A 72089-nucleotide genomic window follows, 5' to 3' on the forward strand; every position below is an offset into this window, starting at 1 on the left:
TCTTTTCTTTAAGAAAAGTTTATAAAACAGCGGCACTTAACACTCAGCAAGACACTGGCTTAGTCAACTAGTGACTAGGACAGCTTCGTTGCTTAGGTCAGGAAATAGCACTTAGAGTCTATTCCTGAACCTGCTCGTTTGTAGCGCACAACTCAGCTTGACCTCTTTTACTTGGTCAGTTTTAGTTTGTTTTAAGCAAGCAATATAAATAAGGAGTTAAGGTTTAAGAAAACTTCACTCAGCAGATTTATCCAGGTTCGGCTTCTTCTAAGCCTACGTCCTGTCCCCGGAACACCTCCGAGATTTCAAATCCTCTACTGAGCTCTTTAAAGGTAGAGCCTCAAACCTTTTACAATATCAGCAATTGAGTATGATAAGAGTACCTTCCTCTATACTTCTACTCAATCCTAATCTCTCCGCTGAGTACTTAAAACCGAGTACCCAGCCTCTCCTTTCTACTTCTAGAAATGATAAAGATTTTGTCCTAAACAACAATTGCTAGAACACCTTAGATGATTGAAAAACAATCACTCTAGACTTTTACACAGATATGAAAATGTAGTGTAAGAATTTTGCTTTTCTTCTTGCTTGCAGAACTTGTAGAGATTTGGACAGCGTAATGGCTTGATCAAGTTCTGTGTGTAGTGAAGCTTGTGATGGCACTATTTATAGAGACGTCTGGCCATTCGGTCATTTCGAATTTCGAAATAACCGTTGGAGGGAAACGGCTATGTGTCGTTGCCATCCTGACTTGCACAGAGCTCTTGGCCAATCACAATCGTCTATCTTCTGTCCTCGGTCAGCACAGCAGATGGTCTCTCCTTTTATGGTAAAGTCAACTGGACAGCATACTGTGTCGTCTGAACTTTGCCAAAAGAGGAAACACTTTGTCTGGAAGTTTTTCCTTTGCCATCTGCTGTCTTGTACGCTTTGTCGAGACTACTCAGCAGCTTCATCTTGAAGTTGTTCCCGAAGGTCTTCTAGATCCTTCCGATTGCTGAGTTGCGTTTTGAACAAAAACGGCAGCGTCTTGACATACGCGGGCCGATTGTACTGAGTTGTTTGACTTGGGCCTTGGCTTCCGTATTGGGCTTGGGCCTTCCAATCCTTATGACTTATAACATTTACTCAACATTGAACAAACACATTAGTAGAATAAATCAACGCATTTAAACTTAGTGTGTTTAGAATATGTATTCTAATTTATACTTAAACAATTTTGTCAAATCAAAATTATGTGGAAAGGTGTTTCAACATACTCCCCCATTTTGATGTTGGCAAAACTATTCAGCGAGGAACTCAGTATCAGCTCCCCCATGATAGTTGACCTAGTATAATTTAGCAAACTCCCCCGTAAGGGTTGAGCTACTGACTTAGTTTTACTCAAAACATTTAAAGGTTTAAATGAGTAAGTCTAAGGTCAGTTTTCAGATATAGGTCAGCTATATCAACATATTCTATTTACTCAGTATTAAGCGGAAGGTTTAGTCATATAGAGCGCGCTGAGTAATTTGTTGTTCAATGAGTTCTTATCAGAATGTTTTATAAACACATAGGTCAATGTCAAACATGTTATCAGCATATCATTTAGTCAATAAATGTTACAAGTATTAAACATAGCTGATTTAATTGAAGATACATAATGACTCAGTACTTAATAACATATATCATAACTCAGGATTTGAATAAGAGATGCAAATATGATATATAGATAGAAGTCAGTAATTACACAGCAAAATTTTTATAGATAAGGCAAATAGAATTAGATTACAAGTGACTCAGTCTAAAACTGGGCTAGCCTATCTATTTCTTTTTCTTGTGTTGCGATGACTGACTTCGCTCATACTGAGCTCTAGCTGCATGTTCTTTCTCCCCCGTTTTGTCAACTTCAGGGAGTCTAAAAGCATCAGTTAATACATCGCGAGTCAGTTCTTGGGATAGCTCCTTAAGCTTCTCAGCGCTTTCATTTACGCCATCAAAAATGGCAACTCCATCAACTGATACCTCATCGGGTACTTTGAGATCAGCAGCACTGAGCATATTTACACTGAACGCTTGAGCTTTGCCTTGCCAGATAAGAGCTTCAGTAAGGCCAGCAAAGATTTGGTGGAAGGTTTTTAAGAGAGCTGTGTCGTAATACTGACGTTGAATGTTGTTATGACGAATGTGGTTGAAATTTTGTTGTTCGAGAGTCATCATCTCGTTCTGCTTCATTGCGTCAGTATCCATCTCTTGCTTATTCAGATTAAGCAACCTTATAGCCTCACCAATTTGCTCTATTGAGCACTGACTGTACGACACCATTTGCTCATTGGTCTTAAGTTGCTCAGTATGAAGCTGAGCAAAGAGCATTTTGATTTCAGATGAAGTGGCATAGTCAGTGTTCGCAGCTGACAATTTCTGGACTTGTTGATGGAGAGAGTTCAGGTGTTGCACGGTTGTCAGCTGGATCTCAGCCAACTTGGCAATTGAATCCTGCTTAGCTTGCTGTGCTTGGAAGGATATGACGACATTCAGCAGATCCTTGAGTCTCTTAACTTCACTGAGAAGCTGAGTGACTTGGGAGAGCTGGGTGGTCTCAAGAATTGAAGATCCATCAGCAGGAGAAGTGGAATGTTGAAGGTCTCTGATTAATGCTTGCACTGAGTCAATGATCTTTTTGCCGGACTCAGTGGCATTCAGATGGCTTTGTGAACCTTCAGGGACATCAGTATGACCGGAAGGAGGAGGAGTGAAAGGAGTAACCTGGTCAGTGACTGGAATAGTATGCTTAATCTGCACTTGAGTTGTAGGAATAGTTGATTGATCGGCAGAGAGTTGAGTTGGAGAAGTTGTAATGCGAATACTGTCTGTGCTGACGGCAGAGGTGTGTGGAGTCAGCACCATGCTTGAGGAAATAGCATGAACAGTAGATGGCTCAACCTGACTGGTTGATGTTGCAGAAGCATTGGGGTCGGCATGTTCCTGTTGAGAATAAACAGAGGCTTGTTTTTCTAATGGCGCCGATGTAGTGGAAGTGGATTGGTGTTTGAAAAACTTAAGTTTGATGGTAGAAGGGTCCTTAGTTGTCTTTGAGACGACAAAGTCAGGAAGAGTTGGTAGGTGCACAGGAGGTTCACTGACTAGCTTCTCACTGGCCTTGACCAACTTTTGCCTTCTACGAGGTGGAGTGACAGTATGATCAGGTTCTCCTGAGTGAGAAGGGGAAGATTCTTGTTGCTCAATATGAGGCTGGTCAGCTTGCTCTTCAGCTGGATCAACAGTGTGTTGGTCGAGTACTTGCTCAACTCCAGCGGCCAACTCAGTATCGACATGCTCAACCTCAATCTCATTGGTCGTTTCCTCAGAGTCCTTAGCGTCATCCTGACCGCTGGCTTCTTCTTCTTCTTCTTCGGTACTGTCACCGTCAAGTTCTTCCTCAACTTGAGAGATGAAGTGATCATCTAGTTGTACCTCATGTTCATCATGCTCAGCTTCTGTATTTTGACACTGGGTGAAGTGAGAGTCACCCGGTACAACGAAGTCTGTAGGTATGGCGTTCAGTGGAGTCAGTGTTGAAGACTTCTGTTTCTTCTGAGGTTGCTCCATAGCTTCCTCAGTTCCAGGCTCACCTTGCCTGCTTCTTTTCTTAGCTGACTTACCAGCTGACTTCTGCCTCTTTGCTGGAGACTCAACGTTTTTGGAAGGAGTCTCAGCAGTTTTCCTCTTACCAGCTGCTGTCTTGTACGCTTTGTCGAGACTACTCAGCAGCTTCATCTTGAAGTTGTTCCCGAAGGTCTTCTAGATCCTTCCAATTGCTGAGTTGCGTTTTGAACAAAAACGGCAGCGTCTTGACATACGCGGACCGAGTGTACTGAGTTGTTTGACTTGGGCCTTGGCTTCCGTATTGGGCTTGGGCCTTCCAATCCTTATGACTTATAACATTTATACTTAACATTGAACAAACACATTAGTAGAATAAATCAACGCATTTAAACTTAGTGTGTTTAGAATATGTATTCTAATTTATACTTAAACAATTTTGTCAAATCAAAATTATGTGGAAAGGTGTTTCAACAATAACCACGATGAATAACGACTCTAAATGTATACGGATAATGGTTTACTCTTGCAAAGACGACCAAGTGTAGTGAGACCGACCCGTGAAGTACTTAGACTACATGATTCCTAGTCAAGGCGTGTCTAATGCGGGGGAGCTAGAAATTAGGGCCCGTAAGTTCCGTGGCTTGTCAATTCCTACGGTTTCCGGTTTGTCACTTCCGGTAAGGCAACACCTATATAATTCCCTAAAGATAGCCCGGATGGCGGCGGCAATCGCATGCTCCTACACAATATTCAATTATCAATATCAAAACAAGCAATAAACATTAACACGTAAAGGGAAATAGAGATTATAAGCCGTAAATTATAAATATGGAAAGTGTTTAGATGAAATACAACCAAGCCTAATACATAGGAAGAGTACAAGCTAATTAGCAAGTAAAAAGGGAGAATCCGCCCTTGGAACTAGCTAACCGGACTCAAAGCCGTCTCCTAGGTCATGGAGGTGGAACTCTCAAGCTTGGTGACGAATGATGGAGCGGAACTTTGATGGAACGCCGGAACAACCGAACAAGCTCTCGAGGGGGAGAGTTTAACTACAAAATCTGAATCTAAATTACAAGGAAAGAAAAGAGTATAGTATAGCTCTCTAGTATGTAATTGGTATCAAATGAAGTTCAAGAGCTATCTATGTATAGACATCAAGCAAGGGCAAGTTTGTAATTTCACAAAGCACAAGCATGGAGCAACATTATTTGGTGCAGAAATCCCATGATACGCCCCGCGTGTTTTGGTCTACGCCCTGCGTAAATGCCCATTCCGTTAGAAATCTTCTGCATGTGGACCAATTCGTTGTCTTGTTGACTCAAGTACGCCCTGCGTAGAGGATTATACGCCCCGCGGGTTTGAGTCTCTGGAATTTTATTGCCTGAATTGGTGCCCTTACGCCGTGCGTAGCTGAAGTACCCCCAGCGTAAAAGAGTCTCTGATCTTTTATGTTGAAGAACTGCCTTTTTACGCCCCGCGTAAATAGTGGTACGCCCCGCGTAGGTATAGTTGACTCTAGGAGACAATGCAGTCTGACTTTCAGGATTAGGCCAATTATTGCCGACATGTGTCATACGCCCCGCGTAGTGTGTCATACGCCCCGCGTATGCTGAGTCAGTTCCACATGGTGCCTGCGGATAAGGCAATTATTTCTGGCACTATGTTTCACGCCCCGCGTACAGGATAACACGCCCCGCGTATTGAGTGGATTTTTGCTCCTTTCTCGTACCTGAAATACAAATCTTGAGAGCCGAGTTAGCTTGACGTTTTTATTTCCTAAACTAATCAAAAACGAGGAAAATAAACTAAAAGTACGAGATTTATTTTTATTTCTTTATTTTATCAAAAACACTTTATTTTTGTAATTAAACTTATTTATTTTACTCGAAATCGTCCCGTAAATCACGCTAAAAGATAGGGGTAAAATACCCCTATCAGTACGCATGGATGCTTGCCATTTATGATTAGGATGACCTTGGTAGATTGATAAAGATGTGATCCATAACGGGGAGGCAAACACCTATAGTTTTTTGTTTGACGAGGTAAAGATTGTGCTCGTGCCCAAAAGAGAATAAACTAAAAGCAACGCTAGTTTGTTGTCATTCCCATAGTTTAAGGAGTTGATGAATACTGAAGTAGTGTATCCTTTGATTGGGAGGCTAACAAATAATGTAGTTTAGGTTACTAATATGGTTAAGCCACTCTTAAAAGAGTTCAAAAACTTATCCCTCGAAGAGCTTCCTGAGGGAATACCTCCATTATGTGACGTTCAGCACCAGATTGATCTAAAGCCCATGGTAGCCTTACCCAATCATCCCCATTATCGAATGAGTCCTGGTGAGCAGCAAAAGTTGAGGCAACAAGTCAATGAATTGTTTGCCAAAGGGTACAAGCTTGAGCTCGTGTGTAGTACCATCCTTGTTGATCCCAAAAAAAGATGGTACATAAAGGATGTGTATTGATAGGAGAGCCATCAACAAAATCACAATCAGGTATTGTTTCCCCTTTCCTCAATTGTATGATACTTTATATCAACTTAGTGGGGAAATTTTTTTTACTAAGTTGGATTTAAAGAGTGGATACCAGCAAATTCGTAATCACGTAGGAGATGGGTGGAAGACAACCTTTAAAATGAGGGAGGGTTGTATGAGTGGATGGTCATGCCTTTTGGGTTATCCAAGGCCCCTAGTACTTTTATGCGTATTATGAATCGGGTTTCAAGGCCTTTCACTGTCGTAGTATACTTTGATGATATCTTGATTTATAGTGTTAACCAAAGTGATCATCTTAGACAACTACGGGAGGTTATTATAGTGTTGCATGATGAGAAGTTGTATGTTTCAATGAAGAAGTGTGTATTTCTAACATCCAAGGTGTTGTTTCTTAGGTAAATTGTGTTTGTTGTAGGATTGTAGGTAGATGGATCAAAGGTGGAGGCAGTGAAACATTTGTCCAATACCCGATACCATTACTGAAGTTAGGAGCTTCCATGGGTTGGCCTCTTTTTATAGGCGTTTCATACCTCATTTTAGCAGCATTATGGCCCCTATCACTGATTGCATGAAACATAATAGGAAGTTTAGTTGGACCGATGAAGTAGAAGAAGACTTTGAATTGATTAAGCTTTGCCTGACTACAACTCCTATTTTAGTGCTTCTAGATTTTCATCAACCTTTTGAGCTATTCAGATGCATCCAAATTGGGAATTGGAGTTGTGTTGAGCCAAAACATTAGGCCTATAGCGTATTTCAGTGAGAAATTGTTTGGAGCTAAATTGTATTATAGTACCTATATGGTGTTGAGTTCTATGGTGTGGTACAAGCTATTAAACATTGGCGGCACTATTTTTCTTAACGGGAGTTTGTCTTGTACACCGACCATGAGGCCGTGAAACATATGCATAGTTAAGACAAAGTTTATGCTAGACATGCTAGTTGGGCTACTTCCCTTTAGAGGTTCACTTTCGTGGTGAAACATAAGTCAAGGGTGAGTAACAAGGTGGTTGATGCTTTCAGCATGCGCAAGACCTTGGTAACTAAACTTTCTATGGTGATTCATTGTTTTGACTCGTTTTCTGATTTATATGAGACTTATCCATATTTTTCTAGTATATTAGGAAAAGTTCGAGCAGGCGAGCAGACAGATTTCCATATGCATGATGCATTTCTGTTTAAAGACAACCAGCTTTGTATTACAGACTGTAGTTAGAGGGTGAAAATTTATAAAGAGCTACATGGAGAGGGTCATGTTGCTAAGGACCAGACATTGCAATTGGTGCAAGCTAATTACTTTTGGCCTACTATTCCTAAAGAAGTTAAGAAGTTAGTACAACGGTGCAAGATATGCCAAGTCTCTAAAGGCACAACTACTAATGTTGGCTTATATATGCCTTTGCATGTTCCATCTCAACCATGGGCAGTCATTAGTATGGCTTTTGTTCTTGATTAATGACTATTTTTTGTGGATGTGAATCGATTTTCGAAGATGGTACATTTTATTCCATGTAAGAAAACCATTTATCATGTTTGTGGTGCTCACTTGTTATTTAGAGTAATAAATAAATTGCACGGGTTGCTAGTGTTTATTGTGTCTAGTAGAGATACCCAGTGTCTTAGCCATTTTTGGCGTAGTTTGTGGAAAATTGTGAATACCCAATTGAACTTTAGTAGTGCATATCATCCACATACGAATGAAAAAACTGAAGTTATGAATCATTTCTTAGGCAATTTGTTGAGATGCCTAGTTAGGGAACATGTGAAGAGTTGGGATATAAAGTTGTGCCAAACTGAGTTTGCTCATAATCATGTCGTGAACAGGAGCAATGGGTTTAGCCCTTTTGTCGTGGTATACTTTGTTGTGCTACATGGACCACTTGACTTATTGCCCTTACCAGACAAGACCCAAGTCCATGGGACAACAACTTCTTTTGTGACCAGTTTGTAGGATGTTCATCAAGCCGTCCATGACAACCTGTTGAAAACAGCGGATAAGTACAAGCAAGATGCTAATAAGAAACAGAGGCATGTTGAGTTCGGGGTCAGGAATCTTGTGTGGATTGTTCTTCCTAAAGATAATTTTTCTATTAGCGATTATAACAAGCTCTCTACTAAAAAGATAGGGGCCATGGAAATCATTGAGAAGATCAATCCTAATGCCTACCATTTACAGTTATCGAGTCGTATTCGCATGATGAATGTTTTTAATGTTAAGCATTTGATTCCTTACACAGGTGATTCGTCTGAAGATGAAAATTCGAGGGAGAATTCTATCCATCCAGGGGAGAATGATGCGGTTGAAGAGCAAGCCCTAAAGTTTATGGAGAATTATGATTTAGTGGTAAATCGGTAAATTCTATCAAGTTGTGAAGTTTTGGGTTTTGGGTTTTTGCGATTTCAAACCCTATTTTGCATGGAAACAGGTGCGGGAGCAAAACTCGTCATTTTGATGTGACGTTTGGGCCTTTTTAGCCAAATGCGCCCTTTAAGACCCTTATTTTTTGCAATTTCGTGTTTTTTAAGCGTTTTTAAGCTTTCCTTTTATCTCTCGGATTTTGTCGCCAATTAGAATTTTTGTTTCCATTTCTATTTAGGATTTATGTGTCTTTAGTACTTATTTTACCTATTTAAAGGCTTGTTCTCCCAGTATTGAAGCAGATTATTATTAATGAAATTGTTATTTTCGAATTACTAAAAGTTCTTGAGAATTTTGAAGGTTTCTGAGAAGGCACTCGTTTGTTGAATCAACTATTAGCTACGGGTTTATTTTATTCATTGCGTCACTACATCTTCTTCTTTCCCAAATTTGTTTCCTAGAAGAAGCAGAGGATTAGACGGCGTAACTGATTATCATTTAAACTAGCATTAATGATGGCTGAGAACCTGCCAAAGCTTGGAGGTTAGAAGATGAAGTTAAACCACATTGAAGGAGCATTACTCTTCATTAAAAGAGAAGGTTATTACAGTTATCACTCAAACTTGTATAAATACCTTTGTAGTGTGACAACAGAGGTACACTTTTTTACACACTCTTCTTAGCTTTGTTTTGTCATTACAGTTTATTCTCTTAAGAAATTTACTGACTTAAGCATCGGAGTGCCCCCGGCCGATCCCAACGGCGCCTCACAGGGACGCTCTACGGTGTTGCTAAATCTCAACAATATCAAATATCATAGCCTCTTACATCAAGAGATCGATCGATTTCAATACATGGTAGCAGAGACTAAGGATGGGCATGTAGGAGTCTATTGCACTCCTGAAAACTAAAATCCACCCAAAAATGGGATGTTCCAGACCGCCCTCCGTCAGGAAAGAGGAATGGAGGAAGGGCATGTGGGAGTCTATTGCATTCCTAACTTTTTATTCATATTATCACTAACTTTCACTGATTCGCATTTTAAGAGTTTGTATTCTAACTCTGCCTCTACATAGTATATTAGCTTAATATTGTAAGCTTTAAGTCCAATAGATATTTACATAAAGAGGCATAAATACATATATATACATATATGTACATATAAAATATATATACATAAATTTCATTTCTACTCATATGCCATTTTATATATACCTTCAAAGTAAAAGTGTCCATTCAAATTTTCGTGTTAATAATTGTGCTACATCTTTTTTATGTTAGATAAGTTATCTATGTAAATCATGCAATCATTTAATTAGCTAGCTAGATATATATGCCCAAACTTTACCAATTTTATCATAACACATATAATATATGTATGAATAATAACAATTAATTAGTAATAACAATTTCTACAAGTATCAACCATAGTTATTATAATGTTATTTTTATGATATATATATATATATATATATATATATATAAAGGAAATTACATGAATATAAATATAAATAAAAGAAAGCATATATATATATAATAATGAAATAGGAGGTTTTGATGTGACAAGTAAATGGGGGACCTATTTCTTTCTTGTTCTAAAGCTCCCATTCTTATCCCTTTTGTGGAATTGAAGATTGTCTTTCATATGCAAAATTAAATTTGATATCCCCACAATAACAAATTCATGCAAACTCCAAATTTACTTTGCTAAGGTCCCACTAGCTAAAGAAGTTAAATTACAAGATTATAAAGAAAAAAAACTTATAAAGTGTGCAGGATAATATATATATATAAATAAATAAATGAAGATGTCAAATTTTGATAGATTATAAATTCCATATTAAATTAACATTTTCTTAATTAACTAAGTCCATAGATGGGAATAAATGCTTTCTTCTTTGACAGTTAAAGGAAGATTCCTCTCCCAAAATTCTAAAACTTCTCAACTTAATTATCAATTATATGACTATATAACATTGTCTTAAAAAAATACATTTTCTATACTTATAAAAAATTGTATATATTGTTAAAAATTGAAATTATCAGAAAAATGCTATTTATACCATCAAAATCATCTAATATAACATCATTTTATTTATCACAAATTATATCAATTCAATTAAGAAAATGTATATAGAACTCGAGTTAGTTAGTTGTGAATATTAAATGAATTACTCATTTTATTTGTATTTAAACTTACATTTTCGATAGCTCAAAATAATTTTTTAATGTATTTAATATAACTATAGAAAAATGGTAAAGTTCTGATTTCAAATTATAAAAATTACAATTCAAGTACATGAAACGAATCATACATTTTTAACTGAGTTTGATATGTATGATTAACTATCCCGTCCATCAGAACTCAATGAGTATAATTATAATTGATTGATGACCGAATTTGTCAAGTTAAAGTATCAAGAACTTAATTAACAAAAACTAAGAAGTTGTTTGATTTTTCTTTTTTATAGCTCTTTTTTATTGTATTACTTCAAATTGTAAAAAAATTTAAATTACTCAAATTATCAAGTAATTCAAATATATTAAAAATAAAAATATAAAGTTTACTTTAACACAATTGTAATCTTCATTTTTTTTTTGTCCATTTGGTTTTCACATCATCCACTTCCAATAATAAAATTTATGTATCTAAATGCATATGAGGTACTGGTACCTTAGAGGATAATCTCATACATGTCTCGTCTCGCATCTATCACAGACTCATACCTTTTTACATAAGATTTTAACGATTCTATAGAGTCAGATAGTGCCGGATGTCTACGAAACTCGTACTGCCATCCTAGTCTATATTACTTTGACAATTGCGTTCATATGAACCCTGATGATCATGTAAATTTGGTCATTCATCGTTAGATCTAGACGGATTAAAATCTTAAGGTGGAGATTCAAAACATCTTAAGACTTATATTTAATCTGTCCAGATCTAACAGTGAATGAATAAATTTACGTGGTCATCAGGGTCCATAGGAATGCAACTGATTACTTTTATATATGGAATTAAATAACAATATCACACAAAGGTCCCACTTAAGTATATAGATCAAGCCAATACATGATGCCAAGTGGAAAAATCAAGTGGACCCAAAAGACCATTCCTTAACACATATACCATATATTATATAAAAATGATATAGAATTATTACTTTATTAAATTTGGGAATTGTGTAGCACATGAGAATATTATTTAATATTATAATACTTTATAATATAATTAAGCAAAGGTTATGTTTAACTTTTAGTTCATTAAATTTGAACTACAAAAGTAGAGATGGCTTAATTTTAAGGGTATGTTAGCTTGAATTTCAAGCATCTTTTACAATGAATATATTCTCTATATAATGAATATATTCTCTTCAAGGTAAAATTTGAGGGCCCAATTTAATCTTTATATACAATTGGAATACTTTTTAGCACTTCTCTTCTTTGAAACTATTATTGGATGTTGATATGTTTTTTTATTTCTTTCTTTATTTACTTAATTAATTATTTAATTAGCAAAATTATCTCTTTTTCTATGTGAATTTAAAATTTTCAAATTCAAAATCTAAAAATTTTAGTAATTAGATTTTAATTAATACATACTTTGAAGAACATAATCAGATTTTTCATATTCTTAATGTAAAGTTTAATTAAATTATAAGGTTTGACTGTTCTTATAAGCTGAAAAACCAAAGCAAATTCTTTGCTATTTGTTTTAATTGCAATTATAATAAATGTAACCACCAAGAAAAAGAGAGAAATAAAAATCAAATGATAACAATTAATGAATAAATAATATAATTCAAAATATATTTTTATTTTATTTCTCGATTTGCGTAACCTCATACTAATTTGAATTTCTTATTGTTAGATTTTATAAATGATGTTTTCTCTGTAGTGTATTTAATAAACAAAACTATTATCCCTACCAAAAAAAAAAAACTATTATTGAATGAGAATTTATTTTTCATTAAAAAGAAAAGAAAGAAAAAAAGAACTCTAACCATATGCTTAGATGTAATAATAATCCTGTTGGTAGTGGATATATATATATATATATATTTGTGTGGAGAATATATGCCATTAGGGTTTGAGATTCATATCTACAAATTAACTATACTTTCTTCTAAAAAATAAAATAAAGGGGAAGTTAAATAGAACATGCAATATTTAATTGACTTGTGAAATTGCATCCATTCTTGTGGTTTAAAAATTTACAAACTCATTATCCCCTTAACAATGTAAGAATTTATAAACCAATCAGTTAGTTAAAAAAATGTGTTTAATTAATTTACAAAATCAAACTCATAATATGCGTTTTCTTTGTTAAGTTAACAATTTCTGATGAAATGTCTAAGATTGCAAACAAAAACACAAATTTGAGTTTACAAACTTCTAAACCACAAATCCAATATTACAAATCGGTTATACCCAGTGGCGGAACAGGACCCCAGATGACCCCGAGGCTCAAACATATCAGTAAAAAAATTCAAAACGTCAATAAAAAATTCGAAATTAACCATGCGGTTGATGGTAAATTTTGCAAAGTCGGGCTGGACAAAAAAATTTAGTCTCCAACACGTTAAAACTGTAAAAATGTTATTATTTTTTTTAGAAACTAGCATTGAACTAATAGAAAATTAAACATGTTTACTTTTTTTTAATGGTAAAGACATAATAAAAATGAATATTAAATATGTTTACTTTTTTTTAATGCTAAAGACATTTAAAAATGAATTCAAAAGTGCTATCAAAATAAAAATAAAGAATCCATTTAAATTAATTAATAATGGTAACATGTTTTTATAATTATTGAAAAATAAAATTAAAATAAATAAAAACTTTTTAAAAGAAAATGAGATTGGAGAGAGTTGAACATAAAGACCTCTCAAATAGAAATAAGCATCCTTAACTATCTCATCTACCTTTAAACATTGAAATAATACTACATAGAGTCAATATAATTCTCTCCAAAATATTACTAGACACCATTACTAAAAAAAAATTCTCAATTCTCCGGCGGCCTGCCGGGACTCGAGCCCACCCCAACCCCCCTGGTTCCGCCCCTGGTTATACCACAAATATAGAGACGATTTAACCATAAAGTCATTAAAACAAAGGCTTTAAGTCCTATATTTTTTAAAGCTCCATAATTTTTCATCAAAATAAGTTTTTAATTCATTAAAAAAAAGTACATAAATAACTCAAAATTATCACTTACTATAATAAATATTAACATTTAAGTGGAAAATCATTTAATTTATGTGATCACTGTAAATTGTTTAACACTTAGGAATGATTTTTAGCTTTCTATAAATATTATAATAATTTTAACATGTATTGAAAGTTACAAGTATTGTTTATTAGTTTTTTTCTACTCCATACAATAATTCTAACCTCATCAATTTTTTTATAACTTACAACAGTACAACATCCACACAAAAAAAAAAAAAAATACTAAAAGAAATTGATTATTAAAATTTAATTAACAAATTTATGTCAAAGAAAATAAGAAAATTAAATTTCATAAATAAAACTTAAAAGTTTCTTTTAATGTGTATAATTTTCTAAACGCCTAAATGAATAATGTGTTTTAGATGAGAGTTGTGGAATTCGAACTTAGATGAGACTTGTGATTTGTGTATGCAATGCAATCTATGGAAAATATTACTCATTTGCTGTTTGATTGTGTGAAGTCTGCTGAAGTTCGAAAAAATATTAAGAAAAGGTGTGATATTCTTAATAGAATTAAGTATCGGGGATGATTAATTGGCTATGCCAAAAAAACGATAGGTAAAACTCGTTAGATTGCTTTTGTGGTTGCGGCTTATTGGTTAGACGCGCTAGGAACGAGCAATACTATGCTAGTATCTAGTTTTGTGTGAATAAAACTATTAGGCATGTTATTTTTAGCGTTAAAATGCACCTATTATTGAGTCTGTAAGTTGAAAAATAGGGTAGCTAGCTATTGACTGGTGTAAATGATCCTAACTAGACCTGTGTTTTGTTTGTGCTTGTTGGTTGTTGTTGGTGGTTTTGTTTCTCTTCCATATTCGATTTATTTGGAGCGTGAAACTAATATTAACAGGAGACTCAATGTTTTAGAGCATGAAACTGATATTAATAAGAAACTCAATGTTGAACCATAAATTCACTCCAAAAATACCTCAAAAAAAGAGAATTAACACACTCATATAAGAAACCATATAGCGCTCTCATAATGTGAAATATTTAGGAAACCTTTCATGCCCGTTTATTTGGACTTTGACGCCAATATTTGCGAAGAAGAACTCAACATTAAACCATAACTCTAATACCATGTATACAAAAACTGAACTATTTTAAAAGATACCACAAAGGAAGAGAATTACCTCTCATATTTAAAGAGTCAAACTTCCTAATTAGCAAAGTCGTATACTTATAACACTCCCGCGCGCTCAATTCATTTGAAGCGTTAAACTAAATTAATATTAACGAAAGACCCATGATTGAACCATACTCAGATAAAATGTAAACAAATGTTTAATTCACCCGAGAAGATAACTCAAAAGGGAGAAGGTTGTCTCAGAGCCGTATAGCTCTCTCATTAAGCAATATGGAATATTTAACAAAATTTATGGCATTTTTATTTCATTTCAAATAGTTGAAGGATCATGGATGCAATTTTACCAGCCTGTCAGGAATGAGGGAAAAGGCATTATCATACAGCAGATCACGTCTTTCAGAAGTCCTTCAGTTTTGCACTTTATTTACAAACTTAGAAACATTTCTATGCCTAACTTTTATTGCTCAAAGCAGCAAGTCTCTCTTGCCAAAATGACAAGCCGCTGAGTACCTACATATATGCAAACAATAGGACATAAATGCTACTAAAAATTAAAAGCCATAAACTACAAATTTAAACCCTGTATTATCGGAAGAGAGCGGATTTAGTCTCTACTTACAAAACAGTACAATGTTAAGCCTAACATTTATAAGATGGTGCAATTTCAAGCCTCATTAACACAAAATGAGTTTTTTCCATTAATAATAATGTGCAATTAAGTGGCCAGAACACTTGAGGGTGATCAGAACATGAAATTGCACATGGAAAAAAAAACTCATCTTCCATTCATAGATGAGGTTGGAAATTGCACTGTCTTGCAAAAGTTGGAATTTAAAATTGTACTGGTTTATGGTTTATATATGAAGGCTAAATCCGCTCTCCCGATGCCACAGAGCTAAATTTGTAGTTTATCCCAAAATTAAATTTTGAGTTGGGTAAAAGGAACTATAGGAGCAGTAGTCATAAGGTTGGCAGAGTTGTTACCTTTCATCTCACTCTCTGTTCATATCTCCTAAGCATACATATTTGACCTGTGCGGTATAAACAAATAGGGATGAATACATGGCATCAGAGATTTTTCATGTAAAGCAGAAAGCTATACAGAGGATGATGGTGTCAAAATTTGAACCCTCATTCAATTGCGTAATACGAGTTCTAGAGGGTGAATTGCAGACCGTTCCTAAACTTTGGATCAGGTTTCACAAAAGCTAAAATTAAACTTTAATTTGTTGCAGAAAAACCAAGAGATTTTAATTTCATTGCATGGAAATCAAAGTCACCAGCATTTAAAACCCAACTCCCTCCACCAAAATGCGGGTTAATTATTAACAGTAAATCTTAAATTCTTAACAAAAAAATCATCAATGTTTAACTTCAGTTTCACCCATCATCCTTTTTCCGGAAACTAGCGAACACATTCGCCGGAGATGCCATATGGATGACATGTCATCAAAAAGTTCCCGAGTAAAAAATAAAAAATTATTTTTTACCATCAAAATTTCACCAGAGAAACTAAAAATATAAAAAATAAAAAAATAATAATTCACTTGGCAGGACATCTCCAGCGAATGTGTTTGTTGGTTTCTAGATAAAAAGACCAGACCACATAGTTAAAACAAGGTTAAACCACGATGGCTTTCTCGTTAAGAATTTAAGATTTTTAAAATTTTTGTTCCATTCAATAGTTTGAGGACTATAGATTTCATCAACTCCCAAAATGCTGAGCTAGCATCAGTGCCACCAAGAAAATTTAATGGTTTTTGTAAAAACTGACTTAAAACTTAAATTTTGTTTCTTGTTTTTCATAAAGAATTACATAAGAAGTTAAAATGACATGGCTGTTGTGAATAATCCCTACCTCCAGATAATCATCCATCCCATATTTTGAGCCTTCTCGTCCTAGACCAGACTGTTTAACTCCTCCAAATGGAGCCACCTGTATCATATGTAACATGACTCAATATTCTATCATACAGTTACTATTTGTTATGCTAATCCAAGAAGAATGTAGTGTTCTGTGTTTGTTTGTCTCACCACCGTCGAAATAAGTCCTTCATTGACACCAACAAGTCCATACTCGAGAGCTTCTGCCACGCGCCATGAACGTTGAATATTGTTTGTAAAAATATATGCTGCTAGTCCTGCATCATTATAAAGGAAAGATACTGTAATCTTGTATCCTAAAATACAATTAATTATTAAATGCAAATATCTTGACAACGAAATACAGAGAATATGACCCGAGGAATAGGTAGTATGCTGCAAATTTAGGCAAAAATATAGAAACTAACAATGATTACTCACATTGACGAAGAAATTCTAAAATTTTAATTTGTGCTGGAACAAAAACACTCAAATTCCACTTTTTATAGGCCAAAAAATTCTTTCACAAAGTAATCCATGTGTTTCAGGTTTATTGGTTTTGTAATGAAAAGTGTAGGGTTTTGTCACCTCTCCAACAATCTCTCCATTAGGTAGGATTTTATTGGCCAAAGCCCTTATTTGTTGAGGCGAAACTGATCCAATTCGGAGTTGTTGATGTTTATACTGATCGTTCATAGAAGAAAAATTCTGATTCATAAAAACTAAAAAAAGAGATGATACACATTTGTTGTGTGCGTGCACTTTATGGATGGCTGATAAAGAATACCTGCATTGGTATTATTAGCAAGGCGAATAGCTTCTGCCTCTGTTTTGAACCGCAACAATGGTGCCACTGGTCCAAAAATTTCCTCTCTGACATAAGATAAGAAGCATGTATTACTCCCTATATTGTTCCTTTCCTTAAGAAAGCATTAACATCTAACTAAATTATGTACTTTCTGCACTAACCGAAGTTGTTAGAAGTTTTACAGATTTAAATGATGACATCTGCATTCAGTAAATGCACATAAACACTCAAACGAAAGCATGCAATTCTAAGCAGCAGAGAAATGACAGCCAACAAATAAGTGAAAATTCTAGAACCTAGTGAAAGAAACATTAGTATGCATGTCCTACTCTGTCTCGTTGAAATTACAATGTCATAATTTCAAGAGTAAGCATGCTTTTCCAGATAGATCATTTTACAGCCAAAGTTTGAGAGATCAAGTTTGGCTTGTGGCAATGAAGAATTCGTTATAGGGAGATATCAAGAACGAAGAAGAAAAATATATAATTCTAAAATATTGCAGCAACAGCATCTAATTGCTATATGACCCTGAAGACACAAGCTATAGACTGCTCCAGTCATTTATTCTGCACTTTGACAAATTACACTTTCTGCTTATACCTAGGATAATCTAATTCTTTTTCTTATTAGGAAAAAAAGTTTAAGTAAATAATCTAATTCTTTTACCTTGGTAATTGCACCAATCTTATTCCTTTAGGGGGAAAATAGAGGGAAAAGGGCTTCAGTTAATAAATTTAGTGAGCTGCTAAATACCGCCCCCAAATTACTTATCACCGCTCCCATTTGGACTTTTTTGCCCTTCTCATAATTTTAATCAAAAACTAAAAATTCTCTCTCCAAAATCATAAACCCGAACAACAATAATTGAAATTATGAAAATAATTGATGTGTGACAACCCGACCCCCAAAAATGGATGATTACGAGTCGGAAACATTAAAATTTACATTTTTTATCAAAGAACTCATGAAAATAATACATATTTTTCATGACGATTTTGCATTTTTCGTCACAAAAAATTGGAGAGTTTTGCATTTTTCGTCATAAAAATCGAACGATTTAGTATTTTTCGTCACTAAAAATTTTATGATTTTGCACATTTCAAAATTTGGCCTAAATGGATGCGCCATCCGCCCCCACCATGGGCCAGGCGGATGCTGCATCCGTTTAGGCCAAATTTTGAAATTTTCTCTCAAATTTTTCTTCCCCGTTTTGAAATTTTTTTATGCAAAGGGCAAAATTGTCCAAATGGGGGCGGTGATAAGTAATTTGGGGGGCAGTAAATAGCAAAACCCTAAATTTATGCAAATCAATAATTTGGTCATTTATTAGCCACGAGTCCAAATTGCTAATAGCCTGGTATTGAACCCATTGTGATTGACATTTAAGGCTGAAAGTATCCTGTACAGACTATTTTTTCCTCTTCAAGGGCCAGAACTTCAGTAATGCAGTTAAGACATTCCAAATCATTTCAACAGTATTTTCCTTTAACAAAATTACCTGGATAGACTCATCTCCTGGTTAACATCGCCGATTACAGTAGGCTCATAGAAAGTCATTCCAAGGCTATGCCTTTTTCCCCCAAGAAGGACTTTTGCTCCCTTAAAGAAAAGTTTTCATCAGTTAAGGTCATACCATATCAAGTAATCATATGAAAATTAGATGCCACTTAGTTGAAATACCTAAAGTTCAAACATTTCAAACAATGAAGTAAAAGAAAGCAAAACTTAGCAAAGCGCATTAGGAAAGAGATGCAGAAATTAAATCGAAGTGTAGTTTGTTATAAAGTTTAATTCCATGCTAGAAAGAAATCTGCAGCCTTTTTATTCTTTAAAAATGATTCCATGCACAGAAGTTAGACAGCAAATAAGAGAGAAATGTCAAAGTAATGATACAGGCATACAAGCACAAAATTGCATTTGTTCAAGCACCAGAAAAATGGTAACTGTGAACCAATGTATGTATAGATATAAATTACCCTCCACTTGGTCATTAAATTCCAAGTGACGCTGATTTGAATTTTAGGACTGTATCTTAGGAAAAGAACTAGATTAGTTCATTTAAGTTACTTGACGTACTTCGGTTAGAGCAAGGAATTTTCATGCTATTAGTATCGGCTATACAATCCAATATTATCCCTTGGATAACTGACTAATGAAAATGAAAATCATTTTTTCAATATTCGAAATTAAATCAACAAATGGGGTTGCCAAGATTCGAACCCTTGATCACTTGGTCTAAGAGGCACTGGTACATTTCATGGAACCAATTGGACTAAAAGCTTCAGCTGATAGTTAAAAGCCTAATTCATATTAATATCCGACAGCAAGGAAGCTTACAAGTTCTAGGAGTAGCAATCCTTACAGTACAATTTTCATATTTTGCCTTTGCTTATGATCAAACCTTTAGAATAATCAATGGCATCCAAAAGTGAGAAGAATGTTTCATCACTCTGAAAATTAACAACGCTTATCCAAGACAAAGCTACATAACATATCTCAGTGATTCTTAAAGGATAGATAAGAAATAATAATATAGCAATCAAATACCTAAAGAAAGTGTGATCTAAGAGAATAAAGGGCGCATCCGGCATAAGCTTTCAAAAAACGAGACATGGAACCTTGACCAGATGCAATAACAGAAAGCTTTAGGGGGGAAGAAGACATGCAAAGACAACATGAACAAGATCAGGGTAAATGCAAATTTGAGAAAGCAATAGTGTTAGAAAATTTGTAAGACGTCATAGTAGACCAAAATTAATACCGATACATTTCTAGAGAACTTAACTTACTATAAATAATAGTGGTTGCTTATACAAGAACACCATTTTCCAAAGTATTTTTAATGAACCCAAGAGCAAAATCACACTCGAAAGGAAGTAAATTTTATAGAACCCACGCGTAAAGTACATCCAAAATTAGTATGTCTCCAGTAAGAGTATTTTGGGAATCAATGATGAGTTTAGATAAATCAAACCTGATCTCATGTAGCCAAACACCATTGCATCCAATAACTAGTAAGAAGTTTGAATCCCTAAATAAATAGTCCACTCGGTATTTAAGAAAAATAATAAGATCTACCCTGATAGAGAACGGCCTAACACTGCAGATATACTAGATCAGGATACCACTAAGCCTAAGCAATACAGTCTATGTACATAGGAAACACACGGAGCCTAATGGGGAATTGACTAGATTGTTAGTTATGGGCAGGGGTACTGAGGAAAAAAATTAGTTATTACCCTAGATGGACTGGAAAGAATCTAATTCTGTTATATAGCATTTTTTCTGTTTCGAGAGAGGTAGGCTGAATATAGAGTTTTTCTGCTGCATTCTATTGCAGAACTCTTATCTCTTATGGAGAGGGAAGACTGTAACCTTCCTGTGGGGACTGATACCTCTCAATCTAGTGTTTCCTTACCATTTGCGATATAGTATACCTGTTGTGTTCTTGTTACATTGTTTTTCTGTGTCTTGTTTAGATCATACACTTTTGGTTCATGGAATGGAATAGAATAGTATTACCAAAAAATAGAATAGGTATTCTTTAGAAACAACTATTCCTATGTTTGGTTGGTGGAATAGAATAAGATGGAATAGCTAGTTTTGTAGTTCAAAAGACAACTTTACCCTCAACGGTAGTTTCTTATTTATTTTAAAATTTTAATTATTACCCTCAATTATTCAATTAATTTAATATACATTATTTAAGGAAAGCAAGAAAAATGGTAAAAATTGAAAAAAAAAAACCCGGAAAGAAATGTGAAAAAACGTAAAAAAACACAAGAACGATTAAAACGCAAAAAAAAACAAAAAAAAAATGCGAAAACTGTAAAAACGCGAAAAATTCAAAAAACGGAAAAAACGTTAAATGTGAATTTTAATTATTACCATTAATTTTTCAAGTTTTTTCAATTTTTTGTGCTTTTCTGCTTTTACCGTTTTTCGCATTTTTTCCGTTTTTCGCATTTTTACCGTTTTTCATGTAAAATATGAAACAAATAATCAATAGATATGAGAGGTAATTTTGGAATAAAAAAAAAATTATTAGTTATGGAATAGCTACTCCTGGCTTAAATTCCACCAATTGTGGAATACAAATTCCATGAAATAGCTATTCCATAAAAAAAAAAATGAAACAGGGATTCTCTAGGAATAGCTATTTTATTCCTCCTCTAATCCATGAACCGAACATGTCGTACATATCTGTCACAATTGCTTATATAACATAGCTTCACAGTAAAAGGAGATAAGGAATCACTTAAAGAAAAAAGAACAATAACAAGATGAAGCAAGCTAGAATACATAGACATACAACTAAACCAATTGATTTATTTCTGAATTATATGAACAATATTGTATTGTATAAAAAACAGCATGAGCAAATAAGACGAACCTTTGAGATGGCATCCTGAACACAGGACTCAACCTGCAAGCCAGGATCATAAAGGTAACAAAAGGTACAAAATTACATTTAGAAAATAATAATAATAATAATAATAATAAATAACCTTTTGCACTGCTGCTTCATTAATTAATGGACCCTGTGAGGAAATCAAAGTAACGGTTAAAACTATTAGCATTGGGCTAAAACCCCTTTCAAAATTGCAGAGCAAGAAACAATAATTTCAGGTCCAAGGAGAGAAACTAAAACGAAAACTTGCAGCATTAGAACTATACCTGTGACACACCTTCACCAAAGCCATCTCCAACTTGCAAATTCTGAACAGCTTTCGAAAAAGCCGCTGCAAATTTGTCATAGATGCCTGCACAAAGATGTTGATATCATAAAGGAAAGCATATCATTTCCAAATGCAAACAGGAACCAGATACTAATAAGAGTGATACAAGAAACATATGAAATTCCAATTTTGATGATAATTGAATTGCTGTTGGAAGTTCAGATATCTTTTCTGCAGTCAATTTAACAGCCATGGAAAAAGAGAAACAAACACCATGTCTTTCAGTTCCTTCAGTTAGAAAAAGAATTGATGTTTTGGTGTTTTCAATTTTTCAGTATGAAATTATTTTTTTTGCTATTCTGTTGGTTGAAGCCAAGAAAATAGAGTAGATAGGTAAAATGAAAAGGCTGACAAGGAGAAGTTAGTCATTTCTTCTTTTTTACGTATCTCTAGTTTAAGCTCTAACTAATTTCTTTTCTGTAAGACTTTGGGTAAATGGCATAAACATAGTTGTTAAAGGCGCGCCTCAAGGCTCAGGGTATTGAGCCTTGAACCTAGAAGATGAGGCTCTGTACAAAAGGCTCTCACCTTGTGCGCCTGGGAGCCTGGAGCCTGGTGCGCATGGCGGTTTTTACTTAGGTTTTTATTTTGATTTTTACAGTTTTCTCTAAAATAATTGTTTGATTAATCTCAACTACTAATGTAACTTAAATAAGATTAATCTTTTAACCCTTAATTTAAATAAGAATATCAAGAGTCTCAATCATAATTAAATATATAAAAAATAGAGAAAGATTAGGAGAAGAAGTCACGTAAAGAAAGAAGTATCCTCCACTTCAGGCAAAAACGAACTTCCACAGAGACAGAGAGTGAAGAAGAAACATAGTGATGATCTTGATGATGATTATTATTAGTTTTGTTGTGCGTGTTCTTTTTTATTGACAATGAGTGGTTATTAGTTTAGTAGCATTAGTTATAGTTAGGTATTTTAGGTTAAGACGTTAAGTATATATTAGTGTCACTATGAAGTATGAATTTAATTTGGTGTTTTTGACATTTATGATTTAGTATTATGTTTTTATGTGGTTTTGTTTTGTTTGTGTGGTCATAAGTGTTTTTTTTTTTTTTTTTGTTTATGCTTAACTAGTAAAAGAGTATATATTTTATTTTATTTTATGCGCCTCGTGTTTCTAAGGCGCGCACCTCGCCTTGCGTCTTGAGCCTAGGCTCCAGAACCCCTTGGAGCCTTAGCGCGCCTTGCGCCTTTAACAGCTATGGGCATAAAGAAAGGGATTTTTTTGGAAGAAGGCATGAATTGAAAGAGAGAGATGTGCCATTAACCGTGGTTTTTCTTTATCCTATTGCCTACATGAGGTAAAGATGAGGCTGTCATGTTAAATACTGATTGTCGTATAAGAAATTACAATGACAAATACAACATATTTTGCAATGATACACTGACATATTTACCACATTTACTACATAAAAATTAAAAAAATAATCGAGCAAAAAGTTGCAGTACTCTAGTTCAGTGTCTACCTTCTTGTACAAGCAATCGATTAGCACAAACACAAGTTTGTCCACTGTTACGAAACTTCGCATCAAGCTGCAAGATTTTGCATGAAATTGTGATAAAATAAAATGAAGCAACAAGAAACACTAATCAGAGATAAAACTCTACAAGAACTGAACTAATGTCTCCATTGTCAGTAAGTGTATTCAATTCACTGCATGAAGAGCCATTCCAAAGTGACCCACTCTGTGGATTATACTACCTCCAAATATCGAATAATCCATTTTGTTCTCAAATCTAAAAAATCCAGAGCAGCAGGCAAAGCCCGTACAAAGAGGCGTTGTTCCTCTAAAAGGAACTCCTCCCCCATCCACGAAACAAACCAAAGGCAAGAGAAAGGATGAGCACACTCTCCTACCGAAAGAAGAGCGACAATTCAGCCAATTTCATGATGTCATCAAGAACTTTATCTAATTCTAGTAATAAGAAACTGAAGTAGCCAGTCGACAAATTTGTAATCATTTATTTTTTTTCTCTATAAAACAATAAAGCCTCTACAAAAGGTATAATCCATTCTCAGTTGATTGATAGAATTTGGACTTCTAAACCTCACACTAAAGATACCAAACTGCATTTGTAATAAAATTCCAAAGTGCATCTATTAATATCTGACATGTGAATATTGGATTCATTCAGCTGAAGACTTCAAGTCTTGAATACTATTAGAAAAGTTACTCGAAAAAAATCATGACCTAGGTGTTCCAATGAATTTCTGCGTCATAAAGTAGCTAATTAACGATTGGCATCATTGTCACATGAAATAACATTGTAGTTATGAAGATGCAGGTTGGGGAAATAGAAACGAAATTCTAGTATCAATAGACGACATCTTACCGATCCTTTCACTGCCACGTCCAGGTCTGCATCATCAAATACTATGCAGGGTGCATTACCACCAAGTTCCAAAGACACCTAAAAGATATCAAGTCAACAAGGCTGATGCCTTATGATGAATCTTAAGAATCTAACTTGTGATTTTGGATATTCAATCAACTCATGATTCATGCATACCCTTTTAACAGTCCCAGCAGCTCCTGCCATCAACTTCTTTCCCACAGCTGTTGAACCTGTGAACGTGATCTTTCTCACCTGAATCAACAACATAAAGCAAGGGCACATCATCATTGAACCATTTTCATATCTGTTTTACCCAAAAGGAGATTACGTCTTGATATAAAAAGCCAAAAAGTAATCACGAAAACGTATTGGATTTGAAACCTCTGAACTAGCAAGTAAAGCATCTCCAATATCAGCAGCTTTCCCCATGACCATATTTAAAACACCCTAAAAGATAAAAGATTGAACCATTAGGAATACAAGAAACAAAAGTTTCTGTTTAAGCTTGCATAAACAAGTATCATACATCATTTTACATCTCTAACACATTTTAAATGTGAGACTTGGAAAAAGAAATAATGATTTGGATACATCTTCTGTTGATTTTGTGACCATGTTCATAGTTATCAAAGGCACAAAACACACAAAGCTTCTGGAGATTAGGAGCAGGCATAAGCCTGAAGAAGTGATGTACATAATAAATAAAATCACGATCTATCTCCGCGGCATAAAACAACTAAGCTCGTATGATATACTAAGGTTATAAATAATATAAATCATGAATAAAACATAACTAATGCTTTTTTTAAATCCAACTCAAAACCTAAATCCTCCTGTGTTAGTTATTAAGATGATAACTTTGTTATAGTAATAATCTCTAAAGCAATCATAAGACAGCTACTCATCAAGCTCAACATAATCTTCTTCTTCTTCATCATTATCAAAAATTTCATCATCTTTTTCTTCTCATAGTCTTGAGATGAAAATTTTCACCATCTCCAAGTAATAGATGATCCTTGGCCCTTGTCAAGGTTCCTAATTTGGGGTTGACTTAGGGACTAGGCTGTAAAATTAAAATTAGGAGTAGATGCTACCTTGGCTACTTGCTCTTTTTCACCTTTTTACCAATGATTGAATTTATAAGAAGACTTCGCGTGAAGGAACCCTTCTATCTCATAAAAGTTCAATTGTTTATTGTGTGCTTGTTTTCTTGTTCTTTCCCCGTTCCTTAAATACACAGCATTTAGATAAAGAAAAAGATAAACTCCTCTCTACTAAAAGAAATGACTTCCACCATTTAAAATTACACAGAGTGATCACACCTGAAACTGTATAATTCCTACAAAAATCAGATAAGACAAAAGCATAACGAACAACTAACATAATAGACAACATCAAAACATGACAAACGAACAGACAACATAATCTGGAAAATCACTAGATAATCATTTATACTTCATATAATTAAAAAATGTTATTTGTTCAAGCACAAAAGGTCAATTATGATGAATGTGCCACACATCTTCACACAAAGGATAGATAGGAAAGAGACCCTTCTAAACTACCAAGTCCTTTGGAAAAAAAATCAGTGTTCAGACCCCTTGTTCCTTTTCATTAGTCCTATTCTCTTCCAATCTTTCAATTCTTTGTTTTCCCTACTCAATTCTTTGTATTATTGTCTGTATCACACAAACTTTTACTGATGCCGTAGCAGCTCTAATCATTTCCAGATGATGCAATTCCACTTCCAGTGCTATGTAGTACTACCCCATATCAAGGAAGATCTTATCACTTGCTTGGCAATAAGTGAACTTGCTCAAGGTGATAACTCTTCGAACCTGAGTTGATACTAATCTATTGACCCGACTATTTTAACTTTTCTAACTACACAACTTATTATCAAGGGAATGGAAGACCATATTGTAAGTTGTATTGCTTCATGAATACTCCCCAAGCTAATTCTGCACTGTCTTAGTCCAATTTAATAAACCATATTTGTGCATCTTCTTGGAAGTGAATCACAACTGTAGATAATAATAATAAAAGCTATTCTTGGCCCTTAACTATCAGCTTAAGCTTTTACTTCAATTGGTTCCATGACATGATATCAAAGCCTCTTAGACCAAATGGTCGAGAGTTCGAATCATAGTTATTAAAGGCGCATGGCGCACTAAGGCGCAAGGGGTCCTGGAGCCTTGGCGCATGGCGCACGGTGATGGCGCGCGCCATAGCGAGACAAGGCGCACTTTCAAAATTAAAAATTATAAACTATAAACCTAACATAAAAATGCAATGAATACTAAATTATGAAAATATCTTAAGCATAAATAAATTTTAAAATGCAAAATAAACTCCACATTTCTAAGATAAAGTTGAATACTAAATCTGTAGACTTCTGTTGTTTCAATACGTAGTGTTTTCTTTCTACTAGACTTCTTCCTCTTATAAAATACAATGACTCTGTCTCTTCCTCCTCAAATCATGAACATACTATGTCTCTTCCTCTTCAAATCATAAACGTACTCTGTTTCTTCCTCTACTAATAATAAACGTATAATCTCTTCTCTTCTAATAAATGTATAATCTCTCTCTCTCAATAACTTTTTTTAATAAAAAAAGCCCTTAACTGCCAAACATTCCAGAAAACTGCCTCTAACTGCCAAGGCGCGCCTTGATGCGCCTTTGGCAACTGCTCTTGGCGCAAAATGGCGCACAATGGCGCAGCAGGCGCGCGCCATGGCAGCCCCATGGCGCTAAGGCCTGCGCCTGGTGCGCCATGGGCGCGCCATTAATAACTATGGTTCGAATCCTGACAACCCCATTTATTGATGGAATTTCAACACATAGCATGCACGAGTGTACGTACCAGTGTTAAGAAGACCGAAGAGTTCCCTATTATGATTGGAGTGCATCAAGGTTCCGCTTAAGCCCATTTCTTTTTGCCATCGTTATGGATGAACTAACGAGTTCACTTCAAGATGGTATACCATGGCGCATGTTGTTTGCAGATGATATTTTGTTGGTTGATGAGACGAAAGAAGGTGTGGAGAGGAAGTTGGAACTATGGAGACAAACTTTAGAATCTAGAGGCTTTAAGTTGAGCCGAAGTAAGATAGAATATTTGGAGTGTAAGTTTAGCGACGATAGGAGTAGGGAGGCAAGGACAATCACCCTAGATGGGAGAGTTGTTCAGGCCTCAGATTGCTTCCGGTATTTAGGATCCATTATCCAAACGGATGGAGAAGTAGATGGAGATGTTGCTCATAGGATTAAATCTGGTTGGGCGAAGTGGAAGAGTGCTATGGGTGTCCTTTGTGACCCCCGCATGCCTAATAGATTGAAGGGAAAATTCTACCGCACGGCAATCAGACCAGCATTGTTATATGGTACGGAGTGTTGGGCAGTGTCACATTCATAAAATGTCGGTGGCGGAGATGCGTATGTTAAGATGGATGTGTGGTCATACGAGAAAGGATCAGGTGAGTAATGAAATAATTAGGACAAAAGTAGGGGTTACAACTATTGAGAATAAAATGAGGGAAAACCGACTAAGGTGGTTTGGCCATGTAAGACGAAGAGCGCTTGATGCGCCAGTTAGGAGGACTGAAGAGTGGCAAAGGGACGTAGTGGTGAGGGGTAGGGGAAGACCTAAGCAAACTTGGAGGAGGGTGATCGAGAGTGATATGAGTTTATTACGGATTGAGGAGAATATGGTAGTGGATAGGTCGGAGTGGAGGGAGAGAATTTGTGTCGCTGACACGACTTGATTGTACAGTTTTATATGATGGTTCATGTTAGCCGATCCCGAATCATTTCGGAACTAAGGCTTTGTTGTTGTTGTTGTAGGATGGGCATGTTGTACACGCTTCAATCAAGGGGCATTCGCGTGCCACACTAATGGATCAATTGCCCATCAAAACAAGGGAACTCCAATTTCAAAAATCCCGGAGCATAATTTTCTGTTATCTATATTTTCTTCTAGATGTAGTTTATCTTCCAACAAATAAGGATAACCCAAGTCGTAATCCTAATCCTATTATGTATTTGATTGGACTTCTTAATAACCATCATTCAATTACTAGTAGACTAGTAGAAAGTCACCTAAAGAGTGATTATTTTGTCATCTTTTATATTTTAGGATCTTCAACAATTTTAGGGTTTTATTTCTCAATATAACATATATTTGGTCTTCGTCAAGTAAAAGTAAGAACCTAGGGTTCTACATCACCACTTTTCTAAGGATCTTGATTTCAATACCACTCCCAAGTTCATATCCATCCAACCTGAATGCATTTTCCATGCGAACCAATCCATCAAATAGAGTTGATGATTCTTGTCAATAAGCCTTGAACCATTTTCTCCTATTATCTCTCAGCCTATCCTTGATCCTTTTGGTACAAAACTACTATATCCTCAAACTGCTCGTTACACATAACAAGTCAATGTAATAAATGCATAGCATGCTTAGTGACTATATGCTGCTACAAGACAACTATAGCTGACTAGCATAGTTGTTAAAGGCGCGCCTCAGTCAAGGCTCAGTCTTGAGCCTTGAACCCAGAAAACGAGGCTCCGTACAAAAGGCTCTCGCCTTGTGCGCCTAGCGGTTTTTACTTAGTTTGCGTTTTTACTTTTACCCTTTTTTTCTAAAATAACTGTTTGATTAACCTCAACCGCTAATCTAATTTAAATAAGATTAGTCTTAAAACCTTAATTTAAATAAGAATATCAAGAGTCTCAATCATAATTAAATATATAAAAAATAGAGAAAGATTATGAGAAGAAGTCATGTAAAGAAAGAAGTCTCCCTCCACTTCAAGCAAAAACAAGTAAAGAAGAAACAGAGTGATGATCTTGATGATGACGATTATTAGTTTTTGTTGTGTGTGTTCTTTTTGACTGACAATGAATAGTTATTAATTTAGTAGCATTAGTTATAGTTAGGTATTTTAGCTTAAGACGTGTTAAGTATATGTTAGTGTCTATATGAAGTATGAACTTAATTTGGTGTTTTTGACATTTATGATTTAGTATTATGGTTTTATGAGTTTTCTTTTGTCCGTGTGATCATAAGTGTGTTTTTCGGTTTATGCTTAACTAGTAAGAGAGTATATTTTTTTTATTTTATGCGCCTCGTGTTTCTAAGGTGCGCGCCTCGCCTTGAGCCTTGAGCCTAGGCTCCAGGACCCCTTGGCACCTTAGCACGCCTGTGTTGGGAATAAAGTGAAAAATATTCCGTGAAAATAAGGACAAGCAAAATAATCAATAAAAATGACACCGAAAATTTAACGTGGTTCGCCCTTATAGGCTACGTCCACGACCAAGCTCGAGAGTAAATTCTTCCATTATAAAATAGTAGGCGTACAAAGAGGATGTTCTCTAGGAACTTTCTAGAGTTACAATGAGATAAAACCAAAATAGTAGCACTCAGGTATTTCCCGAAAATATCCAAAATAATTATCTTACTATTTTGTCTCTCCCCAAATAATTAGACTACCCTCTCAAAAACTCTCTTAATTCTCCAATTTGAAAACTCTCAATCTAGCAAATGAATTTTGCTCTCTAATTTCTTGATGCTTTGGAAAGCATATTACATGGCTATTTATAGCCATGTAATGAACCAATTATTCAACAAGTAGTTAAATAATTAATTGTGGGTGCCTCCTTTTTCAACAATGGAGGCACCGATTTAGACTTTCATTTTTATATATTTAAAAAAAAAAAATACATAAAGACAAAAGCTATTAATTGCCCTCATTAATTGGGCAGTAACTAACACCTTGGGCCTTTAACAACTATGCTGACTAGTAGGGCTGCTATGTTTCCTTGATATAAGGAGTGGTGTTAGGAATGTCGTGTATATATATAGTGCTCTTAAGTAAAAGATATTCAGGTAGGCTCTTAAGCTACAAGGTATCTCATGGACTACTCTATATTTTCATGGTATCAGAACCTAGTAGAGTTTTTGGGTATCTGTCTTGAAATTATTTTCAATTTTTTACATAACAAGCCAATGTAATAAACGTATAGCATGCTTTTTGACTATAGGATGCTAGACAACTATAGGTGGCTAGTAGGGCTACTAAATTTCTCTGATTTAAGGAGTGATTTTAGGAATGTCTTTCTGAAGTAAAAATGTAGGCTCTTAATCTACATGGTCTCCCATGGACTTCTCTATATCTTTATGGACTAAAACACTGCTATTGTAAACTCTGATTCCACAAACATATATTCCCACTCAAATAACCCCCTACTTTGACACACAGCTGTTGTGGTTCCTAGTTAGAAATCATGTTAGGCGTCCATCGACTCTACCATCAAAAGGAAGAGTAGTTGCCAGCCTCAGTTTGATGATATTCTCCTTTTCTTAGCTTATCATTGAAAGTGTAACAAGGTCTCATTAGGGTTCAGCAAGCAATTCATGACGTTCAAATTTTCTGAATTCATTACTTGCTTCTTTGCTAATAGATAGATACAGCAGTTACTCAATATGATACAACAGTTACGCGAGGAAAAAATGCCCACTACCAGAACAAATTTATATATAGCATATGTATTAGGCTGACAGCTGAAACTACTTGAGTACTAAACAAAATAGACAAAAATTACTGTAGAAATTATACAACAAATAAGCATAAAAGAGAACAAAAACTGACACATCCCACAACATAAAGTGGATGCTAATATTTATTCATTGCTCGAACGAGATTTTTTTTTCAACTTTACAGTTTACCAAAAAATAGATGTGAAATATTTGCAGAAGGCAATAGTTAGTAAGGCTACCTACTATAGAAAGTTTAGCCAATTCAACATCCTGTCAAGTATCAAACCATTATATTTCAAGCAATTGTTATTGAAAGAGGCCTAACACTATAACATTACTTCCACTATGATATATGAAATTTTGAATAAGAATTACCGGTGAGATTCCTGCTTGAAGGGCTAGCTCTGCTGCTGCCAAGGCGGTCAGAGGTGTAAGTTCAGAGGGCTTCACAACCACTGTACAACCACAAGCAAGGGCAGGACCAACCTGGGCGATCAAAGAAAAAGTTATCTCTTGTACGTATCTCCTAAAGCCAGCAAAAGAATATTTGAATAATCATTCTTAGTTCAACGCACCTTACGAGTAATCATGGCCAAGGGAAAATTCCAGGGTGTAACTGCTCCAACAACACCAACAGGCTAAAACATGTGTGAAACCATATGATAAACACTAGCATCAAAACTGATAGCTTTGCAACAACCAGCATTAAGAAATAGAGAAGACAAGCAATAAGCTTTCAACAAGATTGTACTAAGCATATTGGCAACATGATTAACACCACTCAATCAGATTTCTAGACCGCCATACAGATATAGTCTGTAAGATTATTATATATAGAACACCTACCTATAGCAAAATATTAGAGCACAATTCTTTTAATTCAAAAGGTGGGCCACAGGTATAGAATTATGAACTGCCACAAATAATTTCAGAACCTTTATTAAATACCTCTACTTTTAGTAATAGCCATGTGCTTTCAAGAAAAATAGCTAAATTGAGTAAATAAAGGAAAATGAAGAACTTATAAGTAGGGCAAGCGTTGACAAAAAATTCCCATGGCATCTTTTTTAATAGTAACGTCCCGCTTTAAGATTATGTTTTCAATGACACTTTAATTGTTAGCTAACCACACAACAGTTAGAGTGTGTTTGTTTTGAGGGAAATGGGAAATGGGAATGAAGGAAATGCCAATGTACCTAGACACATCTGTCTAGATATATTGGCATTGTGTTCCTTGCCTTCCCCATTTCCCTCGAAGTAAACACACTCAATTTCAGTGATCATGACTTTTAAATTTTCAATATTGTATTTCTTGAAAGCTCAAAATTCTGAATTCAGATTTTCAGAAGTACATGACCTAGTTGGATTATTGAAACCTTATCAAGAACTCCGTTATAAGGCAGCATTACAATTTACACACGCATCTATTATAAAAACCTTCTGCAGAAATGTTAATTTTTTACAAGCAGCTTAGTAGGTTCAAAAGAACCTTTCAAGTTCATACAAGACCCTAGTCAATGTAAAACCATATAATTTACAAGACCAGTGTTGTGGGAGATGGATAGATAATCCTAAGCACCTTCATTTCTCTCTTGTTGTAAGAGTTGGAAATTTAGCAGCTACATTCTTAAAACGTTATTCTTCATTACCTCAATGGTCATTTTGTTTTCCAGGTTATTTCCATCACAAAGGCCAAATGAGAACATATTATATTAAAAATCATACGCACGACAACCTTAAAGAGGCTTATTTCCATTCTCAAGTGAGAAATGGATGAGATTTTACTAGTAGACAAAAAATAAATGATTAGTTAACTCGTATAAATCAATGAAAAAATTAGCACACCTGCTTTAGAACAAGTAACCGACGATCGCCCAAATGTGCTGGGATTATGTCACCATATACACGTTTTGCTTCCTCTGCAAAGAACTCAATGAAACCAGCTCCATAGACAACCTATTATTTCAATCATAAGTTCAATGTTGCAAATACTTGAAAAATACCAAATTGTAGTTCAAAATACACAAGGCCATGGGCTTGGATACCTCCCAAACCCCTCTTTCCTCCCACATATTAACCAGGTATGGAAAATCTGTTTTCCTTTACACCTGCCTAGGCTTGTGCTGAATCAAACATGGTTTTGAAAACCGGACCGGCTGGTCAGAGCAGGTTGGACCAAAACCTGTGGCTAGTCCAGTCTGGTCAGGGTATCTAGTATCTACCCAGTATATCTCTAAACTGGTGAATTACGAGTTAAACCGGCAGTTCGACCGGAGAACCAGCAAGACCCAGTCAAGGTTTGAATCAGTTTTACTGATTAAGACCTTCAGTTTAAAAGAAAAAGGAAAAAACTGAATGGCAAACATGTGATTCGAAGTTAGCAGGTATAATGCTTATCACCAGGCTAAATTCTTTTGATATTCATTGTCACTGATTAAATATATTAAATTTCAATATTTTTAAAATCATGCTCTATTCAACATTTATTTTCAACCTTTTCCAGAATTAACATAAATCAAACCAGCTTTTTTTTGTATAAATTAAAAAATACTAAATTAAAAAAAATAAATACTTAAATTTTAAAACAATAAAAAAATCCAAAGTAAATCTTAGAAAGTTAAATAAATAACCTAATTCAAATCCAATTATAAGACACACACATGTATAAATGAATAAATATATATATACAAGAATAATATTTTACAACAAAAGTAATATTTTATATAAATTTTAAAGTTTCACATCTATTATATGTTTTATATCTTTAATTTATTAAATACATATAATTATATATGATCTTCTAAAAATCTATCTATGATATTTTAAAAATAACGACCTGCAATTTGACCCTGGTTCAACTCTAGTTGAACCTTAAACCCTTTAACACTTTGTCTTTACCAGTTTGAAGACCGGGCCGGGTCTGAAAACCATGGAACTAAATAACCTACTTATGAAATTTCAATCACAAGTTTGAGAGTAATACCTCGGCCATGGCTTCTGCTAGAGGTTTCCCTTGCTCTAAGGTTATTAGTTGTGCAAGTTCTTCTTTATGGGTAATCAATAAGTCGTACCTTAAAGTTGAGAAAGAACTCTACAAGCATCAGCAAACTATATATAGAGCTATATACCTTAGAATCATTTCTATGCCACAGAATGTGAGAAATTTGATCTCTTCAAAATAAAGAACATACCAATTTCGTAAACGTTTGCTCCTCTCAGTAGCAGTTAGTTTGCTCCAAGCTATGTAAATGAAAAGTTCATAAATACATCAATTTCAAATATTTAAATTCAATAGAATTCACTTTTCAATAACAAGCAAAATATTATAATAACTAGAGGCTATCCTATAGAAAACTGTTCAAGCAATACGGAGAACAGAAAAGTGCATTTTTGTCGATGAACTTTTTGACACTGGAAGAAAGGAAACTAAACCAATAAACAAGCAAACAGAAAAACAACTCCTCTGTTCCCACAGGGTAATGCCCCTTCCCAAGCCTAAGGCCGCGACCCAAATTGAATTTTCCAAAAAGCTGCCTATTGCTCTCACTCTTTCTCTGTTATAACAAAATGCCAGCTAAGGGACCTTTCCACGTCCCTTTAAACCCTTAAATTCATAATTTCTAGCAAACATTGAAAAAAAAAAAACACTACAATGACTCTCAAAAACAATACATACATACATACATACATACATATTATATTCAGTTAATGTTGGAACTCCTTGGGGGCTTCCTAAATAAGAAAAGCACCTAGCAACTCTTGCAACTAAAATTTTAGGTGATAAACTAAGTGCCTATAAATGTGGTGATGAAATAACTTACAAAATCACCACTGAACTTTTGCCAAATGCTGAAATCAGCAAAAAACTTCACCCAGCCAAATTTTTAACAGAATAACAGACATGATGATATCAGTAATGTAGATCGTCCCTAATATAGTTCAAGATCCTTTTGGCACAGATAATTTAAATGAAAATAGTGAAGTGAGAGAAAAAGAGAGGAGCATGAAGAAATCTCGGAGGAAATGAGGTGGAGAAATTATTTGGAACTGTATTACTTTGTGACTAACTTAGCACATAATAAAGTACCCCTGCAAGCCTCTAGATATGTAATACACTGTTATTAAAATTGTAAGATTCATGAGTCGAGTCAGCTATATTTCGAGCCGTCTCTAAAGGGACGGCGTAATCGACATGAATCAGTGGTGAATCGGCCAAATTGGTCAAGTGGTCCGAGCCAACCGATTCTGGACAACAGTGGAAAAAACAGAAGATAGTTCCAATTTGAATGCGACTTGTTTCATACTTCCATCAACGTGTCGTCTATTCTTCCTTGTTCTTCCGTCATTGTTCATCCAAAATAAATGAATTATTCAAAAGCCAAATAACAAGAAACTCAAACTCTCCATTCTCCAGTAAGTTCCACAAATGGTTTTCACTACCAAAGATCACCAAGTTGATAAATCATGAGACTCTCCTCATCTTATCATCAATTCACAAAACAGAAGACTCTTGAAGGCGAGTCAAAAAATCTTTTAGCATTTTAATAGTTTTAAAAACCATAAAAAAGAAATTACATATGTAATATGAAATTAAATTACTATTGAGGGTTATAAATATTTTATTTTTTTATAATACTATCAATTTGTACCGAATCTTACGATTCGATTCACGAGTCACAAAATGAGGATTTCGATTCATGAGTCAAATCTCAATTTGACAACTATGATGTAATATCAACCACAAAGTGTAAAAGCAAGATGGATATTTATCTCTACTTTAGGCAGTAAGCACCATCAGATTAGTTTATTAACATAGTGATGTATAGAACATAAAAAATTCTGAAGTTCATACACTGAAATGCATCATGAGCAGAAGATATCGCATCGTTTGTCTCCTTCCCACCCATACATGGGACATCTGCTATAACTTCTCCATTTGCCGGATTCTGAACCTATTGCAAAGTGAAGGGCATACAAGGAAGAAGGTAAGTACATAATCAGAACAAAATAGTAAGAAAAATAGAAGCCTGCTGCAGGAGGGTGGGGACATATTTGTTATCAACAAGCAATTGTTGCTGCTTTCGTTCCTTTTCTCATTTCTCATACACTGGAAACTTATCTTTCTCTTTTTTATTTTTTTCCTGAAAATTTACATTCATCAATGCTTCTAGCACACAGGCAAAAAAAAAAAAAAAACCAAAAACAAAACATTTATACATGGACACCAGGCAACAGGCACGTGCTCAAATTTGTTTAGTATAGAAACTGGCTCAAAGAGTTAAAATCATGCCAAATTTTCTAATGCAAGGGAAATATTTAGAATGCTAAGTCATATACAGTAAAGAGGGATTAGTATACCTGAATTGTCTTCCCATCATATGCATCAATCCATTTCCCCCCAATAAGACCCTGTGTACGTAATAAACCAGCAGCACCAAGTCGAGTAACAAGACTCTCAGTCTTCATGCTTATCTGAATCCAAAATCATGTAAACAACATTGAAGATTTTGTAATTTAATCATGTGAGAATGTAAAGAAGTATTAAAAAGTCACCAATAAGTCAATAACAATAACATGCCAATGTTTCAAAAACATCTTTTTGCAGGAGAGATAACTATATTAATGTTGAAAACAAAGCTAAATAATACAGAAATTAAACAAGCAAAGATCGAACACAAGGCTTTGTTAACGAAGTTACGGCAGTTTTGAATTGCCTACTTCTCCGGGAGCGATGAGTTCTTATTGATCGAGTAACTGAAAGATACAGCTTTTACATGTATCTATAATGCGATTACAAATTACCGAAATACCCCTGTACCATAAGCCCCTTTGATATTATGAGCCATATACAACAATTAACGATTCTGCAAAATTTAAATGTACCACCGCCATGCCTTGACAACATTAATAGAACACCACTTCATAGAAAATATTTTCATTTCAGCCACTATCAGTATGCATCTCACTTAGTATAGAGTACATAATATAACTAAAAGGAAATAAAAATATCAACATTATCTTTTTACTATGAAGCACCATATGACAAATTCTAGACACATCTCATTGGATCATTTGTATTAGAGGAAAAATGCAATATATGATGCTTTTTCTTTTTCTTTTTTTTTTTTCTTTTTTTGAAGCAAATATGATGCTTTTTCTTGTTCATATAAATAAGCATGAACTCTGGAATCTACCATTATCAACAATTTCAACAAAGTCAGGCAAGTGTATGATCGAGAAGGTCAAGGCCTTTCTTGCAACTCTATACCTTCCCAACTATACGCGACATTTACAATCGGACCTTAAAATTTAATGAGAATCTAGGGTGAAACAGAGCAGTATACTTTATGCTGTCTACAAGTTTACACATTTCTCGCTACACTTCTCCCACTGGCTACTTTAGCAAGAATTTGGGTAAGATCTAAAACACTTACCAGAAAATAAAAATCAATAACCTAAATTTTATATGCAAAGAAAATACAAGTTGCAATTGGTAATGGCAAAACCCCTAGCAACTAAAATGAAAAATCTCACAGGTACAGATATAAATTATTAAAAATATATGTTCTACTTTTTCCAATCATTGTTCTTTTCACTTTCCGTTTCTACAACAACAAAGCCTTAGTCCCGAAATGATTCGGGGTCGGCTAACATGAACCATCATATAAAACCGTGAAAATCAAGTCGTGTCAGCGACACAGATTCGCTCCCTCCACTCCGTCCTATCCACTACCATATTTTCCTCAATTCCCAATAAACTCATATCACTCTCGATCACCCTCCTCCAAGTTTGCTTAGGTCTTCCCCTACCCCTCACCACTACATCCCTTTGCCACTCTTCGGTTCTCCTAACCGGCGCATCAAGCGCTCTACGTCTCACATGGCCAAACCACCTTAGTCGGTTTTCTCTCATTTTATTCTCAATAGATGTGACCCCTACTTTTGTCCTAATTATTTCATTACGCACCCGGTCCTTTCTCGTGTGACCACACATCCATCTCAACATACGCATCTCCGCCACCGACATCTTATGGATGTGGCAGTGTTTCACTGCCCAACACTCCGTACCATATAACAATGCTGGTCTAATTGCCGTCCGGTAGAATTTTCCCTTCAATCTATTAGGCATGCCGGGATCACAAAGGAAACCCGTAGCACTCTTCCACTTCGACCAACCAGCTTTAATCCTATGAGCAACATCTCCATCTACTTCTCCATCCGTTTGGATAATAGATCCTAAATACCGGAAGCAATCCGAGGCCTGAACAACTCTCCCATCTAGGGTGATTGTCCCTGCCTCCCTACTCCTACAGCCGCTAAACTTACACTCCAAATATTCTGTCTTACTTCGACTCAACTTAAAGCCTCTAGATTCTAGAGTTTGCCTCCATAGTTCCAACTTCATCTCCACTCCTTCTTTCGTCTCATCAACCAACACAATATCATCTGCAAACAGCATGCACCATGGTATACCATCTTGAAGTGAACTTGTTAGTTCATCCATAACGATGGCAAAAAGAAATGGGCTTAGTGCGGAACCTTGATGCACTCCAATCGTAATAGGAAACTCTTCAGTCTTCCCAACACTTGATTTCACTTTCCGTTTCTAACTATCTTTTAATTTTCTAAAAGTAATAATAATTCTGAGTTCTCAAAAAAAAGTAATAATAATTCTGAGTTCTCAAAAAAAAAAAAAAAAAAAAGATTTCGTTTATGTTTTCTGCATATTAGTTCTTGTAAATGTATCATTTGATTATGATTCTTTTATCTGAAAAATAATTACAATACTTCTCAAAAAACAACTATTTTGCTTTTCAGAAATTGCATATACTCGCACATCTCACGGATTAGTATATTAAAGAATGAAATGGGACCACAAATATAAGTTTCTCATACCATTCAATTTTTATACCCCGATAAGGTAAAGACATGAACCATCAAGAGAGCAACTAATTTCAACACGAGAAAACATTTAATACATAAAGCCAAAGCATTTGCTCTCTGGAATTTTAAGAAATTTAGTTTGCAAAATTAAGAAACAATTTGCTACAATGATCTTACAAACAAACGACCAAAGATAGCTAGAAATAGAAGAATATAAGATCGCAATCACTTTTCTCTTCACCAAATTTTAACTCAGACAACACAGAAATAAGAAGTCAACTAGAGTATCGGTTAACGTAAAGCCAAAACATTCAGTCTCTAAAATTTATGTAAACAAACAAAGGTCTAACTCAACACAAGAACTATCTCAGAAGAGGAGGTGAAAAAAATATCGATAAACATTGAATACAAAGCTCTGATACCACATAAACCGCTGGCAAAGATTAGGAGTAGATGATAAATGATTTGCTTGAGGCATGATAAAAAATCATTGTCCTTGTTACAAAATAAGTCAATGTAATAAATGTATAACATGCTTAGGCTGCTACTAGATCATGCTTAGGCTTCTGTGACAGCTATAGGGCTGCTAGTAGGGCCATTGTTTTCTTTATTGTAGGGAAAACTTTGTATAAATATGTGTATTCATCTTAAGTTTAATATATCAATGCAGTCTCTTAATCTACATGGTATCACATGTATTCTAGTCTGTTAAATGGTATCAGAGCCTAAGGTCTAAGGTTTCTGAAGTCTTTTTTCTGGGTAGTATTTCCAGAGTTGTGTTTCTGCAAGGGTTCAATATTTTCTGGGTAGTATTTCCCAGGTTCAATATTTTCTGGGTAGTATTTCCCAGGGTTCCATTTCTGTCAAGAGCTTGGGTCTCTTGAATACTCACTGTTGGGACGTCATTTTATCTCACCACCCCTCTAGTTCATCCTCTCCGCCTCCGATCGGTGTTTCCTCACATTCCGGCCACCCTGTGTCGTCGTCGCTGTAAGAAAATTCCTCCTTACATGGGATCAGAAGCTTGTTTTGGGTTTCTGGATTGAGATTCCAGAATTTGTTTTCGGCTTTATGAGTAGAATTTCTGGGTTACATTTCTGGGCTGTTTCTTTCAGCATTGTTTTCTGCCTTGTGAGCAGACTGTTTGGACCTAGGGTTCCAAGTTTCAGTTCTTCCACCGATGTCGCCTCTCTGTTTCCAATGTGTCTGTTCGGTCAGGTTTCCGGTGAATCTCCTTTTGTGCACTGATGTTGCTGGCAGCCTCTTGCATGTGGCTACAACTGAGTTTTGCTTCTCTGTTTCGGAACAAAGCTTGATGTTCTTCTGCTGTCGTCTGTCCTGTCCAATTTGTTCTTCTAGGCCGCGTTTCCCAGATTATATTTTTATATTCTAAAGTATTTTGAGTGCACTGCCTTTAAGACTATATTATCTGTATTTGTAGCAAGCTGAGCATGATTAAAATCCATGCTCCAGCTTGAGGGAGAGTGTTACAGAATAAGTCAATGTAATTAATGTATAACATGCTTAGGCTGCTACTAGATCATGCTTAGGCTTCTGTGACACCTATAGGGCTGCTAGTAGGGCCACTGTTTTCTTTATTGTAGGGAAAACCTTGTATAAATATGTGTATTCATCTTAAGTTTAATATATCAATGTAGTCTCTTAATCTACATGGTATCACGTGTATTCTAGTGTATTACATGGTCTCTTACAGTCCTTAACATCTCCATGGACTCCTAGTCCACTCTCTACAAATACTACAACAACAACAACAACAAAGCCTTAGTCCCGAAATGATTCGGGGTCGGCTAACATGAACCATCATATAAAACCGTGAAATCAAGTCGTGTCAAGGACACAAATTCTCTCCCTCCACTCTTTCCTATCCACTACCATATTTTCCTCAATCCCCAATACACTCATATCACTCTCGATCACCCTCCTCCAAGTTTGCTTAGGTCTTCCCCTACCCCTCACCATTACATCCCTTTGTCACTCTTCAGTCCTCCTAACCGGCGCATCAAGCGCTCTTCGTCTTAACAACAACAGCAACAACAACAAAGCCTTAGTCCCGAAATGATTCGGGGTCGGCTAACATGAACCATCATATAAAACCGTGAAATCAAGTTGTGTCAGCGACACAGATTCTCTCCCTCCACTCTTTCCTATCCACTACCATATTTTCCTCAATCCCCAATACACTCATATCACTCTCGATCACCCTCCTCCAAGTTTGCTTAGGTCTTCCCATACCCCTCACCACTACATCCCTTTGCAACTCTTCAACCCTCCTAACCGGCGCATCAAGCGCTCTTCGTCTTACATGGCCAAACCACCTTAGTCGGTTTTCCCTCATTTTATTCTCAATAGATGTAACCCCTACTTTTGTCCTAATTATTTCATTACTCACCAGATCCTTTCTCGTATGACCACACATCCATCTCAACATACGCATCTCCGCCACCGACATCTTATGAGTGTGACAGTGTTTCACTGCCCAACACTCCGTACCATATAACAGTGCTGGTCTGATTGCCATGCGGTAGAATTTTCTCTTCAATCTATTTGACATGCCGGGGTCACAAAGGAAACCCGTAGCACTCTTCCACTTCGCCCAACCAGATTTAATCCTATGAGCAACATCTCCATCTACTTCTCCATCCGTTTGGATAATAGATCCTAAATACCGAAAACAATCTGATGCCTGAACAACTCTCCCATCTAGTGTGATTGTCCCTGCCTCCCTACTCCTATCGCCGCTAAACTTACACTCCAAATATTCTGTCTTACTTCGGCTCAGCTTAAAGCCTCTAGATTCTAAAGTTTGTCTCCATAGTTCCAACTTCCTCTCCACGCCTTCTTTCGTCTCATCAACCAACACAATATCATCTGCAAACAACATGCACCATGGTATACCATCTTGAAGTGAACTTGTTAGTTCATCCATAACGATGGCAAAAAGAAAAGGGCTTAGTGCAGAACCTTGATGCACTCCAATCGTAATAGGGAACTCTTCAGTCTTCCCAACACTGGTGCGTACACTCGTGCATGCTCCCTCATACATGTCCTTTATGATGTCAACATATTTCCGCGAAATGTCTTTCCTTATTAGGGCCCACCAAAGTACTTCCCTTGGTACCTTATCATATGCCTTCTCCAAGTCAATGAAAACCATATGCAAGTCTTTCTTCTTATTTCGATAGTGCTCCATTAATTGTCTCATTAGGTGGATGGCTTCCATAGTTGATCTTCCCGGCATAAAGCCAAACTGGTTTTCCGAGATCTTCACCATCCTCCTTAGCCTTTGTTCGATCACTCGCTCCCACAGTTTCATAGTGTGACTCATTAATTTGATTCCTCGATAGTTGGCACAATCTTGGACATCGCCTTTGTTCTTATACAACGGGATTAGAATACTTTTCCTCCATTCGGATGGCATCTTATTGTTTCTCCAAATTTTGTTGAAGAACGTCGTCAACCATTCGATTCCTCTCTCTCCCAAACATCTCCAAATCTCAATAGGGATGCCATCAGGTCCTACTGCTTTCTTCAGTCTCATCTTATTTAATGCCATTTTGACTTCACCCTTTTGGATTCTCCGTATGCATTCACGATTTATCATATCGTGAGGGATACTTATATCTCCAACCTCTTGTCCGCACTCTCCATTAAATAAGTTATCAAAATAGGACCTCCATCGTTCCTTGATATCCTTATCTCCAACTAGGACTTTTTGGTCCACATCCTTCACACATTTAACTTTTCCGAGATCTCGCGTCTTCCTATCTCTCATCCGAGCAATTCTTTATATGTCTTTTTCCCCTTCCTTCGTATCCAATCTTGTGTACAGATCCCGATTCACCTTTACTCTAGCATCTCGTATGACCTTCTTTACTTTCCTTTTAGCCTCTTTGTACTTTTCGTAGTTCTCATCACTCCTGCACTTCCCTAATATTTTATAGGATTCTCGCTTACTCTTTACTGCTTGTCATACTTCTTCTGTCCACCAAAATGTGTCCTTACCTGGTGGCATGCTACCTTTAGATTCCCCTAGAACTTCCTTCGCTACTTCCCTTATACTATGCTCCATCTAAATCCATATTACAAGTCCAAATATCTTTTTTGGCCATCTCATCCACAAATTTTTGTTGATTCTCCCCTTATAGTTTCCACCACTTAATCTTAGTCTCCACTTGTGGTGTTCGTTTTCTCATACATCTCCTACTTCGAAAATCAAGCACCACTACTCTATGTTGGGTTGTCGTACTCTCACCAGGGATCACCTTACAATCAATATAACTCTTTCTCCAAGCGCTCCCTACTAGGAAGAAGTCAATTTGGCTTCCATGAACACTCTCAAACCCATCTCGCCTAGAACCTACGTGTCCATTGAGATCACCACCTAGTACCATCTTTTCATCGCTAGGAACCTATTGCACCACTTCCTCCAAGTCCTCCCAAAAAGTTTGTCTTATAGAGACATCTAATCCTATTTGTGGCGCATATGCACTTATGACATTCACAACCTCATCTCCTATCACAAGCTTAACACTCATAATTCTATCGCTCTTCCTAGACACTGTTACTACATCATCAATATACTCCCTATCAATAAGAATACCTACTCCATTTCTACCCTTATCCTTTCCTGAGTACCACAGTTTATAACTCCAAGGAGCCATCTCTCTAGCCTTGGCTCCAACCCACTTGGTTTTTTGTAGGCACATTATATTTATTCTCCTCATCTTCATAACATCTACAATTTCAACTAATTTTCCTGTCAAAGAGCCTATGTTCTATGTCCCAAAACGTAACCTATTACCCCTACCCCTACCATTACCGTGGACTAGCTTATTTACCCGCAAATACTATAAAAATTTACTCTTAATTTAGAAGTATCAAAATAGACGTCATCTCCAACAATACTCCTCATACTCACTCCTTCTTCATTTTGTATCATTAAAATTATTATGTATTTTTATATTTACCAATAGTGAAAGGAAGAAGACCTCAATAATAAATTATTAATAATAAATGAAATAAGGAGTGACTAAGAGTGGATAAAGGCTCCTAAATAATAGAGAGAGAATGGGAACTCTTAGTGATTTGACAAGTGACTAAGAGTCGCTTGGAGTTTGTTCTTAATCCAAACTCCTCAAACTTTAACTTAAGAATCCAACAAATGAGTCTCTTGCATATGCTCTTAAGGGTTCATTTCCCCCGGGATTCAACAACCACTTCTAGAATAAATTTCTAGGAGCAGGAACAACAAATCAAAGATAGAAATAACCCAGCAGAAAAAAAAAAAAAAAAAATTGTAATAAAATAAAACACACCAGTAAACTCTCACTTAAAATTAGATGGAGCGAAAAACTAAAAGTGATGCGTATCTCTATAATGTAAGTATCAGCAGAGAAATACAAATGGCAGATCAACAAAAACCCGCACCTCAACAACTATATATAGCTGCCAAAAAGTTAAAGTTATAATCGTTTACATGCTTGAGAAAATTGTGGATCTTTGGAGAGATTATAGCTAAACAAAAATGATACGTAGAATAACGTTAATTTGAGAGTAAAAGTAGCTGCCACTTGACCAGTAAACCGTTTTAATTGTTGAGAAAAACAAGTAATAATATGTTGGTGGCCAACCCTTGATAAAATCAAGCATATGAAAATTGATTTATAATACACAAAAAAAAAAAAAATCAGCTGAAAATCAGTTTATCTAAAAGCCAAAGCATTCGGTCCTTGAAATTTGAACTAGTTTCCAAGATTAACTTTACCAAAATGATCTTAAAAATCGAACGAAAAATAGCTAGGAAAAAAAAAACAATATCGCGGTTACTCTTATCTACACCAAATTCCAATTCAATCCATTACTTAACCAATAAAAATGTAAAATCGATTGAAACTGAGAATGACAACCAACGTATGTGAAGAGAAAAGAACAAAATGAGATCGCAGTCACTTTTATCTACACCAAATTCCAATTCAATCTGTGACTCGAACCAATAAACAAACAACCGAGAAATTTCAACAAGTCAAATCGAAAATCGATAATGAGAAGCTACGTATGTAAAGAGGAAGATAAAGATAAAGAGAGAACGACGATCACTCGCTAATCTGAAAAAAGCTGCGTGAATGAGTGAGAGCTAAAGACAGAGAGAGATTATGCGAGATTTTACCTGGCGAGAGAGGGAAGGAGGAGAGGTGAGGTGCATGGAATGCAGATGCGAAGAGCAAAAGATGTTGTTTCGACCGATGATGGCAGTCATGCGTGCTAATCTAGCTGCTTTCGTCATTTCTCCTTGTTTCTTCTGTTTGTAATCGCCAAGCGTTACTTAAGTAGCAGCACAGTGTCAACTGATCGCTATGAAACTGTCGTGATAAGTATTGGGGTAAATTAAGTTTATAGTCCCTCATTTATAATGTTATTAATATTAGGATAAATATTTTTTTAACAATGATAAGTAATTTATTTTGTTTATTTTGTTGAAGAAAATAAATTATTTATTAGTTTTTTTTCCATATTATATTAATTAGTTTCTCTAAAGTAGTTGAGCTTGAACAAAACTAACCAAGTAATCCCTTTTAATTAGTAATGATTAAATTTTGTCCAAAATAACAACTTTAGCATTCTATCATTAATCAATTGAAGTTTGATGGTTCAAGCAGATAGTTCCAACATAGCAAGAGTGATCATCTCATCACATCTACATCCGGGACTAAAAGGATACTAGTTGTGAACTTGGATTTCGAATGCATAAATAATCAAGCTGAATACGAAGCTTTTATCATCTGTTTGGAAATCTTAATCGACCTAGGAGCAAAAGAGGTCAAGATTTTCGGTGATTCACAATTGGTCATTCGGCATTTCACATGAGAATACAAATGCTCAAGTTTATCTTTGTTACCTTACTTCACGTTTGTAATCCAACTTTTAGAATTGTTCGATGAGGTCAATTTGGAGCATATTCCAAAAAACGACAATTGGGAAGCTGACGAGTTAGCCCAAATCGTTTCCGGAATGAAGATCTCTAAAGAGACATCATACAAAGTCGTCATCATCAGAAGACAAAGTCATCCTTCCGTGGCAGACCGAGGCGTCCAATTTGAATCATTTGACATTGATGTTAACTTAGCTCAAGATTGGAGGAAACCATTTATCGATTACCTTAATGACCCATCCAAAAAGGTAAAATATTCATTAATCATTCAATCTCGAAATTACATGTTGATGGCAAGTGATTTATACTAGAAGAGCTACAATGGGATGTTACTTAAATACCTTGGCTTTCCAAAAGCAATGGAGGTCATGAAGCAAGTCCACGAAGGCGCGTGCAGAGCTCACCATTCTGAAAGGAGAATGCGGTGGCTCATTAATCGTAATGGGTACTTTTGGCCAATGATCCTGCGAGATTGCATCACATATGCGAAGGGTTGCAAGAAGTGTCAACTGTATGGCCAAATCCAACGAGTTCCCTCAGAAGAATTACACTCAGTCGTGAAACTGTGGCCTTTTAGAGGATGGGTTATGTTGGTCCCATGTAACGTGACAATATTAGTTCCAAGGGGGGGGTTAGGAACTATTTAAAAAATTTCACGTTAGGCTGACTGTTAATTTTTAACTTAGACTTTCTCGAAGTCTTTTAGCACAGTAATACTGAGTAAGTTTTAGACACAAGCTTAGTCAACAGGTGACTAAGTCTGAATTGTCCTTGAGTCAGGAGATAGCACTTGAGTCTATTCCTGAACTCAGCTTCTCAGTTCACTCAACTCAGATTATGTTCTTTTTAGCGTTTAACTAGGCAGTATTATAGCAAGCAATAAGTTAAGGAGATAAGGGTTAGAAAGATATTACTCAGTAGATGTATCCTGGTTCGGCCTCTCCGCCTACATCCAGTCCCCAGAATTCCTTCCGAGCTTTTCAGAATCCTCTACTGAGATCTTTAAAGGTAGAGCACAAACCTTTTACAATAGAAAGCTGAGTATACAATAGTACCTTCCTCTATTCCTCTACTCACTCCTATTTCTACCGCTGAGTACTATGACCGAGTACTCAGCTTCTCCTTTCTATACTTCTAGAAATGATAAGTGTTTGTTTGTCCTAAACAATAATTGCTAAGACACTTTAGATGAATAAGATCACTCTAGACTTTTACACAAGATTGGAATTGGTGTAAAATTTGCTTTGCTTTTCTCACAGAACTTCGAATATCAATTTGGTCAGCGTTTCGACTTAATTGAAGATCTGCATCGAATGAAGCGTTTGAATGGCCTTTTATAGTGACACTTGATGCACCGGTAATTTCGAATTTCGAAATAACCGTTCGAGGGAAACGGCTTCCTGTCGCTTTCACTCAGTACGTGCTCAGCGTCGTTGGCCAATGATATTCTTGCATCTTCTGTCTTCGACAGTACTCATCAGCTTTTCTTCAGGCGTTTAGAATGTTTCCACATTTTTGGCAAAGTCTTCCAGACAGCTTTCTGCGTCTTCTGAACTTTACTCAAAGTAGAAATACTTTGTCTTCAAGTTTGTTCAGGTCAGCCGCTGACCTGACTTCATTGTCGCACAACTCAGCAGCTTCGTCTTGAAGCTTTTGATCAAAGGCTTCTCGATCCTTCTCGTTGCTGGGTTTGCGTTTTGTTCTGCTTCAGCTGCGTTTTGGTCTGTGTGTCTTTCGTACGTTGACTTGGGCTTGACTTTCTTTTATGGGCCTTTGGGCCTTACAACTTAATGTCTTATAAATTACTCAACATTGAACAAACACATTAGTATAAATAAATCAAAGCATTTTAAACTTAATGTGTTAGAATATTTTTATCATGGAGATTTAATTTCTGTTAAATAATTTTGTCAAATCAAAATCATGTGGAAAGGTGTTTCAACAGGTTATTGATCTAATTGGGAAAATATTCCCAGCCTCATCAAATGGTCATTGTTTCATCATTGTTGCCACGAATTACTTTTCTAAATGGGTAGAAGCAACACTAATGAAGCAAGTCGTCCAAGCACAAGTAATCCAATTTATTAAGGAGAACTTAATTCATAAATTCAGAGTTCCAAAATCCATTACCACGGATCAAGGAACCATGTTCACAGGCGAATATATGAATGAGTTCGTAAAAGAATATGGGATCAAATTGATTCATTCCACTCTTTTTTATGCACAAGCGAACGGATAGGCTGAGACGTCTGACAAAATCTTAATCCAATTTTGGGAGAAGATGTTAGAAGACAATCCTAGAGAATGGCACAAAATTCTTTTAGAAACACTATGGGCTATGAGAACATCTAAGACACGGGCGACTGGGGTAAGTCCAGTTTTTCTAACTTTTAGCCATGATGCAGTAATACCATTGGAAGTCGACATGCCTTCATTGCGAGTGATGCGTCAGAACGACTTAGAACCAGATAATTATGTGCAAGCCATGACCATGAAACTCGAAGACTTGGATTACGAAAGGCAGAAGGTGCTCGATTGCATGCTGATTCAGAAAAAGAAAGTAGAAGACGTATACAACAAGAAAGTAAAAAAGAAAAACTTTCGAGAGGGTGAGCTAGTATGGAAGCTAATTCTACCAATCGGGACAAAGGATCGTGAGCTTGGGAAATGGTCGCCCAATTGGGAAGGACTGTTTCAAATCCACAAGATGCTCCCCGGGAACGCGTGTTGGTTGAAGAGCTTACGCGGGGAACCATATAGGAGGTACATTAACGGTAAATATTTAAAGAAATATTTTCAAAGTATGTGGGATGTAATTAATGTAGGAAGTAGTAATTAATAAATTATTTCAATTTTCAAAAATAATAATAATAAATTATTTATGTTTGTGTTTCCATTTTGCTTATATTTCCCTGTTTCTAAAAAAAATTAAAAAAAATTAAGTATGTCTCAGCGATACTTACTCCTAAAACTTTTTTCTAGGAGTACAGGTCCGTCTCGGCGAGACCTCCCCCATCTCGGCGAGACGGGATCCTAAAACTTAATTTCAGGAGCCTAAATCAGCAGGTCTCGGCAAGACCTACCCCAGTCTCGCTGAGACCTGCCCAAATCTCACTTAAATGTGAGATTTGTCGGTCCTCACCCCCACACGATCCGTTTTTCCCACTCTTATCTCTTCCATCGCCCTTGCTCACTCTAAACACATCCCTAAACTTCCATCAACCCAATATTAATCATCCATTAACTCACCTTCCCGCACATCGCCTCTATCCATTTATTCATGTTGTTTATATATATTAAGCAATCATTTTGGTTCTTCTATGCACATCTAATAGAGTCTAAGTGCATGAATCAAGCACATTCTTGGGGGGGCAATCATGCAACCCACCGTGTATAAGCCATTAACATTACATATATATTGTTATCCCCCATCCATAAGCTTTGTCTAAATCTAAAAATTCACGCATTGCTCATTGCTAAATACCTCATAGGGCTGCTACTTTATTTTCTAAAGTTCGATCAATGAAAGAATAATGTAAGTGGTCACGAGCTCAAAACAAGGCTCCAAATAAATCAGAAAAAAAAAAGAAAATATACGACCCGTGAATGTACCTTAAGGAAATAAACAGAAATCAGGCTTTGGATATTGGGCCCAAGAATCACAAAGCTTGAGGGCAGCCTTCTTGTATAGCTCATTTTGTCGGTGCCATTCCAACATCTCATCATAGTGATTGGCCAACCGATCTTTCTCACGGTCCAACTCTTCATCCATCCGTGGGAAACAAGCATTAAACTCAGAATTGGCCCTAACCATTTCTTCCTTAGACGCACGAGATTCAGCTACCTCCTTCTCCAATGCCATAAGACACTCCTCTACAGCTGTAATTTTGGCTAATCGTTGTCTATCTGCTTCTTCAGCATCATTGCTATAAGCCTTAAGCTCTGCCATGTTTGATCTAGCTCGAGCTGCAAGACCCGCTGCCACATTTTTCTCAGTAATATAAGACTAATAACAAAACAATACGTGGTTCTTGACAGATTCCAGTGGCTCCGTCTTGAAAGGATGAGCACAAGTGCCCATCATAAGGTCAAAATCGATAATTGCTCTTTCAACACGGGTTAGAGTCCAATAGTCAAGAGGAGAGGTGACAAGCTTATTAAGATTGACACGAGCATCACTCAACGAGTCATCACTAGGCACGGATGAATCAGCTGCAACAGTAGATGGTCCTTTCAAAAATGAGAAATCCAAGCCGATAAAAGGATTCTAAGCCTTAAGACTGACATGAACAACAAAGAACGCACAAGAGCTGATTCCTGCGACAAGAGGATTCTCAGCCTTAAGATTGACATAAACCAACAAAGGACGCACAAGAGCTGATTCCTACCATATTTGAATAAAAATAGCAATTCAATCAATCAATACAACTAAAGCATCTCAAGTATGGTTCAGAAATAACAAATTAGCAAAAGCATACAAACTCGAGACAATGGAGCAAGAATCATTCGGTTTAGAGAATATGCAGAAGGAAGATGAGCTCGTGTCGAAAGTTGCAATGGAGTCATGTCCACTTCAGTCGAGCCGGCTTCAAGGGACATGGTGCCAATCGAGGAAGTCACATTCCAGCGTGCCCCTAGTTGATCGAGCTTATCATCCTCAAAACCAAAATACAGGTCTTCATTCAGGTCCTCTTCCTCTCCTTGTCTCACAGAAGGCTCTACAGTAGTAGTCACCAGCTTACCCTCGTCCAGCATAAGTGCCTTTCCCTTACCCTTTTCATTTGTGTCAAGCACATTCGGGGGCTGGGAGAGTCAGATTATTGTCTTTTCCTAAGCTACCGCTCGAATCTGAAATAATAATAATAAAACAGCAAAAACAAAAATAAATATATATAAAAAAGTAAATAAATAAAACAAAAAGAGCTTACCAACAGATGGATAAAATGCTGAAAAATGGTTTCCCACCAAGCAACAAAGGAAGGTTGATCCGACCCAAGCAGAAGTGCTCCATGGTCATATTTCGCATCCAGAACTGCAGCGGTTATGTCTTCATCACTAGCCCACACCGATGAGAAGAGGTAGGAAATGGGAGCGGCCCTGGGATAGATTGGAAAAAGCCTAATTGGCATGCCCAAAGACAATATGCATATAAGGTCAGGCCAGGGGTCTGATGATTAGGAAGTTCTTGTTTGGTTCACCCTATGGTGTAACCGACGTGTTGCACAAACCGCCATCCACCATTCAACACCTTCATGGGGGGTAGTAGACAAGTAAGAAAAGGCCCAAGGCAGTAGGCACGAGCTATTTTTCCCAAAAAGGAAACAACTTGTTATGAGTAGATGGCACTAAAGTGCAAAGAAATCTCACAACCACACTAATAGCCAGACTCGAAGAACTATAGCAAAGGTTTACACCAAGATGGCCCGAGGTCCCCGTTAATAAATTAGTGGCCAAATGAGGAAAGTAGACGAAAAGCCACAGCTGCAACAACCACAAACCACCCGAGGCTTTATGAATGGCTTGTCCTCAACAATAAGAGCTAGGCGGTGGAATGTCGAGGCTAACAACATGCTGCCAAGAGCCAAATAGCGTCCTGAAGTCAAGGCCTTAGTAATAATCAGTATCTCTATAGTAGGTCTAAGGCCCAATGATTCAAAGATATAATTGTTAAGCATCATCCACAAGAAATGCACATGATCCTCGTCATCTAGCTCTCTCATGTCTAATTTTTTCTTAATCATTTGGGAATATGTCCCAACCTCTTTGGATAAAATAGCCTTCACTTTAGGGAATGCATCTGTCTCGATACAACTTGGGACTTTCTCTCTAATAATACGCAACCCCGTCAAAGCAACCACACACGTAAAGTGACGGACATGGGGCCTAACGGGAGAATCAACGAGTTACAAACGGTGACCAATAATTCAAAACCCATTTAAGTACATTCACACAAGGAATAATTTCGTAATAGGTCAAATGAACAAAATCCCTAATGCCAACCCAGTCCCAAACACCCGTATATCTCGGCTCAAAACGATCTACAAGGTCATTCCATCTAGTGTAACAATGAAGGAATATCAACCCTCTCTTGTTTTTAGGGAATTGATAAGTTTCCCTATGAAGGGCCAATTCAGTAGCACTACTCAAGGGATAAGGAGGCAATGGAGAATTATTCACAGCAACATGGCTAAAAGTAAAGACACTATCCTGAAATTGAATTGAAGATACAATCAATTAAGGTCTATGAATGCTATCTTCAAACACATGATCAGGAAATTGCAAAATTAATTAATTGGGAATTACCTCCTGCAAGCCAAGAGTTATGCCTAAAACCAGAATCAACGCGAATGGCGTTAGGATACGAACAATCAGTTGTGACAATCAGATACAAAATTTCAACAATAAATCCTTCACTCAAGTATGGTAATTCTAAAATTCTTATTCTAAAATTCCAATTCAATCCGTCAATTATTCAATAAACATGATTCTATATACGGTACAATTAACATAAAAAAGCATAACAAAAAAAAAGAAAAAAATAGCATAAAAAAGAAAGTAGAAAAGAAAAGAGAGCTATGTACCATGATTGAAGTATTGAAAGCTTGATTCTGATATTCTTTTGACCTTTGAGAGAAGAAAAATGGCAGAAAAAAAGAAGAAAGAAGTGTAAAAGAGGAAGAAGAACTGCATCTAATCAAAACCAAAGAGTTTTAAGGGATTTAAAATACTAGAATTCCCGCAGGATTTTGAAGTGTAAAAGAGGAAGAAGAACTGTATCTAATCAAAACCAGAGAATTTTAAGGGATTTAGAATCCTAGAAATCCAGCAGGAATTTGAATTTAATATATTTTGTTAGGATACGAATAATAATAATAACAATAATAAATAAAAAAACTCATTCTTTTATGTATAAATTTTATTTTGCTATTTCATTTATACACAAAAAGGGGGTAATTGTTAGCCAAAATAAATAAATTTTATTTATGTAAATATAAGTAAATAAAATATGTAGTTAATTTTAGAGTAAGTTTTAATGGAATAAAATTATATAAAATAAAATCAAACAAAAAAAGAAATAAAAATAAAAGAATAATAAAAAAAAGACATGTTTGGTAGGTCTCAGCGAGACCTACCCCTGAAACTTTTTTTCAGGATTTTGTTGTCTCATCCGGCTTCTCCGACGCACACCGAACCACATCCAAAGCTAACCCACGAAATCTAACCTCCTCCTCACACCTATGCCTAGTCTCAAAACTCTCTCTTACCATAAATGAGTTAGGTGATGTGGCATGGAAGTTAGAAGGAAGTTAGTGGCGGTTAGTGGAAGTTAGGGAAGTTAATTAGGTGTCAATTTTTGATGAAAAACTGAGAGAAAAATAAGAAGAAGTGGGTTGATTAACTACTCAAAATGTCACTACAAGATACTATAAATAGACCCATTATTCATAGTTATTCACTCATTCAACACATAAAACCCTGCTCCAATGCTTAGTTCTTAATCCTAGGTTCTTAGTTCTTGTTTGTTCTTCATTTTTCCTAGTTTTAATTCCTTTTTTAGCTTAATTTAACGTTAATTCAAGTTTTAATAGCTTCTTTTCAAGTTCTTTCCATTCAATTTAGCATTCCTAAGCCTAAAGTTGTCAATTCCTTAGCTAGAATCGTTTTGCAAATTAATTTTTCCAGATTCGTCCAGTTATTCCAAGCCCAATTTCATCTATTTAAAGTCCTTTTTTGCCTTCAATCCCTTCTATAAATTTGTTTCTGACTTCATGAAGTTAAATTTAGCCTTTTAGTTTGTTTAATTTCGTGTTTAGAAACTCCTTTTACAAGCTAATCTTTGCACACCCAATCGTTTTAGACATTCTGTTTCCAGCTTTTAGCATAATTCGTCCACTGATTTTCCAATCTCATTTTCGTTTATTTAATTTCATTTTAGCCCTCAATCCCTTCTACAAGTTTGTTCCTGACTTCTTGAAATTAAATTTAGCCTTTTCATTTGTCCAATTCCGTATTCGTAAGAATTCATACAGTCCCTCCAAAGTTGAAGGTCAAATTTGTCCCATTCTTGCCTACCACAAGTCAAAAAAATTCTAGATCAATTCCGCTCGTGCCAACCGACTTTCGAGGACTTCAAGCCGACACTAAAATTCAACATCCAGTCGAGATAGTTATTGTGGCTCTGAGTTTATTGTTGAATTTCAACTTTTATTGTTATTGCATTTCAATTATGTATTGATTTGTTTTTCCGATTCAATTGATTTATCTATATGTTTAGTATAGAAATAGTTCAATTGTAATTAATTTTATTTTACTACTTTTGAACATATGTATTTAAACCTTCATTCGTATCAATAAAATACCAATTTTTCATCAAATCATGTGTTAGTTTCACACATTTCAATTTCCTTTATTTTACCCGTTTTTCACTTAATCGCATTAGCTTAAATAAAAATAATTTATCTAGCAAAGTTTCTATAACGACGCTAGAGACCCAAGAGGGATTTTTTTCAATCATTATGTCCCTCGCCAATCGCCTTGTTTAGATTTCAAGTTTTGGCACGCAATTTCCATAAACTTAACCTTTTTAATTGAGAAATAATTTTTCTAACACGCCCGCACCCTAACCACACGTGATAAGGTTGAAAATTAGCATTACTCGCAAAATATCACTAACAAAGGTTATTAATGGCAATAACCCTTGAGTTCCCTTGAGACTGTTTCAGAAGAGACGTGAGGGCGAATGTCCATAGGTGGAGAATGGATGGCAAATCCTACCCATTCAACTCTATTTGGCGCATGTTTTAACATAGTGTATCCTAGCCCCCCCCCCCCCCCCCCCCCATGCTACGTGGTGTGGTATAACACTGGTGAGTCCTTCTTTACTCTCATTATTACGCTTTTGCCCCAACGGTAATATGCGGATGTTATCAGGTATAATTATTAAATAGTCATAGTTATTAAATATTTATAGTTATAGGTGTTAAATAGTTATAATTATTAGATTATAATTATAATTATGTTTTTTATTTGTCTTAATTTATTTTTTAGTTCCAATAAATTAGAATATTTTATTAGTAAATAATTAGTTTATGGTGTAATTATCTTATATTGAGCCAATACTTGCTTAGTCATAGCTGTTGAGAGATCTTAGGGAAATCCCTCACTTATCTCCACAATCTGTTTAGTGGTTATATCTGTGTATATTTAAAGGACTCTTTATCATTAATAAAATTAATTGCTTCATGCACTTCCCTATATGATATCAGAGCCTTTTCTGATCCGTCTTCTTCTTCTCCACAGGGACATCGTTCGCAACCCTCACCATGGCTGGCGATGGCTCTTTTCAAATCCCTAATCCTCATGACGCATCCAAACCTTTTTCTTTCGTCAATCTCAGCAACATCGTCAAATTAACACTTTTCAATTACATCAATTGGAAACTTCAGGTTGAAGAGATTCTCGAAGGGCTAGACCTTTTTAAATTTGTTGACGGCTCTCATCCCTCTCCTCCACCAACTGTTACGAACACAGCCACCCCCACTAGTCACGCGAACAAATTTGGCTTACCTAACATGGAAACGACATGATCGCCTTATTTATGGTGTTGTCCTCCCCACTATATCAGATTATGTGGCTTCTTTAGTCACTCAAACCAAAACCTCTGCTGAATTATGGTGTGTTTTGCGCAAAACCTTTGCCCGTGCCACTCGTGGCCATGTCAAACAATTAAAGGAACGCATTCGATCAATAACAAAAGGCACTCTTTCGATCACTGAATACATGAACTCCATGAAGGTTAAACCTTCTTGCCTCCATTGGACATTCTGCCCCTATTGAAGATGTTACAGATCATGTTCTTCGTGGGCTCGATGACTCTTTCCAAGACGTTATTAACGGCGTCAATGCAAGGGATAACCCCATCGCCTTTGATGAGCTTCATGAAAAGCTTATTCATCATGAGCTAACACTCAACTCTCATCATTGCACCGCGACGGGTCTTGTCACTGCACTCACGGTGCAATACCATAACACAAAACCGAAGGCTCAGGTTATCCCTCCTAGTACACCTTCCTGACTGTCCAGTCATCCGTTTCAGCCCAGTTCTACTCCGAGGCCTTATTTAGGTAAGTGCCAATGGTGCAAAACTCATGGGCATCTCATGCCCCAATATGCATTTTTTAAACCACATCATCCGAACATTCCATTGTCGTCACCTCTGGTTAGACAAACCAGTTCTCATCCGCAAGTAAACACGATGAACACAGGTCCCTCCGATTCGGCCTATCTTGTTGATACGGTGCAACGCATCACATCACCATGGATTTAAATAATATTGCACTCTATTATCCATACACGGGTCTAGACTCACTTTTATGGGCGACGGTTCAGGTTTGCACATCTCTCACTCCAGCACTCTTAAGTTTTATGATATGTCGTTGTCTGATGTTTTATTTGTGCCTACCATGAAACAAAATATTTTGTCCGTATCTAAACTCACAGCTCAAACACAAACTGCACTAACCTTTTTCTCGAACTGTTTTGTTATGAAGGATCTCTGAACTGGTCAAATGAAACTTAAAAGGCCATATCATAATTATGTTTATGTGTGGCCTGCCGCATCTCCATCCGTCAATCATCTCCATGTTGAAAAATCTAGTAGTTGGCACCATAAATTGGGTCATCCATCCTCCTCTATTTTTAAGTTTATTCAGCAAAATTTCTCATTAGAAAATTTAAAGTTTCAGCAATCAGATTGTTATCCTTGTCAAATAAGCAAAAGTCACAAACTTGCTTTTCATGAATCAACTATTGTTTCAACTTATCTGTTGGAAATAATTTTCTCTGATGTATGGACTTCGCCTGTCATATCTACTGATGGTCTTAAATATTAGGCTTAAAGCATTATTTGGCCCATGACCTATCCAAAATTGTGTTATTTGGCCACTGACCTATTATTTGGTCACATTTGGCCCTTGACCTATCCTATTTGGTGAAATTTCACCCAATTTGTTTGAATACTTACCGGAATCGTTATCTCATTGATAAGTTACGATATTTTGACACTTAAACTTGAAACATGATATTTATTAAAGTTTTTTTTTCCATATTATGTGGAAATGATTAATTAGATTAAAAGAAAGAAAAAAGCAAAAAACAAATCCTAAACTAAAATCTATTAAGTTCAAGTGTCAAAATATCGTCACTTATCAATGAGATAATGATTCGGTTAAATTTGAATCCAAATTGGTTTTAAAGTTCACCAATTTGGGATAGATCATGGGCCAAATGTGACCAACTAATAGGTCAGGGGCCAAATGACAAAATTTTAGATAGATCATGGACCAAATAGTGCTTTTAGCCTAAATATTATTGCATGTTTCTTGATCATTTTACTCGCTATATTTGGCTTTATCCTATGAAAATAAAATCTGATGTGCAATTTATTTTTCCTAAATTTAAGAATCTTGTTGAAATTTTTTTTCTCCAAAATCATAAAAATTCTCTACACCAATAATGGAGGTGAATACATTGGCCTACGTAAATACCCTATTGACAATGGCATTACCCACTACACAACACCACCTCATACACCCGAACAAAATGAGATTTTTGAACGTCAAAATAGACACATTGTCGAAACCAGACTATCCTTAATGCACCACTCCAAAATTCCACTCAAATACTGGCCCTTTGCTATGACAACAACATACCTTATAAACCGTCTTCCCACACCAATCATCGCGTATGAATCACCCTACTCCAAACTCCTTAAGCAAAAACCCGACTATCATAGACTTAAGATTTTTGGATGTTTGTGCTTTCCTTGGCTTAAACCGTATACTAATCATGAACTTGCACAAATATCTACCATGTGTGATTTTGTAGGATATGCTACTGATCAACATGCATATCAATGACTTGATCCTCAAACAGGAAGAGTTTATTGTAATATCCCGAAATACGGCAAATTATTCAGGTTTGTTAATCTAGTTTTTTTATAGAAAATTGACATTATTTTAAATTTCGAGGATGAAATTTTATTAAGGGCGAGAGAATGTAATATCCCGTATTTTTACATTTAAGATATATGTCTCTTAAAAAAATATTTAAATTTATTATTATTATATATATATCTATAAAAAATGGTGGTGATTGCCAACCTTTATATTTTATTGATTTATGAATATTTGTTATTTATAGAAATTGTAATTTTGGAATTTGATGATATTATACATAAATAATTACGAAAGTGTAATGAGATTTTCTTTTTTGATTTAGTAGTGGATTTTTTTTATTAGTTTGTATAGTTATCTTATCTATTTATTTATTATATTTTATTGATAAAAAGACCCATCAAACCTTGAATATCTTCTATATTTAAGCTTCATTTTGCTACTATAATTCTTTAAGAAAAACGATTCATCTCAAATATGTAAAGCTAGGTTTTATTTTGTACACTTTTTCATAAAACATATTGGCAGCCACCATCTTGAAAGAGCTTTCACATGTAGCATTGATTTTTCTCACAAAGAAAAAAATATAATTTAATTATTTATTTGTATCGTTCTTCTGTAAGACCATATATTCATATATATATTATTTGTTTTTCATGGTGTTAGAAAATTATATTTACTTTACGTATGTTAGCGATATTTTCGAAATATGCTAATTTCAACCTTGTCACGTGTGGTTAGGGTGCGGGCGTGCCAGAGAAGATTACTTCTCAATTAAAATGGTTAAGTTTATGGAAATGCGCGCCAAAACTTGAAATCTAATCGAAGCGATTGGCGAGGGACGCAAGGATTGAAAAATTCCCTCTCGGGTCTCTAGCGCCGTTGTAGAAACTTTGCTAGATAAATTGTTTTATTTAAGCTAATGTGAATAAATTGAAGACGTGAAAAATAAAGAAATTAAAAGATATGAAATTGATACAAGGTTTGGTGAAAATTGGTATTTTATTGATTGAATAAGTGTTTGAAACATGAAACTGGAAATGAATTATAATTGAAGAACTTCTATACTAAACATATAGCTAATTCAATTGAATTGGAATGACAAATCAAATACAAGGAATTGAAGTGCAATTAAATTAAATTGGAATTCAACAACAAACTCGGAGCCACAATAGCTATCTCGGATTGATGTTGAATTTTGGTGTTGGTGCGAGATCCTCAGAGAGCTGCAGCCGGTCGGGCCCGTACGGTATATGATCTTGGCAATGGCAAAACGTTGGTAGGCAAATGGGGCAGATTTAACCCTCAACTTCGGGAGATTCGTTTGGATGCTTAAGAACACGGAATTGGACGAGTAAATAGGCTAAATTTAACTTCAGGAGGTCAGGAACAAACTTCTATAAGGGATCGAAAGCTAAAACGGATGCTAAGTAGACGAAATTGAGAGTTGAAAATGACTGGTCGAATCTGGAAAATTCTGGAAACAGAATGTCTAAAAGAATTTGGGCTGGAAAGATCGGCTTGTAACTAGAGTTTCTGGGCACGGAATTGGGCAAATAAATATACTAGATCGAACTTCAGGACGTTAGGAACAACTTTGTCGAAGGGATTGAAAGCAAAAAATGAATTTAAATAGACGGAATCGGGCTTTGAAAATAGTTGGACGAATCTGAAAAATTGATTTGAAAAAAACAGAATTATAGCTAGGAATTGAGCAAATTGAAGGCTTGGAATGCCAAATTGAATTGGAAAGGACTTGGAAATAGGCTATTGAAACTTGGATTAAAGCTAAAGAAGAGCTAAAAGAGGAATCGAAGCTAAGAAAAACGAAGAACGAAAGGAAGAACTTTGAAGAATTTGAAGAACTAGGAGCTAAGAACTAAGAACTAAAAAGAGAGCATTGAGAGTAACCTTTAGAGAGGGGTTTTATTGTGTGTTGAGTGTGTGTTTTAGTTTAGGGGAGGGGGTCTATTTATAGTTTTTTTAAGTGGCGTTTTGGTAATTATTTAGTGGTATTAGGGTATTTTGGTCTTTTCATCATCAACTAACTCCAACTAACTCTAACCAACTAACTTAACTTCCTCAACTTCCTCCAACTACCACTAACCACCAATGCCACATCATCCCACTACCTCAACTTCCTCCAACTACCACTAACCACCAATGCCACATCATCCCACTACCTCAACTTCCACAAACTGTTGTTGACTCCTTCCAACTGCTGCCGGAAGAGACGATACGCCCCGCGTATTCTTGGTTACGCCTCGCGTAATGTTGATTACGCCCCGCGTAGTGCAGCTTCTAGAGTTGGCGCGTTTTGTTGATGGTGCATACGCGTGGCGTACTTGGCATTACGTCCCGCGTAAGGAAGTATGTCCTGCGTATGAGAATGGACACCCCGCGTGTTGGAGCTTCTGATCTCGAAACGCCTTGTTGCCAAGTTTTACGCGTGGCGTCTCTGAGGTTACGTCCCGCGTATTGGAGCCTCTGAAGCAGACCTTCTCTGGTTGCTTGATCTACGCCCCGCGTATTGGAAGACACGCCCTGCGTAGTGCCGGACTTTCTCATCGATTGGCGGTTAGTTTACAAGTGTATTTTTCATTATTTTCTAGACAAAAATAGAAACTATACCCTAAATTAAACATAAGCTTTCTATATACATAAAAATAAAATTTATTTTATTTTGGGCTAACAATTGCCCCCCTCTTTTGTGTATAAATTGACTAGAATTGAAAATTTGTACATAAAAGAATGTATTTAGGATTTTTTCTTTCTTTCTTTCTTTTTTATTTTTTTATTTTTTTATTTTTTTATTTTTATTTTTATTGATTTTGTAACTATTTTTCAGTATTGCAAATAATAATAAAGCATGAAAATTACAACTTAAAAAGAAATAATAACTTTAAAGCTAGAAATGTAAATAAGTGACAAAAACAAATATGTACGGGATGAAATAAAATTAACCGATCTCTTTGATGTCGTTGGGATGCGTGAAGTTGAGGATTGGACCTCTAGGAAATCGGCTCGGGGGCTGTTGCGTTGTCCGGGTAGTGCTGGACGAATTTGAAGTAATTCGGAGAGTTTATGGACTTGAGCAGAAATTTACCACCAAGTCAAGAGCAAAATGTGACTAAATTGATGCTTTTGTGGAACTTTCGGGTTCAATTTCGGGAGCTGTAGAGGTCGGATTATAGCGAGACGAAGGCTAATATCTAAAGTTAGTGTGCAAAGGAAGGATTTAGAGCTGGAATTTCAGAAAAAGATCGAGTAAATGAGCCGGAATAAATTATTGAAAATTGGGCGACAGAATAATTGTTTGATGGTTGAAAAAACCAAAAGCTTGATTCTGTTTCGTGGATGGTACTTTAGGGACGATTTAGAAGGCTATAGGATGTCGTTTTTTATGAAATGAAAATTGAGAGTTCTAGAATTGATGTCAATAAAGAGATTAAAATTAATTTGGTCTAAAATGATCAACTAACGAACTCTAAATAAAATTTGGAAAATGGCTCACCAGAAAGGTTGTTTGATGAATTTTTCAATGATGAAAAACTCAAAAGCTTGTTTCTGGGTCTTTTTAATTGATTGAGATCAATAAAAAGTTTCTAAACATGATTTGGAATAGGTGTGTAAACTAAGAATGACTCGAAAATGGGGTTTCGGTGATCTTGGTTTTACGAAAAATGTTTGAAGCTTTGAAGAACATAACAATGGTGAAATTTGGTTGATTAAACTAAGAGAATTTCGGATTTGAAGTTTCTGAAAATTGAAAGCTTTTCTGAGGAACTGAAGATTAAAGAGCTAATTTCGGGAATTGAGACCTTGTTTAGACTAATTAGATGCTAAAGAACGATTTCTACGAACCTAAGGGTTGATTAAAAAAAAGGCCGGTTTTGGCAGAGAGATTTGAGAGACAAATTTGAGTTGTTCTGTGTTTTTGATTGATTTTGAGTGGGAAAATTGAGGTTATAGGAAATCGTTTTGAACAAAATGAAAGTTGAGAGTTATGATTTGGATATCAACGAAGAAATTGAGATTGGTTTTGAAGGAAAAGGTGGTTTATGACGGATGAAATCAATTTTGGGAAAAAAACTAACCAGAACAATTGTTTGATGGAAATTATGATTTTGAGATCAATAATTTCCAAAAGCTTGGTTCTGGGTATTTTAATTAACCGGAATCAACTAATAGATAACAAGTACGATTTAGAAATGGTAATGATTGAGTGTTCTGGTTTGTGAGTTAGAGTTTGAAGCAAATGAAGAAGAAGGTGTGAAAACAAAAGTAGAAAATATGAACCAAATGGAAGCATGAACATAAATAATTCATCTTGAAAACTGAAATTTTTTCATTTTTTTTTTTTGTGTGCTGGTGTTAGACGAGGTGTCGCGGCCTAATCTCCCGGGCAGACCGGGGGGTGGACACCTCATGGCGACGTAAGCGGTGATTGGCGTCGAAAGCAACCAATCGTGGAATCAAGCTGCTCGGCAGGACCGGAGCTCGGAGTATGGAAGAGTCGCCACCCACGAAGGGGAAAATGAACACTGATCCCTTGCGGGAGACCGGTGAGGGTTCGGGAAACTTAGGTACGAGCCGAGAAGGCTAGCTCCTTTCCGGAGAAAGGCTACTAGGCACCCCGACATCGCCCGGTTATGAACCACCGGCCTCCTACTCAGCGTGTTAGGCGATAACGGACTAATCGTATATTTCTTTAAGTTTAAAATTCATTTGAAACCTTTTCTTTCTCGTTTTGAAAAAAAAGTTTTGAGCATATATTATTGAAAGCCACTTTGGTAAAGAATCACCCATTTTGCATAAATTTATAAGAGAAAGAGGGGGAGGAGAAAGAATTGATTTATTTACAACGTGATTTATGCTTCGTGCTACATACTAATTCTATACTAACTCACTTCCCAAAAACGAGTTTATTTACACGGTTCGTACCTTAATCGCCGTTGGAACAATTTAGGTACGTTTCAAGGCCCCGTTTAACGACGTTCACTCGAATCGCCGTTGGAACGACTCGGGCGTTTGAAAACGTTGAGATAAAAACCTTTAATGAGAAAACGTGGGTAAGCATACAAGTCAATTTTACTTTGTACAAATCATTTAAGAAAACGATTCAAAACTCCATATTTACAATGAAAACGATTTTAATTACAAGGTTCGCTTAATCCGTCGTTGGAACGAATTAAGGTTTTAAAACGTGATATTTTGGAAAGGATTTAAAGATGTCAAGAAAATATTATTTACACTTTGAGAACATCTAGAAAGGCTTTAATTTAAATCAACCAATTAAACTCTCTTTTTTGTGATTTATTTTCCCCTTTTTCACTCAATTGAACCATACTTGAATATGATAACAACAAATAATAAATTGAATCCCAAATTCACCCAATCAAAACATTTGAAAGAATATGTATATAAGTATGAAAATAGAGTAAATATACATATATATATATATATATAGGTATATACAAAACAAGGATAATGATACTCATTAAAATAAGATAAAGGACATAATATATATTAATAGATAAAAATAATAATGAAAATGCTGTCATATACAATATACTTTTATTCACACAAAAATGTAAGAATAATGAACAAAGTTTATAAATAGGAAAATAACTTTTAACCCAAAATAATTTTTACATAATGAATATATAGAAGATAACCCCCAAAATGCCAAATGGGCCTAATTCAAATGAATAGAAAAGAAAAATCTACATGTATACATATACTTTTATTAAATCAAATTAATGAAAAATAATATATGAACATTTTGAATAACTATACGTACCAAATATCTAAAAATATTTTGAAAATATATATTACATAAATGTATATATATATATATACAAAGGATCAAAAGCTTAAAATTTGAGAAACAGGGACCAAAACAACACTTTTTACATTCCAGCAGATTTACCGACGGAAAATCCGTCGGTAAACAGCAATCAGTGAAAGAAAATGAAAATTACAGAACTGCTCCAATTATTTCCAGATTTATTCAAAAGCTTTAAATTAAGTCTAATTCAATCGTTTTGGATTTCCGAACTACCAAGAATGGATCATAGTCTATAACGAAAGTTCCTAAAACGACGTTTTTATTTTAAAACGTTATTCGGAAATATCTTTTCAAAAAAACTTATAATTACAACGTTTTTAATACCCGAACTACCTTTTAATCGGATCACGGTTCGTATTGGGATATCAAAACGAGGTTTTTTATTTAAAAACAAAACCGAACATTTATCTAATACGAGACAAAAATTAAATAAATACGCGAAATTAAATAAAACGTGATAAAATAAATAAATAACTAAATAAATAAAACTATCACCTAAAAATAAATAAATAAAATTAAATAAAACGAGTCTAGTCCTCGGATAATACCTCAAGTTTGGTATTGACGGTTGAAGTCGGTTGATCCCACGAATCGTGCTTTTCCGGTGTTTTTGTGTTTTTGGTAAAATTTTAACTTTTAGGAAATTTGGAATATTTAGGAAAAAAATGTTTTTTCTCAAAAAAAGGATTTTCTCTCTCTAAAAATGTCTAGAGTGAGAAGCTCCTCCCAAAAAGTCCTCATCTCCCAATGCATTGGGATCCGTACCTTAAATAGGCAACGGATCCCCGGAACTTTGGGCGACGCCCAACTAAAATTGGGCGTCGCCCAAAGGTGGTTGGGCGAACGCCCAACCTAGTTGCACGGACGCCCAACCTATGTTGGGCGAACGCCCAACAATTGTTGGGCGAACGCCCAATAGAGTTGGGCGGATGCCCAACCATCGTTGGGCGTACGCCCAACAGATGTTGGGCGTTCGCCCAACGATCGTTGGGCGTCCGCCCAACGGACGTTAGGCATTCGCCCAACGATCGTCGGGTGTCCGCCCGACGTTGTTGGGCGCTCATCCGGCGGCCGCCGAGCATGCTCGCCCAGCAGCCATCGGGCGTGCGCCTTACGCTGTCGGGCGCACACGCCCCCCGGTTGTCGAGTGCGTGCTCCGCGCTGTCGGGCTTACGCGTCCCACGATCGTCGAGCGTGTGCTCTGCGCTGCCGGGCTTGCGCGCCCAACGGTCGTCGAGCGTGTGCCTCGCGCTGCCGGACGTGCGTCCAACTGACATTGGACACGCGTCGGCTGCCGCTAGGCGCTCGCATGACGTCGCTGAGCACTCGCGAGCCGTCCACTTGACGACCGCGACTCACATTAACTCTTCTCTTCTTATTATATATATATTTTTTTTTTTTTAAAAAAACTTCCGGAATCAACCGCTTCGACTGTCTTGTTTACAGGTTGCCCCTACTTTTCTATTTTGACAGTGATGTGTGTGTCTTAGAAAACGTTTTTTGCTAACGCAACACATGCAATGCAAATATATTAAAGTAAAAGACACGTAAAGAGTGGGAGGAGAAATACCCGAATCAGCTATCGTCTTCAATCTTTACCTTGGTTGTCCTATCATTGCCTTTGAATCAGCTATCGACGGACGCTCCTTCTAGGGACCCTAGTCTCTAAATCGATTGCATGTAAAATGGCTCAATAGCAACCCTGGTCCACGACCGTGGGTAAAATGGCTCAAAAGCAACCCCGGTCTCTAAATCTACCGCAGGCAAAATGGCTCAAAAGCAACCCTGGTCTCTAAATCGACCGCAGGCAAAATGGCTCAAAAGCAACCCTGGTCCACGACCGCGGGTAAGATGGCTCAAAAGCAACCCTGGTCTCTAAATCGACCGCAGGCAAAATGGCTCAAAAGCAACCCTGGTCTCTAAATCGACCGCAGGCAAAATGGCTCAATAGCAACCCTGGTCCACGACCGCGGGTAAAATGGCTCAAAAGTAACCCTGGTCTCTAAATCGACCGTGGGTAGAAAGGCTCAATAGCAACCCTGGCCTTTAAATCGACCGCAGATGTGTAGTGATGCATATGGATGGGTGAATGTAGCCTAGTTTATGGATGCGTGTAACCACCTATGTGTGTGTGCGTAGGTGACCGTGCGTGCGTTTGAATGTGCATAAGTGAGGCCTGTGCGTTTCGCTTTATGCGGATGTATGGACATATGTGTATGCAAACTATGTATGTGTGGATGAGATGGTCGAATGGATTCCTTTTTCATAGGCTGGAGGATTTCGGTAGCTTTAGATCGAGAAATGATGCTTCAGGCCATCCCCAAAGTGTGCAAGGATGAGGGTGAGGATAAGTTTGAAACCAAGGGTTGTAAGGATGAGGATTTGGTTTTGATGATCTTGCGTCAAGGGGAGGTATGTAGTGATGCCTATAGATGGGCGGATGTAGCCTAATCTATGGATGCATATAAACACTTATATGTGCATATGTAGGTGACCGTGCATGTGTTTGAATGTGCATACGTGTGGCCTATGTGTTTTGCTTTATATGGATGTATGGACATGTGGGAATGCAAACTATGTACATGTGGATGAGATGCTCGGATGGATTCCCTTTTCATAGGCTTGGAGGATTTTTGTAGCTTCAGATCGAGAAATGATGTTTCGGGCCGTCCCCAAGGAGTGCGAGGATGAGGGCGAGGTTAAGTTTGAAACCAAGGGTTGTAAGGATGAGGATTTGGTCTTGATGAGCTCGTGTCAAAGGGGCTCTCGCTTTTAACCAGAGTTTGACGTATTCATTTTTTCCCTAATTTTTGCCTGAGCTGCCCTTTTCGGGTTTTCAACTCAACGGGATCTCTCCGATATTCTCTATCTCTCCTTTTGCATGAACTGCCCCTAGGGGTTTTCAATTCATCTTTTCTATATCTCACTGATTTTCTCTATCTCTCCTTTTGCTTGGATCGCCTCTTTTGAGGTTTTCAATCCAACCTTTTTGTTCAATTTTTCTTCTCCTTTTCTTTCTTTCTTGATTGTGAATGATACCGGATAGCACAGGGGGTTTATATCCATGGGCCATTTCTATGCTAATCATTTGATGATGAGTTCATGCCCGATGCCTTCGTTAATGGAGAAGCTTCCGGAGTGAGATGGACGTTGATCTGATTGTAGGGTCGTGCCCCCGATTAAAGTTACCGTCTTGGTGTAGGTTAGAAGTTGATGCGGGCGTATGCCCTTGCCAACTCGAGGTGAGATTTCATGTGCGCTAAACTAGGGATACTGCCGTTAGGAGTAGCTATGGAGGAGAGACGCTTTGGTCGAAATTTGACCCTTGAGAGGACCACCTAGGAGCAGAGGAACCAGACTTCATAGAGCATGAGAGAGAGGAATAGTCTTTTTTTTTAGTTTTTCTTTTTTTATAGATTTTGGATCGGTTTATGGGTGTTGGGGTGATTTCAGTTGAGATGGGGTGTCTATTGATGCGGGTGTTTTCATTACAAATGCAACCGTCTAGCTTAAATAAAGCACTTGGCAAAGATACATTGAATTGTTTACTGCTCAGTTTATTAGCCACTGTCACCAAAGCATGCCCTTTCGGGTTTTCACACTTCAGTTATTTTAACTCTCTCCTTTTACCCCGGAATTTTCAAACAAGCGCCCCGTGGGGTTTTCACTTATTGGGGTGTCCCTTATTGTTGCATAAGCCGCCCTTTGCGGATTTTCAACCTATCGGGATTTTCTTTCTTTTTTTTTTTTCATGAGAAGGATTCCTCGGTTCCCTCGAGATTGATTAAAGTTCTGAACTTTGTCGCCGCCTTCGGCTTCACTTGACTACGCATTTGATCTTTCTTCGTTACAATGAGCTTCTCTCGTACATTTGATTACACATTTGTTGGACAATGTCAACCGCTCTTGCCACCTTGACGCCTCTTGGCTGATCACGTCAGCTTTTAATTTATTTTCTTTTACTTCCGATTGACTTGACTTTGCCCCTGGGCCTTTTTAGCATCATTTTTTCTTTTTTTTCTTCTTCCCTTGTTTAACTTTGAGTCATCATAGGTCTAAACCCTTTCGTTGATCCTGGAACAAAATACTTTATCGCTAATAGGTTAGTTGCCCCTGCCTCGTTCTGAATGGCGCACTCCTGTACTTGTGTCCCCTTTTTAGGGGAGAAATCTTTGTCGGTGCCTCAGTGTAAGTATGGCTCTGAGGGCTTGTTGCTTACTCCATATTTTCTTTTCTTTTTCTCTCTTTTGGACTTTGTTGATTGTCGCTCAATCTTCTTTCTGGCAGAAGCCGGTGAGAACCCTTCGTTTGATGGGTCTACGCCCGACTTATCATCGTAGAGTCAGGGAATCGCTTCTCATGATTTATTTTGCTTTTTTTTTACTCTCTTAATTTTCTCTCTTCAGTGGTTAAGTACTGAGCAATAATTATATTCTAGAGCTTACGTCCGTGCCATAATAGAAGCGGGAATATCTCAATTGAGTAGATATCAAATGTAAGTACGTATGTTTAGGATAAATTTGCGGAAACAAAATTTCATTGAATTCAAAAGGAGGTTAATAACATCTTGTGGAATAGAAGATAAAATAAAAGACAAGGATAAAGACTACAAGTGCATTCCTCTCTCTCATGCTACTTCAAGAAGCTTCAGATTCTCCCACTTCATAAGTGTCCTCAATCTCGAGAACTTCTTCTTTAGATTATCCTGATCCGTTGTAGACTTCGCCATTCAAGGAACAAGTCGAAGGCTTCATCTGTTGAGAAGGATCTGGATCACTTATCTTTCCAGCTTCGATGAGATCTTGGATTTCATGCTTCAACCTCATGCAAGTGCTTGTTTCGTGACCATATTTCTGGTGGAAGTGGTAGTAGCCCATGCGTTTGACTAATTCAGTGGTTTGACCTCCCGTGGCTGGTAGAGGGTGAAGTATGTCATGCATTTGTAGACTCTCCAACACTTCTAACAAAGGTTGAGTGAAAGTGGAGAATTCCCTTCCCTCCCTTCTATACTGAGTGGGCGATGGAGGGCGAACAACCCTGGTAATCTCATGTCCCCGATGGTGTGGATCTTGTTGTGTTCGTGAAATATGGTGTGAGACTACCCTTGGTGGAGTGAATGTTTGTGGATTAACTTGTGACGCGAGCTGGAACATAGGTTTCTCCACAGCAGCTTTCGGGATCTCCGCAACCAGTGACTCGCTCAGGACCTCCCTGACCAACCTTTTCAGCTCTATCTTGAATTCATCTGAAGCAAGGATATCGGGAAGAACTCGCTCGATTTCTGCTCTGAGATTGAAATCTCCTATCATCTCTTGGGAATTTTCAACCCCCTCATGCTTAGTATTCTCCGGATCATTAAGAGCACGTTTGAACTCATCAGAAAAGATGTATTTCGCTAAAGCCCCTTGCACACGGCTCTCAAGATTGTGGTTTGAATTGCTGGACTGGGCCATGAGTTGGGTTTCTAACAAGGAAAGAGAAAGGATCAGTGAGTGGAGATTTTTAGGCATTATGAATTTTGATGATGCAATGCACGTGCGATGCGAATGCTAAAGCTATCTACTTGTGCCTCCTATAGATGGATGTATGATTTATGCATGATTAGTGGTCTGCGCTTTATTTCTTACAACATAAACACGATTTGACTGGAGCTAAACCTTTCTTTTTTCTTTTTCTTTTTTACCAGAGTCGTCGGTAGCACTTCGGTCGTCTGTGCTAACTTACCTGTTTGGAAGTGCGAATGCCTGAAACCATTTCAACTGTTATGCACACATTAGTATGAACCCTACGAGTTTACCTCGTAATGCTTCATAAGCTGTATAATGTTAAATGACGCTCGACATGATTGAGACTTGTGAGATTGAGACGACCCTCCTGATGAGTAAAAATTCCCTAGGACGCTAGGTAGATGAGAGTGTACCCCGATGATATCCGTGACGTGTAGATACATTCGAGGGGTAGCGACATGAGTGGGGGGAATGACATACTTGGTACATCGACATGACTCACGATCTAAAAAAACAACATAAGCGACTATGCATGAGGTGTATGTGAGGGATTGCCATCCTTGGTAGTAATGACGTACTTCGAAGATACGCGGTGTTACATGGACTGATGTGACGCTTATGGTACGTCCGAGACTCAAACAGACCGTGACGGAGACATGTGGGGCACTTGTCCATAGTTTACTTGGTATCGATACTGATAGCAGGGGACCGTCTTTCTGTGAAACACAAGTTTCCTGAAACAGGCCGACATAGAGGGTGTGTCCTAAACTAGAAGCAAGCGGGACGAGACCACCACATATGGGGCGTGGGTTAATGGTTAGTTTAAACCCAAGACACAAGTACGTAGACGTACCAATGGAACCTTGGTGTGTTATGCAAAAAGTGGTGACGCACGGGACATGTCCTAAACAGGTTAAGGCATAAGGGAGACTCGAGTGACATACGTGATGTGTGCCAATTGTCAGCTTCTCCTGGAAAGCAACTATTACGATGATGGGTATTATTTGACGGGATAATGCACACGTAATACCTGATACTCGAGGTTCGAATAGGATGCATATGTCAACACACGAGGTATGTGCCAATTATTAACTCCTACTTAGCTCACTAGTGCCTGGGCAGAGTGGTTTGAAACATGGTGCATTTAGGAAATACGGTGACGTACGTGGTATGCCTTAGAGGTAGCCAAACGACATGATGGGAGTCCCACTTGATGTGCCCCCACGATTGATTTATACGCAACTCACGAACGATGTGATGGCTTGATTTTAGGATTTCGACCATCGTGGGGGAAATCCAACATGCTAGGTACGAGACACGAATAGGGTACGCATACGACACACGTATTATCTGACAAACTTTGGGCATAGATGAAGCACAAAAATGACTCAAGAGGTACCTCCTAACAATATTGGAGGTGTCAGCTACACACGATACCGACACGCAGGGTGCATTCTAAGGATTAACTCAAGCTAGAGACATAAATACCTCGATGAATTTGCGGACATCGGTGCGTCTGGTGGAATGAAAGGTGTCCTAATCCGGTCGAGGTACCAACGAGACGGAAACAACGACTTACCTGATATGTGTCAATGGTCAATTTGTTTCATAGCGCAAACCCGACGACGATATGTTTTATGAGAATCCCTAAAGATCTTACGTGGATACGTATGACGTATTTGGTCCATCATCGATATTTGAGATACCAGCAACGACACACAGGGTAGACTGGAACCTATCACTATGAACAATTTGAGGGGCAACGAATGCGCAAACCAAGACTTTCGAGGCAAGTGCCAAATGTTGGACTTAGACGCAGTACGAACAATTCGATACTACTGATACGAGCGAGACCCAAATAGCGACACATAGGGCATATGTCTCAAGCTCATGAATAAGGCAATTCGGAGTTTGGGGGCGTATGGATAACGGTACCAATGATATAGGGGGAGTGCGTCGAGGATTTGACCATATAAACAAACCGCTGTTGAGGCGTGCTCAAGACATGAGTGACAATTTACAGGGCGTACGTCAAGAGTTTGATAGGAACCTCACGACATGAACGACTCAGCGTGTCAAGGTATGAGCGGGACACTAGAGACGGCCCATAGGGTACGTACCTAAGGGTATGATTTGGACTCGACGACATGAATCCCTCTATATGACAGGTACGTACCAAAAGTTCAACTCGAACTTGACGATACAAATGACTCGAAATTGGAGATGTAAGCGAGGTGCACGTGATGACATATATGAGCTTGCCCCAGATTTGACTTGAACTCAATGACATGAATGACTCGAAATTTGACCTGCGAACAGGGCGTACCAAACCGCGTATGGGGGTGTGTGCCACAAGCTTAACCCTGACTGGATGATATAAACGACTCAGTCTCTGATATGTGAGTAAGGTGCGAGGGATGACACGCGGAACGTGCGTCAAAGGTCGGTCTAGAATTGGATAGCCTAATGACATATTCGTGGACTACAAATATTGCCGATGACAAGGCGACATGTGGGGAACATTTTGACAAGGCCCAACGTATGACTATAGCGCAAGTGGTGACATACGGGATATGCACCAAAAGCTGATACGTGTTCGAAGGACTAGTGTCACATGTTTGGAATACTGACATGTTATGTCTCATATCGATTTGCCCATTTTTGAAGATGCGACAGGGTGTCTCAAGAAGGCCAAGGATGCGCGGGTTACCTTAGTACAATGACGTGTCGATATACAAGGTACGGCCGAGAGTACCAATGGGGCATGAGGATGACCTACTAGCCAAGAGGTTAGTATAATGACGCATAGATTCATTAGATGTGACGAGGCGATATATAAGGCACCCATTAAAGTGCGGATATGACGCGATGACTTT

The 72089-nt window shown here is 36.7% G+C and overlaps 1 protein-coding gene across 2 annotated transcripts; it reads right to left on the reverse strand.

Moving 5' to 3' along the window:
- Positions 1-15042: 15042 nt before the first annotated feature.
- LOC136205900 (succinate-semialdehyde dehydrogenase, mitochondrial) lies at positions 15043-45308 on the reverse strand. Of its 2 annotated transcripts, none has more exons than XM_065996748.1 (21): positions 45140-45308; positions 36427-36540; positions 35921-36020; positions 34260-34308; positions 34052-34139; positions 32914-33024; positions 31644-31706; positions 31444-31554; positions 24906-24971; positions 24699-24776; positions 24522-24599; positions 23654-23720; positions 22113-22198; positions 21944-21976; positions 21829-21861; positions 18934-19034; positions 17415-17500; positions 16799-16905; positions 16623-16700; positions 15749-15795; positions 15043-15274 (listed from the first exon to the last, which is right to left on the reverse strand). In XM_065996748.1, exons 1-20 carry the CDS (start codon positions 45254-45256, stop codon positions 15757-15759), a joined length of 1605 nt encoding a protein of 534 aa, XP_065852820.1. In that variant the 5' UTR covers positions 45257-45308; the 3' UTR covers positions 15043-15274; positions 15749-15756. The 2 variants fall into 2 exon arrangements, with proteins under 2 accessions (XP_065852820.1, XP_065852821.1); XM_065996749.1 differs by lacking the exon at positions 45140-45308 and adding an exon at positions 36121-36209 and having other exon boundaries at positions 35921-36030.
- Between the last annotated feature and the right edge of the window lie 26781 nt (positions 45309-72089).

The sequence above is a fragment of the Euphorbia lathyris genome, chromosome 9 (genome assembly GCF_963576675.1).
Source record: "Euphorbia lathyris chromosome 9, ddEupLath1.1, whole genome shotgun sequence".
NCBI lineage: Eukaryota > Viridiplantae > Streptophyta > Magnoliopsida > Malpighiales > Euphorbiaceae > Euphorbia > Euphorbia lathyris.

What these genes read in the sequence shown, in the direction of transcription:
- LOC136205900 (XM_065996748.1), bottom strand. Translation starts at nt 45,256, where the DNA reads ATGACGAAAGCAGCTAGATTAGCACGCATGACTGCCATCATCGGTCGA. An exon ending in TAGCAGAAGCCATGGCCGAG is followed by an intron (nt 33,025 to 34,051) that starts GTATTACTCTCA and finishes TTGAAATAATAG; the next exon opens with GTTGTCTATGGAGCTGGTTT. An exon ending in ATGAAGCAGCAGTGCAAAAG is followed by an intron (nt 21,862 to 21,943) that starts GTTATTTATTAT and finishes CCTGGCTTGCAG; the next exon opens with GTTGAGTCCTGTGTTCAGGA.